The sequence below is a fragment of the Neolamprologus multifasciatus genome, chromosome 3 (genome assembly GCF_963576455.1).
Source record: "Neolamprologus multifasciatus chromosome 3, fNeoMul1.2, whole genome shotgun sequence".
NCBI classification, from domain to species: domain Eukaryota; kingdom Metazoa; phylum Chordata; class Actinopteri; order Cichliformes; family Cichlidae; genus Neolamprologus; species Neolamprologus multifasciatus.
Genome location: NC_140441.1, coordinates 27,107,985 through 27,180,073, shown reverse-complemented (window position 1 = coordinate 27,180,073; position 72,089 = coordinate 27,107,985). Strand labels below are relative to the sequence as shown.

The 72,089-nt window shown below is 39.5% G+C and overlaps 2 protein-coding genes across 5 annotated transcripts in view; both read right to left on the bottom strand.

Moving 5' to 3' along the window:
- Positions 1-2,416, bottom strand: part of LOC146522370 (uncharacterized) — an 11,431-nt gene extending 9,015 nt beyond the window's left edge. The window contains exons 1-6 of one of the 4 annotated variants that reach the window (XM_085140883.1): positions 2,224-2,416; positions 1,987-2,058; positions 1,290-1,355; positions 728-769; positions 232-288; positions 1-146 (exon numbers count right to left, since the gene is read on the bottom strand). The exon at positions 1-146 is cut by the window's left edge and continues 1,033 nt beyond it. In XM_085140883.1, coding sequence (XP_084997009.1) covers positions 1-146; positions 232-288; positions 728-769; positions 1,290-1,355; positions 1,987-2,058; positions 2,224-2,241 — 401 coding nt within the window. In that variant the 5' untranslated portion in view covers positions 2,242-2,416. The remainder of the gene's footprint in view (positions 147-231; positions 289-727; positions 770-1,289; positions 1,356-1,986; positions 2,059-2,223) is intronic. The other 3 variants (XM_085140868.1, XM_085140874.1, XM_085140891.1) reach the window with 3 other exon arrangements.
- Positions 2,417-13,465: 11,049 nt separating this feature from the next.
- On the bottom strand, positions 13,466-61,997 carry ndrg2 (NDRG family member 2). The gene is made up of 16 exons (XM_085141024.1): positions 61,564-61,997; positions 28,948-29,033; positions 24,708-24,749; positions 22,126-22,231; positions 21,907-22,027; positions 21,253-21,315; positions 20,887-20,947; positions 18,812-18,898; positions 18,504-18,560; positions 18,300-18,403; positions 18,170-18,208; positions 18,030-18,081; positions 17,862-17,909; positions 17,734-17,769; positions 17,180-17,231; positions 13,466-16,463 (listed from the first exon to the last, which is right to left on the bottom strand). Exons 2-16 carry the CDS (start codon positions 29,020-29,022, stop codon positions 16,300-16,302), a joined length of 1,107 nt encoding a protein of 368 aa, XP_084997150.1. The 5' UTR covers positions 29,023-29,033; positions 61,564-61,997; the 3' UTR covers positions 13,466-16,299.
- Positions 61,998-72,089: the final 10,092 nt, after the last annotated feature.

Sequence of the window (72,089 nt, the reverse complement as noted above, 5' to 3'; positions counted from 1 at the left end):
TTTTCAGAGGGAAGATCCGGAGGAGAGCTCTGAAAGTCAGGTGGAGACACAAAAAGGGAATCACAGTCGAGGCTCTCCGAAGTTTTCTTTCTTTTGTCCTCTGTTATGTCACCTTTGTTTTCCTGATAGTGGAGCACAAGATTATTCTTTAAAAAAAACAAAAAACTATAAAACAAAAACGTGATGTTGTCATCTGGGTTTAAAAGCATGAAATCAGTGTAATATACATACCAAGTAATATGCATAGAAAGGGTTCATCCTGGAAGAACTCCCATTGACTCCATTCCTCTTTTAAAAGGAGAGAAAAGAAAGTGATTTTAGTCATGTCATGCAAAAACATCTCAGGGCTTAACAGGAAATGTTCCTCAAACAATTACACAGATTGTTTCATGGTGACAGGGTAGTATTTATGCCAAGTTTAACTTTAGTTGCTTCAGTATTGCCCATAAGTGATCTTTTCTTAATATTTCAATGGACTAAACCAGAATAGTGCCTCTCGTAAAAAGTTATTTGGAAAGCATCGCTAAGAAATGCTTCTTTTAATGACAGTCTAAGATTAAACGCTACAACATGCTGACAAGGCACTTTATTAATAGAAAAGTCCAGTCAGACAAGATCTCTTGACAACAGCGTGATTAGACAAAGGGTGCAGCTTTAACCTGTGACACAGACAGAAGAGGAGGACTTATAAAAACACAAAGATGAGTTTGAATTAACACAAACTCACCTGTGGTTCAACGTTGTCAGTCACATCTGACCACTCACCACCCTGTGGGCAAAAAGTCACTGACACTAAAAAAAGATTTCTAGAGGGAAGTGTTTACATAATGACATTATCAGGACGTATCATGTGTTTGTTGCCTGACATGCTAATCAGTAAATGCACTTTTCCAGGCATGTGACATGCACTTCCACACCTGTCCATTAAACACAAACTCATATTTTGGTGCCGTTTAAACCATAACTCACAAGTATGACAGAGGCACATGCAAAAATTTTACATAACCTGCAGTTCCGTGAAAGTGAAAAACTGCTTTCTACCCTCTGTGTCTTGTTTTGTTTTTGCCATTCATTAGTCAGAATTTCAGGTTGTCACAAATTGTGGCTTTCTCTTTTAAACTTTGGAGAAAATAACAAAAAAACAAAAAAAAAAACAACACACCAAACTTTATTTATTAAGTCAAAATTTTTAGACAACCTGAAATTCTGACACCCCCCTCGCGTCTTCCTCCAAAGAAAGTATGGATTGTAGATAGAAAGCAAGAGCGTGCATTTGTGTGTCTGCTCACCTTGTACCGATTATGGACAGGATTCTGGGGATCTCTTTTCAGCATATTCTGCAGTTCCGCAATACTCTGTAAAGATAACATGCATGGATTATGGTCCGCTTTTCTTTGTTGTGAGCCAGCGAGTACAATACCAGTGATAGTTTGGTATCAATGGAATATTTTCAGATTGCAGTTAAAATGATGACGATTATCTAAACAAAATAGCTACATGTAACTTTCTGAGACTTAAGGATGTATTCCTGCAGAAGGTTCTTCTTTTACTTTTAATTCACAGTACATACAGTATGTAGAGGCTTAAAAGCAGCTTTACTTTTAGACTAGACTGTTGCATGACATAAAGTTACGCAACATCTACTTTAAAATGAAAGTCTACTCCTCCTGTAGAATCTCGTGTCTAGAAATTAAATGAATCAATGTATGTTTGTGATTGAGAAGAGTCCAACAGCAGTGATCGCACAAAAATTAGCTTTGCTGTGCAAAAAGGCACGCATGACAGGAGGCATCTTGATATTCTGGGTATGTCAATCTAGTTCGTTTGCCTCAACAAAAACAACACAACATGCCAGCAGCAGTACAGGGAAACTGGCGATGACACATGAAACCATGAAGAGAGAGTGTTTACCAGTCTGAGGACATAATGTGAAAACTGTAATATCTTTTGAGTGGTTCATTGAGTAGTGCACTTTTAAGTACTCACACGTCGTCTCTCTCCAGATGCAGCTTCCGATGTTGTCGCCTCTCCGTGTTCGTCCACTCCCTCGATATTTTCCTACAATATTCAAACAAATCAAAGTAACTGATTACCAACAATGAAGCTGCAGTTTCTGACAATGGAACGTTTTAAACCTCCTCAAAGCGTCAGCCTGCACATTCTAATTAGCTTGCATAGCTTGCATAAATATTCGCTATTTATTTGAAATTCTTTAATACTCACAGCCGCATCTTCCCTCATGATGAGCAAAACTGGTTAATTTTTTGATGTTGAAGGTGAACCGGTATGTGTTTCCTCACCTGTGTGAGTTATCCTTTACACAATCAACTTTCTGTTACATTTAAACGCAGCAGCTCCTCTGGACCTACTGTAGTGGCGTTTATAATTAGCTCTGAGTCTCACTCACCTGTGACAGGTCGGCCGGTCTGAGGATTTTCAAAATAAGAGGATTTTCTGCACATGCGATTCTTGTTCCGTCCACTTGAAACCCAAATAACACCAAAATTCACGGCTTAAGAGTGCCTTCGACCTCACGGCCATTTAAAAAGTCAAGAATGTAATAATAATAATAATAATAATAATAATAATAATAATAATAATAACAACAATTTGATAGCACCTGTTTAATTTCCCGTTGTTATTGTCCTTTGATCGCTCTTTCATGTCAAGATTGAGCAACCACAGCTAAAAATGATGCTTCTGAATTTGTTTAAATTAAGAGCCGTTCTTTCACAATTACTTTGAAGGTAAAATTCCGGTCTCTTACCTGTTCGGCCGGCTTGTCGTAGCTGCTTTTCTTCTTGAATGTTTTTTTTTAGCTGCAGTGCGAACCGACCGGTTATCCTCTCCCAGCTTAACCAGGCGGACGTGACGGTGTATTGTTATTTATGACACCTACTTTGAATACAACAAAGCTCTCTAATGTGTAACAAATGGCATGAAAGCAGATGCAGAGTGACTGAATAACAAATTATTGTTCAGATTTGGAAATGCATAACAGGAAATACATCATATCTTCGTCTTCAGTTGAACTGTTATATAAGTAGTGAACCCATATGAACAAAAGCCATCCTCATGTCCAGAGCCCCTTGTTACTCCAGGGCTTTGGTCATGTCAAAGAATAGCAGTATGTGGACACTCAGGGAGATTATTAAGATTTGCCTCCTTTGCTGACTGAAGACACTGGATACTTAGTTTAACAACGTCAGAAGTGTCAAATGGCAGAAGCTCTATAGAAGATCTGTATAATCTGATTGTGAGAAATGGTCTTATTTCTATGGGAAAACTGTAAAATACAGCATAACAAAGTGTATGTGCGACTGTAAAATGTGCTGACGCCTGCTTGCCTCTTCAAACAGGAAGTTTAATTGAAATGACTCATTAGACCAAGCTCGCAGACAGCTCAAAAGCTCATCAGCTTTTCAATCTTCTCCCACGCCCACTCTAAATACGGACTGGAAACTAACAGCTTCACCGATACACATGCATGTCAACACACAGCATATTCAAATGTAACTCTTTATTTTCTAATACATAATCTTTATAGGATCATTTAAGTTTTGTGTGCTCTTTCTCACACAAATGTTACTCTTCCTCCATCCCAAAGACAATGCTGTGTAGTGTTGTCCAGCACATTCATTAAAAGACACAACATGAGCAGTGATGGTTCTGGTTGGCTCGTGCTACTGTCCTTTTTTGTTTGTATGCCTGTATCATTTATTCAGTTCATTGTAAACAAACAGTAAAATGCCACCAGAATTCTTGCTATACAAGAGTAAACTTCCTAAAATAATACAGAGACTTTATAAATGGATTTCTTTCAAAAATCTAGCTAAACAACACAATTATTCATAATAATTAACACATGGCTATTAAATGTTTAATCAAAAGCTACAAAAAAATGTTTGTATCAGTTAATCATAGGATCAACTATTTTTGGCCCAATACCAATAAATTAAATACTTGTAAAGAAATGAAAGGAAAACCATTGACACACATCATGCAATTCTTTCCACAGACAAACAAAGAAACTTGGCAAAACATGGCATGACTTTATCCAAGCTGGAATTACCTGTATTTTATGGCTATCATGTCCTGCCCTGCAGAGCAGTAAGTCCAAGAAGTGTTAAACTGAAAGTCTGAGAATTGATTTCTCCAACTTTGATAGACCATCTAAAGTAAATACTGTTCAAAAGGTAGTCATACTGTTGTTATTTACATCTAAAAATTATATCTTTAAGCATGCTAGAAAAGCATATTTTCACCAGCTGTTACACTCCTCTGCACTAGCCATTTCAGCCAGCCTGCTATGCCATAGCCTACTGTCTGAACTGGCTGGTGCCACCAAGGCAAAGACTAGTGAGCGCCCTGGAAAGCCTGCCTCAGGTATGCTTTTATCTCCTCAATGTGTTGAGCTGGTGCTAATTGGCCACACCTAGTCAGGTGTGGATGAAAGCATACCTGAGGCAGGCTTTTCAGGGAGCTCACTAGTCTTTGCCTTGGTGGCACCAGCCGGTTCAGCCAGCCTGCTATTCCATTTTAAGATAAAACCTCTTCTTACTAACACTCTGGTATTCATCTCCTGTTTTTATGTTGCAGCTTTTGAGCCGGGTCGTAACACCAGCTAATCAGTGGACACTGTCATGGTTGCTCTTGTTCTCTCTCTTTTTGTCAGTGTGTGTGGCATTTGTGGTCACCTCCCTGAGTCCTGTCGTGTCTCTATGCTCAGCTATGCTGACTCCCCTCCAGCTCATTGGTGATCAAGCTGACTACGTAAGGCTGGAACAAACATTCATTCATAGCCAGAATGTTGTGTTAGTCAGGTATGAACTCTATTCATGTGTTTGTGCGCGCCCTGTGAAGTATGCAATGCCTGACTGCCACTATTGAAATTGCTCAAATGTCAAATGCTCGCTCTGTGGTTACTGCCTTTTCCCCTCTGTTTAGTCTGCTAATAATAATTTCTACTGTGCTCTGCCAGTCTACGACAGACAAATTGATTTAGGCTTAATACTTGCTACAGAGAAACTGTTACAGTGTCAAAGAAATGAAAGAAAAGCCATAAAACCAATGATTCGTATCATGCCATTCATTCTACAAACAATCAAGCCTGCCAAGATGTAACTTGACTTTAGCCAAACAGGCAGGCTGTTTATAGTCACCATGTCCTGCCCTACAGAGCAATAAGTTCTAGAAGTGTTAAGTAGAAAAGTCTGAGGCTGAATATCTAACTCTTATTTATTATTATAGAACTCTTATATGTCCAACCATATCTAAAATATCATGGAAATTTAAAAAATGCATCTGAAGGGTTCAACTCTGACGATGTTAATTATGCATTTTTGCTGTGAACATTCTTCACAGTCCACTTTCGGGACAGTTAAAGAGGTTCTGAAGATTAAATATTTCACAAGCGGGAGGCATGTCAGATACACGTACAGGGAAAAGCCCAAAATAGTATGTGCAGAAAAAAATCATTGCCCATGAGTGTTTGACCCCTAAGTGAACCCGTGTTTCTGTTATGCTATAGGAGCATGTTTATAGTTATAATTGATTGATTGTAATAGTTATAGGGATTTAGATCTGATTCAATGTTTAATCATATTAAATTAAAAATGCTTGCATCAGTTAATCAGAGGATAAAGTGTTTTAGACTTGATATAGTTTCAAGAAAATCCATGATTGTCAAAGGGATGGAAAAAACCCACACATGTTAAAATAACATGTATTTTACACACATGTGTAACACATATGATGAAATTCATTCTGGAGACGAAGGTTGGGTGATATGTAACAGTTTTCCAACCGACAATTGTCAGTCCATTAAATTACGATAGGTGATATATTCACTCAGGTGACTTTTTGATGGGCGGAGCAATGTAATCATGCACGACTGATTTGCTCGTTTCGAATTTATAAGTTTGGTTTGGAGGGAATATTTTACCTTCTTCTCTTGTTTCTTTCAGTATTATTAAAGCTACTTTTTGGATTATAACTCAATCGTAATCGTAATCAATTTTAAATCAATCGCTGCATTTTGCGCACTCTGACAAGGAAGAGGGTGCTGTCAAAACAGCGCTATTACTTTTTATGTTGACTGCTTCTCTTAGCTTCAACCAACATTATTAGCTTACTCATGGGCAAATAAATAGCTCTTAATAAATAAATCAATAGTTTATATATTCATCCAATCGCCCAACCTTACTTACTGCAGACAAACAAGTTTGCCAAAGATGTGGCATGACTCTTTCCAAACAGGCAACGCCTGCGGTGTCTAGTTACAATGCCCTGACCTGAAGGGCACCAAGTCTAGAAAGGATGAAGCAGATAAATAAAGCAAATAAATAAAATGATTATGAAAGCTTTATTCCCTTTTTAAAACCACCATATGAGAGAGAGAGAGATGTGATTTGAAAGTATTGTTTTCAAATGCAGATAAAAGTTTTGCTGTGGCAAAAATATAGACTGTACATATAGACTTTTTTATAGATGAGTTTTTAAGTAGCAAATAAAATACATTTTTTGGTTCCTCAAGATCTGCTTCTTTGTATTTGAAGGACACAGTGTGAAGGTAAATAAATTATGCTAAATGCATCATAAAGGTGGGAATTGCAGGAAATTCCCTTGTAGGCAGGTGAAAGAGAAAGTAAAACAAACTAAATAAAGACCTGGAATGACACACAGAGGCTGCAGTTGATCTGAGGAGTGGACAAGCACAAGTCGGCTGTGTTCTCATCTTGTTAACAGGCGAGTATCAGACTGAAACTATATTACGTAAAATACAAAAAAACGTAAAACTGCTAAATTTGTTGCAGGTTTTAGTTTTTGATTGTCACTTCACAATATGCAATGTTGAGAATGACTGCAGCTCTTTTCATGTCAGAGAGATAACCTCAACTTTTTAAATTCTTTTCTGACCAGATTTTTCTACTCCTTTTCCGAAAATGGATAATGATGAGGAGCTTCTCCTCAAGAAGCTGGACAGTCTGGTTACAAACATTAAGTGGGCCCCAAAGGAAGTCAGTGACTTGTTCAAAGCTCTTCTGAAACGATATGAAAAATCAACAAATGACAAATTAACAAATCTAGTGTCATGGATGATAAAAATGTTGCATTGCATAGAGATTCATTATATTTCTCCATGTTGGATAAACAATGGTGGAAAGACACTACTGAAACTTGTCCAAGATGAAAGTATAACAGATGAAACCTTAAAGAAGTTTTTGGCTGAAGACAGAGAGAAGACCTTGGATGAAATACTTGATGAAATCCGCCAAGAACATCTGAATCAGGTTGATGGACTTCTAGAAGACGTCAGAGACATTGTATCAACATTTCATATAAAGAATCGCAATGATGATTCTGTGAGGTGGGAATTGAAAAACACCTTGCAGAAGCTCTGTTGGGCAGTGGAAAAAACGTTTAAATATAAGCCACGACTGACACAGATGGTGAGCTGGTGTCTCATGGCTCTTTCAAAAACAGGGCGGTTAATTCAGGTTGGGACTGGGGAGGGCAAGTCCTGTATAGTGGCCATGTTTGCTGCTTTCCGAGCTCTGAGAGGTGAAAAAGTAGACATCATGTCAAGTTCATCAGTTCTTGCAGAAAGAGATTTTGGGGAATGGCAAAGATTTTATAAACTTCTGAAGATCAGCGTAGACTGCAACACAAATAAATTAAATGAAGACTTAAAAAAGTGCTATGAGTGTAAAGTTGTTTATGGCACTGCTGAACAGTTTGCTGGTGACTGGCTTAGACACCACTTTCACAGGGAGGACATACTTGGGCAGAGAACATTTCAGTGTGCAATAGTGGATGAAGTGGATTCACTGATGTTAGACAAGGGGCATCATATGGTCTATTTAAGCAGCGACATGCCTGCTTTGCAGCATCTCAACCCAGTCCTGGCTTTCATATGGAACACTGTTAACCAGTACGGTAAGATTGATACAAAAACAGTTGTAGGGCCAAAACACCTGTGTTGTCAGGTTGCGCTTGAAAGCATAAAGGGTGAAGATAATGACTTTATTACTTTTCAGATAGCTGAAGACACAGGCATACTGACGAAAGGCTCAGTCGAGAACTTAAGAAAGAATCACGGCTCCTTAACTCTAGTGTGTGTCAACAGTAGTGTTACTGTTAAGGAGCTGGCTGAGTTCTTTAACAGAGTAGAACAGAGATTCCCATCCTGCCACTTTGCTCTGTACTGCATAAACAGCAGTGGCACAATAGAGGAACTTAACAAGGAGGGAGAAGGTGAAGATGGAGAAGCACAAAGAGTGTCACTGCTTTTATCCAGTGGCGGCCTCTGTCAGTACATGTACTCTGATGAAAGCACCGCACTGAGAGCTGCAGAAGAAGAAGTAAGAAGTGCACTGCGCTTTACTCCATGTGAACTGAGCCTAGCTGAAATCATCTGCTATGTCCCAGGATTCTTTTCAGATCTGGTCAAATCAAAATTAAATGTTTGGATTAAAAATGCATTCTATGCACAAACCATGACAAAGGATCATGAATATGTCATAGAGAAACATGGGATAGTGCCTGTAGACTACAGCTGCACAGGTGTTGTTGAAAACTGCATGAAATGGAGTGATGGACTACAACAGTTTCTTGAAATGAAGCACGAGTCAAAGCTGAGTGACATGACAGCCATAACAAACTACATGTCCAATGTTGGCTTGCTTCAGAAGTATGGAAATCAGATCTATGGGATGTCTGGGACTCTTGGCAAACAAGTGGAAACTAAGACTCTGCAAAAAATCTATGATGGTATCAAAACCTGTCAGATCCCTTCATTCAAACGCAGGAAGCTGTTTGAGGTTGAAGGCGTTGTCGTGAGCAATGAAGAAGAATGGGTTGAAAAAATCTGTGATGCTGTCATTGCACAAACAACGCCTACATCATACAGGGATCCAAGAGCTGTGCTGGTCATCTGTGAGACCATCAGTCGTGCAAACATTATCCACCAAGCTTTAGGTGATAACGTCAAAGAGAAAAGTCTTTATATAAACAACAACATGGACAATAGTTCAATCTTTTCCAAGGAGCTTAAAGCAGGAGAAGTTATAATTGCAACAAACCTCGCAGGTCGTGGAACTGACCTTCAGATTACTGAAGAAGTAAAGAGAGCTGGAGGTTTGTTTGTTGTGCAGACCTTCCTCCCTGAGAACGCTCGTGTGGAGGCGCAGGCTTTTGGTCGCAGTGCCAGACAAGGAGCTCCAGGATCTGCTCAGCTCATCATCTCTTCTAGTCATCTGTCAGATCCAATTCAAATGCTGCTTTTAACAAGGAACCTTCTGTCTTTAATGGATGATTTACTGAATTTAACTAAACTTAACCAACATCTTTTTGTGAATCAGATTAAGATGTATCAAAAAAGCTCCAATAATAAAAGATTTGAAGACATGTCTTCAATACTGGAACTAATTTTGACTCTAAAGTCAGATCCAGAAATAAACTTGGCTAAAGATGGCCGAGAGAGCTCAGTGACTCACAAACTATCAAGCTACTTGGAGTCTGACATCCCAAACATAAAGAAGAATGAGGAGCTCTTCAATCAGTATCTGGATGAACTTGATGATTTGTACAAAAGCAACAACAACAAGCCAGCAGCTTCAGATTTGTCTGCTCTGAATGAGTTTTGGGGTATGTGGCTACTCACAAGCTTCAATGCCAAAGACTCTACTGAGGAATTGAAAGGCAGATTAAAACGAGACCTGGACGCAGCCAGGCTAAAACTCAGGCAAAGAGAATCACCCTCTTCTAATCTTTACCACTACATTGGCTTTGGTAATGACTTACGCGAAAAGGGGAACTTTGCAGAGAGCATCGACATGTACACCAAAGCCACAGAGCAAGACCCCTGCTGGGGAGCTATTGCATATTACAACCGAGCTTTTACGACTCTGAAGCAGCAAAACAGGGCTCAGAGTCGAGACTGCATCAGTCAAGCTTTGGATGATTTGAAAAATGCACTCAAGTCTGTGCAGCTTTACTGTGACCAAATTCAGGTCACTTATAGATTCTCCAAACAGCACACTGAGAACCACAGCAGTGATTCACCCAGCAGAATTCACAAACACTTCATAGCCAGATACAGTGTGTTAAGTTTTTTTAAAGAAAACATTACAGAGGCCATAAAGAAGGTGGAGAGGAGCAGAGACATGGGTGGGAATGTAAAAGTGGAAGAGAGTCTAATCTACTTTATGGTTCCACTGGGGTATCTCCTGCCCTCATTTAACCTTTCACTGGAAACACTCCGTGTAACCCACTCTGGAAACCCTCTAAAGCGCCAGCAACTCATCAGCAACCCCTCCTTTGATATTCTAAATGAAATTAGGTGTCTTGAATCTTTGGGTCTGAATTGTATCTATACTTTAGACACAATTTTCTCGCTGGGAGGCTTTTTCTCAAAAATAGGAAGGACACTAACAACAAAGAAAAGTTCTGATTAGAATACAGGTATTTCAACGCATGAGCAAAACAATATGAATATGAGCAAACAAGAGCTATTTTAAAGAAACTAGTAAAAGCAGGTGTCCCTTCCATTATTTGTTTTCAGTTTACACGAGCAAAAAGTTACCTAAGATTTTCTTTTACTTGCATTTATTTATATTTTTAAAGTACTGATTAAAACACTAATGTCATGAATTCTATTTAGCAGTTTTTATGACTATGAATATCATATGTAATATATGGCATGCATTGAGTAAACCAATTGTTTTGCTTTGTTTGCACTATTTGAGTCTGAGCCTGTAACGTGTTGTATAAAATTACTGATGTATTGGTATCTGAATCATTATGGAAGATGGATATGTTTAAAATATAATGACTGTATATTTGTATAATTGAAACATTTATCTTTGACAGCTAGTTATTGGTCCTCTAGGACCTTTGTCCTTGACTGCTACCCAAACACTCCCCTTATATCTCAAGGAAGCTGAAAAAGGTGGCTGGAAACAGGGAGGTCTTTGCTTCTTTGCTTAGGCGGCTTACTCCCATGATTTGAACTCAAGGAAATAGAAAGAAACTGGATGGATGGATGAAATGTTTATCTTAATTTAACCTTTTTTTTATTACTAAAGAAAAGATGTCATATGGTTTATAACGTTCTAAGATTTGGTTTTGTTTCGGGGGTTTTTTTGCTTTATGGACCATAAGGTTATGTTACTTAATACTTTAAGCTGTTGTTAAATTGAGTTATTTGGTATCCAGTTACCAGCATTTGTTGACTGCTGAGACATATGCTTTGACCAAGTTTAAAGAGATCATAGTGACATTAACACATTTAGTTTCTTTAAGTGTTGAGATCCTACCTGATGAATTCAATTATAATCATAGAAATATGTAAATAAAGTTCAACAGTAAGTGAGACAGTTTGTGGAGTTCCATTTATTATTTTCATGCATTTAGCTTCATCCAAGGCACCAAGGCATTCAAATGTATGAGTTTTCAACATGTCTGGGGTTTGTTTTTTGAATATATTACACTTTTAAATGTGTTTTTATCTTACAAGTAGTAATTTATGCACAACTTTGAAGCACTATAAAATAATGCACGTTTTCTCTATTACTTAGTCAATCTGACACTTATATAACCACGCAGAGTGTGGTGCTCAGTGACTATTTACTATACATCAAATTATCTAACAGTACACTTTATTGACAACTTTCTAGAAATATTACTATAAAATTTTGTATCACAATTCTCATGTCCTGGTAGTGTATACTTACACTTTTTCTTTTGTGTCCTCCTGTTTAGAGCCAGAGTAATGATCTCCCTGTTCAGGAGATCATTTCAGCATTAGAGGCAAAAGCATAAAGGCTGAACAGAGATAATCATAGCATTGATAATCATTTCATTGCTGCCACTTTCTGGTGTAACGTCATACTGAAGCTTGCGGACACTGGACACTATAATCAAGCAATGTTATGATCATTTAAAAAAAAAATTATATATATTTGGGGGTGGCTATGGCTCAGGTGGTAGAGCGGGTCACCTACTCACCGGAAGGTTGGTGGTTCAATCCCAGGCTCCAACAATCTACATGCTAAATATCCTTGGGCAAGATTGTAACCCCATGTTTGCCGCCTGGTGGTGGTCAGAGGGCCCGGTGGCACCAGTGTCTGGCAGCCTCGCCTCTGTCAGTGTGCCCCAGGGCAGCTGTGGCTACAATGTAGCTTGCCATCACCAATGGGTGAATGACTGAATGTGTATTAGTTTAGAAATTAGTGTTATTGACAGATGAGAAAAAAGCTAGTATTGGTTAGCTGCGAAATGTGAAATTCTTTACCTTTACATCTCATCTATGCAGGTGTTTGGGTACATCTTTTTGCTTTTTTGCAAGAAGAGGTGTAAAATGCTTCTAAATATAGGAAACAATGGAAATGTAAATTGCAGGATTGCAGAAGTAATTTTTGGACACATTTTTGAGGCACTGTAAAGACATGCACTCTTTTTATTTATTACTTAGAGATACTTTGATTTAGTGTAACAAAACAAATATCAGCCCACATGATAGTCAATGACTACTTATCTGATATACTTAAAATTCCACTGTATTCACATCCGTTTATAAACAACACTATGAAATTGTTCAACAGCAAAGATTTTATATTCTTTCTTTTATCTGTGGCTGTTTAGAGCTTAGTAGTTTTATCTATTAATCACATTTTAATTGCAGCGCTACATCCAGAAGCACAAGACACTTCATTGCTGCCACTGTCTGGTGAAATGTAGTAGTGAAGCTTACCTGCACTTCACTCAGTAAAGCAGTATCATACATTTTTATTTGCAGGTAAGTAAAAGAGCTGATACTGGTTAAAAATTCTAATGTGTAGTTTTTGGACTCAAAAGTAAAAGAATGTAGAATCTACTTCAAAACTTCTCATAAAGTGAAAATAAACCTCAGAAATGAGATCTATTAAAATGTACATGTTTAAATGCTAATATGCTATTATGCTAAAGCTTTGAGCTCAAAATAAATTTTAGCATGCACCAGCTTATTTATCCATTTATGTGAAAATTGCAATGTGTTTGTAGAGGAAATTGTGTGGAACAGAACCTAATATTCAATTATCTTTCCAAATGTTAGTAGGCAGTAACAATAAGAAAAGTGAAAAGACAGCTAGCTTAAAATGTACTATAGACTACTACTATATTCTAGCAACTTGGTCCTTTGATGGCACTACTCTGCTTACCATGTGAACCCACCAGTTTCAGGTGAACAACTATTGACGTTCCAGAATAATACAAAAATAAAAACATAAAAAATCTTTGGTTAGCACAGAACAAATACGAAACATCTTTAAAAAAAAGTTGTTTTTTTTTACATTTCTTGTGCCCTCACTGGACTGCTGCTCAGCAGCACTGAGCTCAGTGGTGTCACCAAATGGGTACAAGCTAGCCTATACGTTGTACAATGCTGAACACAACACAGAAAAAAAGACAGGAGACAAGACAGTTCTCTTAAGCTTCTATTAATTTTATTTTCTTTGCTTTTTTTTTAGGATGTTCATTGTGTTACACAGAGCAATTAGCCACACAAGTTTGATTCTCTTTAATTTTATTTTTTTTATTGTTAATTATATTATTCTCCCTTATAAGCGCTAATGCTAAAAAAGTTACTCCAGAACTATCACACGGTTAACTAACTTGTGAGCACATCGGGACAGTAAACTAACACTTCACATACATAAAACAAAGAAAGATCATTAAAACAAATCAAAGGGGAAAGAAAAATGTAATTGAATAGTAAAAACCAAGAGACAAAAAAAAGACAAAATGGACAAGCATTTACAATCACACAGCCCTGCTCAACCACTCTAATTTCCTTATTTGGCCTTTTTAAAATTTCTAGGCTTTAATCCTGAAACGAGCCCAGCAATTACATTGTACACTCCAGCACAAAGGTCTGCAACCCACATGCTTTAATGCCACAATCTATCATGCACAAGCATGCGGCATGATATCATCAGTATTTGTGTTTTCCACATCTTCTGCAAAAGATGTTGATGGTACAATAGGCCATTTATGCACTGCATAAGCAGCCTATTATGGATCGGAGGGGAGAGACTCAAAAACAGGTTGCCGTCATCATTCCGACCATCAATTATAATTCCAAGCTCACATCTAAGGCCTTCCATCGCATCACAACCATGTCCGCTTCATGAGTCAGGTTTGGAAAAAGGAGAATTAAACAGCATTTAAATGAAAGAGGCATCTTCCAACTCAGTGGTCGTGCTTTTATGCATTAGAATATAAACACATGCAATGGACTGGGCTCAGACATGGTCCTTTAAAAGCACAGTCAGTGTAATGGCTACTTGGCACAGGGCAGTGGTAAGCTTTGACTTTATTTGCAATTATTAAGTATAAGCAATTCAGTGAGAATCTGGATGAATTTATTTATGATAACTGATGCTTAAAGGTGCACGTTTAGCTCGGAGCACTTCTGATGGCAGAATTTGGTCAATAAACACCTCGATTCTCGAGGGGCTTTTAGTTTTGGCAGGACGCTTAAGCTTATTGGCTCCAACCGGTTGGCTCAGAGTTCAGAGAGTGGCTGAAGAAACTCTTGTTTTCTATTGTTATATATTATCTGAGCATGGTGGCAGTGAAGGGGCTGGTTCATTGTCACTGATAAGTCACAAGGGGTTTTATTGGTTTTAAAACTTTTGTATGTAACCTGGGCCTTTCTCCATCGTCATTGGTTAACTGTGCTTCCAGACACGAGCACTGACATTTGCTCTTTCTCTCTCTCTCTCTCTCACCCCCCCCCCCCCCTCCCCGCCTCACACTCACACATATCAGTATAAACATATGCAAACATGACTCTGTTGTCCCCGTTGGTGAATAAAGTGGGTGGAGAGGACTACGCATCGGTTTTACCCTCACCCCCCCACCACCGCAGCACACATGAAGTCAAGTATGCTAGCTGGGTTTGTTTGGAGGTATCCGTGCATGGGCAAGGCTAAGAGATTACAACCCAGATAGATGATGAACACAGTGATCCCTTTCTGGCCACACCGAGCACTGAAATGCAATATCCATACGAGCATGCTACCGATGATGGGATGCTCCCAGGTGAGTAGTAGAACACAAGTGTGGATATTAAGACACGCAGTGCAAGACTGCCAGCAGTATTGGAAGCACTTCTGAATGTGCGGCGACTACTATCAATAGGGTGATAATTAAAGCGCGCAAAACACCCTCAGTCTCACCTATGTTTACCTCCAGGCCATAACTCGAAACAGCACACACACGAACACAGATTCACACAACTTAGCAGAATATAAAAGAAAAAAAAACAACATTATCCATTCAATATTAACATGAGTTGATAGCAGGCATGCAACTTCCAAACAGTCCAGAAGAAAAAATAAAATAAAATAAAAGCTTCTTGTCCATCACATCAAAATCCAATGGAGGGGGGGAAAGATTACAGTCACTTATAGACGAGGGCCAAATGGAAGACATAAACAATCTGGCAACATCAAGGAGGAAGTAGTCACTACAATGGCTCTCATTGGCTGTCTCCATATGATGGGGTCAGCCAATCAGTATCTTCAGCCCCTTGCTGAGACAGGTTACATATAAGAAAAAAAATCCCATAAAAGAAATGATTAAAAAAAAGAAGAAGAACACAATAAAACCTAGCTTTAAAAGTAGTAGACACACATTGTTATAAGTATCTCTGCTATAGTACGTTTTTTTTGTCTATGTCGTTTTTAAGTCGTTATGTAATAAAGAGAAAAGTTACTGTTTCTATCATCATTAGCTTCAATATCATCATCATCATCATCATCATCATCAAGAACATCAGAATCATCAGCATCAACATCCACAATACCGTTTTCAGGATTATTACTATTGGTTTTATACGTTGCACTGTAAATCTAAATTAAAGGGCTCTATTGGCTGACAATACAAGGAGAGAGGACTAGTTGCTGTTCGTCACCCCCTCCTTTGCTTTAATAATCTCTTCATGCCTTTTAAAGACTCATGTTTATGGCAGAACAGCCGGTTGTACTTTGCTTTGGGCTGAGGTTGTAAAGAGAAGGTTTTTTTTTTTTCCACTCAAGTCACTCTATTCCTCTTCCTCCTTCCCTCCCTCTCTCTAACCATCCATATTCCTATTCTGCTCTTTGTGGGGAATGAAAGGAGTTGTTTAGTGACAAATAAGTAACCCATTCATCTTGTCTCTGCATTATTGTCATGCTTCATCTTTCCCTTCCTTTTGCTTCCACCCTCCTCTCATCCCACTCTCGCTCTTTCTTTCTATCGTTTTGTTTTTCTTCAGCAAGACACCTCCATCGTTTGGGAGGGGCTGGGCGGCATCTGGCCGCCCTGCGAGCCCTGGGACAGGGTGCGGGAGCGAGAGCGGGAGCCATCCATGGAGTAGGAGGAGGAGAGGGAGGTGGTACGAGAGCGGGACAGGCGAGTCATGCAAGATGAAGCCACTGTGGAGAAACACAGAGAAACGGTCAGTAAGAGTACAAGTCATGGAAAAGGTCAGGTATCAAAAGGTAAGGAAATGTTGCTGACAACACATAGTTGTGGTCATCCACACTCATAATGGACATGATTGACAATTTGTGGCCTTTAATCATTTACTTGAATTGTTATTTTTCCAGCATGGAAAGACTATACAGCATACCTCTTTAATAGCGTTAAAAAAACAAGGATTAGGGGGGCAATTTATTTTGAATTTTCACTAATCTGCACAGGGTCAGATGAGGGCTAGACCTATTAACATCTCACTAGACTACCTCCAAATTCTTCAACTTCCTCTTAGATCAATAGCTGTACAGTTGAAACATGGTTGGGTGTTCCAACAGGATCCCAAACACACATCAAAACTGGTTTTGGAATGTATAAAACTGGCTAACATTAAGCTTCTGGAATGGCCTTCCCAAAGTCCACTCCAGAAGTCAAAGCTTTTAAAGTCAGATGTATGCTGTACAATCATTACACCGTGGAAAAAAGAACAGTTCAAAGAAATCATTAAAAGCCCAAAATGACCACAACATTCATGCTCACGATGAGAAATACAACAGTTTATCCTTTAACTGACACAAAAAGTATCGAAATAAAAGTATGAAACAAATAGGAAACAATACTAAAGCCATGTCTCTGTAGAAATAAGGAAGATAACTGCTTGATAAAGTGAACTTACTGTAGCCCATGCCCTGGATGAAATACTTGAAAGCCTCAGTAAGTTTAGCAGGCTGCAAAAAAAAAACACAGGACATTACATATCAGGTCAAAAACATGTTGAACTCGTTTGCTGCACTGAATAATGGTGCTCACTGAGGACCCCATGTGGAAGCCCAGGGTATCCGTTTTAGTTTTGACACCTAAAAACATTTGCCAACTTCTGGGGCTAAAAGACAATGAAGCTACCACGTATGTGTGAAAAACTACAATTCGCCTTGTGGCTACCTGTAGCAGACTCCTAATATGAGTCAATCCCCACAAACCAACAAGACATCAATATATTTACTGCTTTGTTTTAAATGGATCTTGATCTCTGTAGTTAAATCTTCCTTTCATGACAGCTTTGTGGGAACAGAAGCCAACATTTGGCTTGTTCTAAGTTTTTTAATTAGGCACCTGTGAGTGCGACACAATGGAAAAGTATCAAGATGTTCTTTTCACATGGACATATTGCCCAGGGTGGATTTAACATCCACACCTATGTCACATCTAGAGATCTTAAGGTGTTTTTACCTGAGTCAGCTGAGGCAGACCACCAGCATCAGCCATCTGCAGAAGGACAGAAGACGTAAGTAAAGGTGAAAAAAAAACCAAAGACAGATAGACGATGCAGACACTGAGGACACAGGTATGAAAATCACCTTTAAGAACGAGGTTGTTGTCGGGTCCATTTTGCTGTTGCACTCCACCTGGTGGTTACAGAAAGAAACACAGTCTTTGTTACAACCCATCAGATCCTTTTTTTGCACAGAAACGTACAATCAGTGCAAACAGCCGTTCAGGTGTGTCAAATAATAAAAGAAACTTACAGCAGCATCCTCATAGGGAGCATGATCGCCCACCACCAGCATTACAGGACATCTGAGGGTCAAACAGAAACAGGTGCTAATTAGAAGTTTGAAGACTTGAGAGATTAACGTTTAGTAAAAAAATCAGAGTGGGTATTTACTTGAAAGCGCTGTTGCGGTCAAAGATCAGGTCTCTACGACTGTAAGGAGAAAGAAATGGTGTCAGTGGTAGTTTGATGTAAGGTCGATTATTTGTATTTATGTCATGATATGTTGGCATGTTATGTTTACCTGTTGTAAGATTTCCACAGGAGCTCCATGTTGGACAGGTTGGGAGCTTTGGAGATGCGCTCTCTGTAAGACTGCACTAGATCTGTGCTTGACGACAGCTCCTCCTAGAAAAAGGGTTTAACATTTGATCCTTTTTTCTAAATTTTTTATTTAACTTACAAAAAAAAATCTGTCCTTTAAACACTTATGGATCTAATAATGTACCTGACTGAAAAGGTGGCACAGAATCTGCTCTGTGAGGGAGGACGTCACGGAGCTGAGCTGGAGAGGAAAGAGGGGGGATCATTCAGGCAGTTTCTTTATTTTAATCAAGTGTGGTGAAATATACGATAAACAATTACATGATCAATAGCACAGAACACACAGACCATGCGTGAAGTCACGTAATTTCATATCCAGAGCTATTTTTACATTGATGAGTAACTCCCATTAGGACTAACAAGATTAAATGATGTTTCTGTGTACACGGCCACTGCAGCCCTGACGTGGAAGGAAGAGAGAGAGAAAGAAACCTTTTGAGCAGCCCAGTCTATCCATCCTCGGGCGTTAGTGTCGATGTTGATCAGAACCAGACCTTCCACTGCATCTGGGTTTGTGAGCTGAGGAGAGAAAGCAGAAGTGTTCACTGACAGTGTGACACTATCTCATATACATCTATATTTACGGCTCATGTGGTGAAGGGAAAACAAACCGCACATTGGATCTTAATGAATGAAATATTCAGGATGAAGATCTTTGCTGACATTATTTAATTTGCAGAAACCAAAGCCATCAACTCTTTGAAGGCTGGATTCAAAAATCCCACCAAAAGTCAGTTAAAAATTAAAATCAGAGGCATAATGTGGTTCGGTAATATGAATCTGTGCTTCCCATGTGGATGTATGCACTCTCTAGTGTGTGTGCATGATCCTGATGAGAAGCAGGATGTGTCCTCTGGGATCTCGTCCAAGTTCAGGGATTCAGTGATCTGATCTTATTTGACTGAATCTGATACTCCCAGAAGTTTTCAGTTGGATTCAGATCACGGGCTAGTCAGTGACATGATTGCTGTTGTTTTCTAGGAACTGCCTACGTACAGTGACTACGAGGCCAGACACTGTCCTACACCAGGATCCACCGCACAAAGATAAGGTTAAGGTCTAAAGATTTCCCCCTGGTACCCACCAGGAGTCAGGGTGCTGTTAGTTAACAGGTGGATGCCTATGTGACCCTCAAAGGATTTGCTTTCTCAGATCATCACTGACCCACTGCCAGACCTGTCATGAGCCAGTTTAACTAGTCACATCGGTCGAGCTGCACGCAAACAGTGACGTGGCCACAGCTCTGTACTGGTTATACCACAGCTGAAGACACAAATAGTATTCTCCTGAGCGATAGGTGTTACAATTCACACAAAACCTCCACATCAGGGTTGGTACAGGAGGAAAAGTTGAAACTGGAAGCAGTTTTTGATCGCTACATTAGCTAGGGCAAGAACAACAGGGTATAATAAACAGGCAGTTTCAGGCAGCATGGTGTCCAGACTCTTTTATATCTGTCACACATGCTCAGTAAGAAGCTCCTCACCGGTGGCAGCTCTGCCAGATCTGCTGTTTTCTGGAGAACGGCACAGAACTCTACAGTGGCCCTGAGAAGCCAAACGGACTGCAACTTAAGAAAACACCAGCAATAAGAAGAATGCTGCAAAAACACAACGGAAATAGGAAAAACTAAAACAGAAATAAAACAGATTTCCAAAAGCACAAGGGAAGTGTTTCTGGGCAGACAATAACCTGACGGACTAGTTGCAGGAACCAAAACATGCTAAGAATTGTGCTGGAGACACTTAAAAGAAGTGGAGTATCTATCGGTTTTGTGAGGAAACAAAAGATGAGAGGTAAGTGTGTTAGCCTAACTATTAGCCTAAAAATCCGTCATCAGTATTATATGAATCATGATAAAACACATCTACCATGTTTTGGGTTCCTGCAACTGGTCCGTCGGGTTATTGTCTCCCCAGAAACACTTCCATTGTGCTTTTGGAAATCTGTTTTTCCTATTTCCGTTGTGTTTTGTGTGCTTTTGCAGCATTTTTCTTATTGCTGGTGCTCTTATTGCTTTCTTAAGTTGCAGTCTGTTTGGCCTCTCAGGGCCACCGTAGAACTCTTTATAATAAAGTCGAGTGACCTCTTCCCTGCACTTAATAAAAAGCCCTTTGGTGTTGAAGTTTTAACATCAATTAAAAACCATTTCAATTATTTGGGAACTCTTTATTCGACATCAGGAAGTGACCCAGAAGAAAACTAATTTTGTGGACACGTTTACTAGTGTCCGGAGATGATGTTGATCTTCACATTTAAACCAAAGCTAATGAGCATTCAGCGTTTTCTTATTTTAAGAGGTTTGCACATAAATGTCCACAAGCGTCACAGTTTAACATATTTATTCTACAAAGTGTTCCTGCTGAACTCTTCTCTCTTACAGTCAGCCCCGCGCAAAACTGTAAACAAGAACTGACACCATCCTGACACCTCTGTAGAGTGCTAAAGCTGGATCTGAAATGACTCATCAGGACAGCTTTACCACAAAAGAAGAAAAAGATGCTTACCGCAAACCTGGCCAGGATGTATGCTCCTGCTCCCACACCCACTCCGATTACAGTACGGAAGCTGACAGAACGATAAAGGTTATTAACACCTACAGCATACACATGTGCACACAGTGTAAATTGTTGCTGAACACTCTGGTTATTTATATATCTACAGCATTGTGCAAAATTCTTGAACCACCCTTTTCTTTATATTTTGACAAGAAAATGGAAATAGTTGCAAAGATATACTGAAATACATGCAAACATATGAGGCAAAACAGTTTTAACAAGGTCACCACAGCGCTGTGTGTCTCAAGGCCACTTAGCTCTGTTACACAAAAAAAATTGCTTGCGGTCACATCAAAATAAATACGGTTAACTCACTTGAAAAACTGCAGGACAGCTGGGATCATCTCTGATATGGTCTCCATGGAGGGATACTGGTAACTACAACAGCACAAACAAATGAGCTTAATGCAATTAAGCGGCTTAATATGAAAACAAATATGTGAAGAATGTTACCCAGGAAATACTCATTCTTATCTAAGATCTCCTCCACCTATTCATGGTAGCTGGGCAGCGCTGATCCATTAGATAAATTTCATAAGTAAATACGACGGCTAACACCTCTATCCACAAGGATTTAAGACCACAAAGAGAATGAGCTTCAATTTCGAGAAGCAGCGGCAGAAGCGAAGGGTCAGAGCTGAGAATCTGTCACAATACATGAAACAAAATCCTGCTGAGCCACTAAAATAATCTCACAAGGAAAGGGAGTGATAGAGAAGTACTCGTGGGGGAAGGAATAAGAAGTACGGGGAGAGAAAAGAAGGGATTTTGTTTAAACCTCTGACAAGAGCGCATTAGAGAACAGAGATGGTGCAGGGGGAGATGTGAGAGAGGAGAATGGTAAGGATTTTTAGAAGAGATTAGGTTCAGGCCTGTACGGAAGATTTGTTTCCATTTCTCAGAAGTTTACTTTAAAAAAAAGTGCAAGGTTACTGCAGGACACCTTATCAAACACGATGATTGTCTCACCCTGCAGGGTAGGCGGCAGCCCCCTGCTCTTGTCCTGGGGCGTCGATGTGAATCAGGGTGAAATTCTTGACGATCTCCTGCATCTCTTCGAATTTGAACAGAGGTGAGAAGCAGCTCTTACCTGCCAGGTAATAAAAACAGAGTAAACGAAGATAATGAGGAAAAAATGCAATCAGTAAAAAGTAAGAGACTGTTTGACTTGGAGAGAGAGCTACTCACTGTCCAGACCCACATCGTGGAAGGTGAGAATAGCGGGCCTACGGGTGGTTCGCGTGCCATGGAGGGTCACGTGCAGGACGCCATGTGGAGTCTCAACACTGTGCTCCTAGAGAAAGCAACACGAACAAACACAGACTTAACAACGCCAACCTGATGGTAACATCTGGCATGGAAAACAAAAAAAATTAACTTTTCTGGTGCATGAACTTTCTTTTATTTTTGGCTGCTTGCCACAGCCAATCGTCTGCCTCCTTCTCGCCCTGTCCCTAGCATCCTCCCCCGTCTCACCAACCCTGCACCAACTCATCTTCAACAAGTTCTTTCTCTTTTTCTTCATATTCAACAACTTTTGTCAAAGATATCCACCACTGCTACACTGCACATGTCCAAACCATGTCTTGCCTCTTATTTTGTCTCCAAAAACTGAGTATTCCTGTCTAGCTCTTTGCAAATTCTGTATGAATCTGGTCCTTGTATACACTCAAGTTAATAAATTGCAAGTTCTATATCCATTCCTCCACTTCAGGTCATCCAATTTGTCTAGACTGCGATACTTGAGACAGGCTGACAGATAAGAGTGTCACAGGGGGATGTTTCTATCCCCCTATTCTGTCTATGGCTACGTCCACACTAATGCGTTTTCGTACAAAAACATCATTTTCTCTCCGTTTTGGCCTCCCGTCCACACTGAGACGGCAGAATGTGATGATTTTGTGGATAATTAAAGTCAGTCATATATCCACAAACACAACAGGCTGAAAGTCAGTGATGCTGCTCGGTTTGCAGTCCTGAATATCACGGCACAAGCAGGATTCACTGCACTGTTAATGTTAGCTAAGTTATATTGCTGCCTCTGTTCGGTGGTGTCGAGCCAAACGGACTTTAACGTGTGTTTGAACGAGCTGACGGTTCACTCGTTAAGCTGAAAGAAAGATGCTTTAATCACAGGAGTCACACATGTGTCCACTTTACCATCTGGGAACTTTTCTTGTTTAGCACTCGTAATAACACAAACACTAAATCCTCCTGTTTGTAGCAGTGTATACACCTGAGACTGTCACCTGTCTGTCTGTCCTGCACTCTCTCTTTTTCTTTCTCTCTGATTGTGTAATAAAAGTATGAACATGTATTTATAAGTTACACTTGTGTTTTAATCCTGCAGCTTATCACACATTTGATTTCCATGTGTGACAACTGCAAGTGTCCAGAGTGAGGACAGACTGAGGGACCCACTGCTGCACATCATCTGTGAGGCTTTGCACCCCTGATGATCCACCAGGACAAACTCAGCAGTGTGTGAGGAAGAGGAGTATTTTGGGTTAGTAGCACTGCTGTGTTTGTTGCAACCTAAACATACCACCTGATTCAGCAGCTTGTAGAGCCATCTTTAGCAGCAATAACTCAATCCCTTTTTTGTGTGCGACTTTATCAGTCTGTCACATCATTGTGGACACATTTTAGCTCAATTTTCTTCACAGCATTGCTTCACTTTATTGAGGTTTGCAAGCATTCATTTATGCACAGCTCTCTGAAGGTCACAGAATTTCAATCAGTCTGGACTCTAACTGGGCCACTTGATTGTAGACTTGCTGGTGTGTTTGGCGTCCCTGTTTAGGCCAAGCTTTAGGTGTCAGACAGACAGCCTCACATGTGACTCTAGAATACTTTGGTCTACAGAGGGGTTCACGGTCAACTCCGTGACTGCAAGGTGCCCAACTGCTGTGGCTGCAAAACAAGCCCAAACCGTCACCCCTCCACCACCTGTCAGTTGGTATGAGCTGTTTGTGCTGTTCTTGTAGAGACAAGGGGCTTTCTCCTGGCAGTCCGTCCAAGCTTGTTCAGTCTTTTTCTAATTGTGCTGTCATGAACTTTAACATTTAAAATCCTAACATTTAGAGTCTGAGATGTAGCTCTTGTATTTCTTTAGGGTATCTCTGAGTGTTGCACATACAGAAACTGGGGGGAATTTGCTCCAATGTCCACTCCTAGAAAGACAGTGGCATTGTGTGTTAACACACGTATGAATGCTCCAGAGCAGCAAACCCCCAAACCTTCTGCTCACACTTGCTGATGATGAGTTAATCAAGTGCACCTCGTAATTCCTATGGAAGCAGTAAGAGTGCACTTAATTTTTTTACATAATTGCAGAGAGTGCAGTGAAAATGTTCTTGTTACATGACTGTATGATGCAAAGTTAGTTCTCAACTGGTCAAAAAAATGGGCTGATTTTCAAAAGTCAGTGGGACACAACAGGATGGGCACCATATTCATGGAAAAGGGGCACAATGAAGAAATAAAACACTCACAGAAACCTGTCTTGTTGCAAAAATCTGTAAAATACAGCTAAATCCATTATTAATAGTTTCCAAACCCTACTAACAACTCTTCTGTGCAGCGATTTTCATTCCGCTTCTATATTTTTCCTATCGACTACTGACTGGAAAAGAAGCCCCTGCGGAGTTACCAAATATACTTGAATAAAGTTGAATAAAAATAACTGTGTATTTCATTTATAACTCAATAATAGTAATAATGCAATGCTTAATCAAACACATTAGCATGCATTTCACAGACAGTCTCACCTGTCCTTGGTCCAGGAGTATCCTAGCAGCCAGTTCAGCATCCTGTTAGAAAAAGAGCGACAGTCTCATTAGCAAAATGTGCACAAAGATTTCTTTTTACATTTGGAAGTAAGTGATGTCCTGCCTGTTTGGGTACTACAGGGACAAGATTTATTTAAAAGTAAATCATGCTAAAAACTGAGAAGGACTCATTATCCACCAGCTGAACAAATCAGAATAAATCTCACTTTGCTTCTTAAAAAAAAAACTTAATTAGGACTCCTTAAATTTATCTTTTTAGTGTGCATTACTGAAAATTGAGTCCAAAGGAGTGACATCTCAGCCTGCTGTTCTTTCATTTCTTTGTTCTTTCATGTCTAGAGAGGCTTTGCTTCCTAATTGACACCCACAAAGGCAGGATGGGTAGCATTATGCGGCTGATACCCCAGCAGAGAGCCCCTTCAGAGGAGCAGGTGGTTGTGACATGCCTGGCATTAAACAGAGGAAGTACTGACAGCGGGTTTCAAACGGGTGGCTCACTTGCAGCCTTGGATCTGTTTACCCCACTAATGAATTACTAGCATCACAAGCTCTTAGAAAATTAACAGTGTGGGAAGTTGAAGTGGAGATGGGCGTGGGCACAGATGGAAGTCATTGCTGAGGAGAAAAGAGGAAGTCCTAGAGGGTTGGTGACTGAAGAGAGGCTGCTGGCTCGATTAATTCAATTCAGTTTTATTTAGATAGCATCAAATAACAACAACAGTCAACTCAAGGCACTTTATATTGTAAGGTAAAGACCTAAAATAATAAAGAGAAAAACGCAATGACCAGGACAATCCTCTCTGTAACACTTGGTGATGGTGGGAAGGAAAAGGCTCAGGGAGCGGGGTTATTATAGTTAACTAAATGAAACTAAATACTAAAACTAGATTTGAAAAAAACACTTTAGTACTGAAATAAATGACTTGAAATAAATAAAACAAATCGAAAAAACTGAACTTTGATAATAAAATAAGTCAAAAAGGTCGAGGAAATGTCATTAGTTTTAGTACCTGTTAGTTTAGTAAAAACGAGAGACATGTTTATTGTGACTGGTGCCTAAAATCAAAACAGATTTTTCTTAAATCTTAAAACTAAACATTTTCATACATTTAAAACTAAACTGAAATTAGAAAACCCACTCTAAAAACTAACTGAAAGTAAACTGAGTTAAAAACAAAGTTAAAATGATATAAAAATACAAATTAATTGGAAAATACGAAACTATAATAACTATAAACATTTGCTGCAACTGTTTGGGGGTGAGGGGAGGAAAACAGGACAAAGACATGATGTGGAAGAGAGCCGGAGAAAATTTTAATCTAACTAATGATTACATGCAGAGAGGTGTATAAACACACAGAGAGTGAAGAATTGCATCATGGGAAGCCCCCAGCAGCTGAGGTCTATTGCAGCATAAGTATCCTGTATATAGTATAAGTCCTGAATCTAAATTGTGATCTGGTTCCACAGAAGAGAGACCTGAGATCTGAAGGCTCTGCCTCCCATTCTACTTTTAAATTCTCTAGGAACAACAAGTAAGCCTGCAATCTGAGAGCAAAGTGCTCTAATGGGGTGATACGGTACTATGAGGTCGTTAGGATGAGATGGGGCCTGATTATTGAAAACCTTGACTGTCGATCAATTACTGTGGAGGTTGTGACCTGGGTGGAGTAGATACCAGTGAGTGATACATAATGGTCAACAAATTGAACCATTATGTGACCTTTTCCACAAAAAAGTTGATCCACATCTCACACCCTTACTCTGTAGGGTGAAAAACAAATTATTACAGGTTGTTACAGGTTGCTGCTTTTTATTTCCAGTTTAGTTTATATGTTCCATATCTTTAGAGCTTCTGTCTGCATCACCCCTCTTTATTCTGTCATTTCTGCTCAGAGGTCTCTGAGTTACATGGACAATACATTTTTTTTTTGCTGCTGAAATCCAAAAAGGAAAGAGGAAACTCAAAGGGACGCACCATTAGACCAATCACAAGCACAAATGAACACCATGATGCATTTATCAAGCTGAAAAGCACTCCAGTTCTCATATGTCATATATTTAGAGTTATAAAAAAATAAGCAATAAGCCCACAGGCAGACTTCGGCAGTAAAAGCTACTTGTTATCAAGTTGTTTTGAAGTTGTTGCCCTGTGAAAGTCAAATACTCTATGCACAAAAAGACTGCTATATTAAAATGATCAAAGTCATGATGGTGTAGTTCTCTTTGCATTGGTTAAAAACTCATTTCTTCTGTCTGGCAGCCCAGCTTTAGTAAGTATGAAGGCTGTACTGCCAGACTTTATGATTATCATTAATTAATCTGGCTTCAGTCGCGGATGCTGTGGGTCTTGCCTAAGAGTTAAATCATCTCAGCGGGAAGAGAAAACATAAGTTGAGGGCGAGCACTTCATTTAACTTTGTGACTGGTAGGACGCTGTGGGTGCATGAAGAACCGACAGGGCCAAGTGTGTCCGGTAGTCCACAGCAGAACCACGTCAACAACAGCTACTGTTTCATAAGTGCGGTCACACTCTCTGGGCTGATTTTTTCCTCTTTTACAAATTTTGATTTAATTCTTTGACCTCATTTATTTTCCCACTGAGGTCAAAGACTTGTACGTAGAAGACACAGGAGCTTTTTGTACTATCCTCCTGTAAACCCTGATTCTTGATCGTTTCTAACTGTTCCCCATGAGCTCCTTGTGTGTATATAAAGAGTTTAGCACTGTTGCCTCACAGCAGGAAGGTCCTGGGTCTGAATACTGTGTGAAGTCATGTCCTCCTTGTGCTTGTTTGGGTTCTCTCTCGGGGTAATCCAGCTTCCTTCCACACTCCCACGATTAATCGGTGAGACTGATTTGTCATCTTTTAGCCCTGTGACAGCCTGGCAACCTCCCCAGGGTATGCCCCGCCTCTCGCCCTATGACGGCTGGTCATAGGTCACCATGTGTGGTGTATATAAAGTCCCGGATCTCGCTTGTCCATTACTGGTTTGTCTGTTCACTTCTAATTCTCTGTGAATCTCATCATGTCTCAGCATTATTTCTTGTGTTTTTGGTCATGTTCTGATAAAACTGCTGTTTACCATTTTACCTGAAGCATATATCAAGATGGAATAAGTATTAATTAATTATTAAAAACAATTAAAAATCACCAAATTAGTTACTAAAAGAGATCAATGCTAGTCACAGCTCGGAAAATAGATTAAAAAAATCACTGGATCGAGTTAGAAACTGCAGAGTCCCTCACATTAATGGCTAATAATAATAATAATAATAATGATAGATTGCATTTATATAGCGCTTTTCGGGACCCCTCAAAGCGCTTTACAATACCACTATTTATTCACTCTCACATTCATACACTGGTGGAGGCAGCTACAGTTGTAGCCACAGCTGCCCTGGGGCAGACTGACAGAAGCGAGGCTGCCATATCGTGCCATCGGCCCCTCTGGCCATCACCAGTAGGCGGTAGGTGAAGTGTCTTGCCCAAGGACACAACAACCGAGACTGTCCGAGCCGGGGCTCAAACCGGCAACCTTCCGATTACAAGACGAACACCCAACTCTTCAGCCACGATCGCTAGATTAGAGTTAATTACCAGTTATCCTAACATGCACGTCTTTGGACCATGGGAGGAAGCCACACTGTGGAGTGCCCACATTGTCAACTAGAGAACGCGCAAACTCGACAGAGAAAAGCCAAAGATGGTGTTTTGTTTCACTACTGTGTTTTGCTCTTTGTCCACAAGGGGGCTCTGCTCTGCAGCGCTGCATCTGCAAGGCAACATCAGCCCAGCAGAGCAAAGGATCTGCTCCCGATCCTTCAGGGCTTTGACGTCAACCTGGCAGATATGAGCCAGCGCTGCAGCTGTGCGCACACACACACACATCTATTTAAGTACACACTGACACACAAAGTCATGCACAAATGTGTTTGGAACACATGTTGTCACATGTAGGCTTTGTTCAGACTCAAAAACACTTTCATTCATGCACACATGCACAGCAAGGACACATAGTGACACAATTGCACATACACCAGCCTCTTTTTCTTTCTCTTGGTTTGCTTGTGCTTTCATGTCATGCTCACTGTGTGTGTGTGTGTGTGTGTGTGTGTGCGCGGATGTTCTTTATTGATCAGATTACATTAAATCATAGTATATTGGAGATTTAATCTTGTATAACATGCATGTATCTGTAAGAGCTCCATCTCAGACCTTGGTGGTGTCAGCCTGACCCGTGAGTAAAGGCTTATCCTCCGTGATGGCGATCTCCTGCATTTCTGTTGTCATGGTGTTGCCTCCTGCACGGAAAAAAAGGCACAATGAGTACTTCTTATTTTTAAAGTCAATCCTCCAGAAATACTGGATACTGTTATAGGGGCATGGAGCACACATAAAAGGGTCGATGCAGGCATTTATGCACACGCACAACAAGTGATTAAATACTGTATGTCGCTGATGCCCTCTGCGACTCTGTTTGCGCTGTGGGACTGAAAGTTAATTAGTAATTAGTCCCAGTAGAGCAGAAATGGATTGTGGGACAGAGGGAGAAGGAGCTAAAAGACAAAAGGACAGATGGATAAGTCGAGGTACACAAAACATAAGTGTTCAGGATATTTTGTAAATATTCTTTATTCATTTGTTTATTAGTACAGAAATCAACAAAAACAATAAGATATATCAGCCAAGTTTTTTTTTACCAGTGTTAATGCGTACTACTGATGATATATTTTATATCCATTATATCAAAATTATATTATTATATTAAGACACTTTGTTGTGTTAATATTTGTATAAAGTAACAATAAAACTAGAAAGTGCATCAACATTTCTTCCTAAGCACTTTACATAAGTTAATGCACCATTGTGTGATTGTGAGAAACAACAGCCAACAAACCAGCGGCTGATAACAATGTTGTCAAAGGGGGAAATGAAACTTGGTCAAGCGTGCCGCTTAATTTCAGGCGCCTTCACACCTTTACAGCGACAGCGTTTGTTACTGCACGTTACTGTCGCTCCACAGCAGCAACTAGGAGCTAAAAGCTGCTCCCGCGGGCATCGCAAAGGTGGAAGGAGAAGCTAAGCTTATTTAATTTCCCTGCATTGATCTTTGCACTGGTCTGGGAATTCAATCAGAGGCCCTCCCAGTCACGATTCCAGACATCCCACTGCCACAGGATTTTTAAAGTGCTACTTTCATGGTTAAAGAAATGGCAAAATAACAGTTCATCTGCACGATTCATTGATTCAGATGTTAGTATGTCACCTGAGACACACAAATTGATCTGGAGCAACCTTAGGGCTTTTGCATTTATTCTCGTACACTTTAGTTATCTGCAAGACCTGTTAATAGACTGCATTTTGCAGCAACACATACATAGGGACCTTTGACATGCAAATAACATCAAGCGACGCTCAGATCGGTGCAGTGGGAGAAATTCCACACTTTGACTTGCCGCTTGCAGCCATGTTCTATTTTACTTCCTTACATTATTGTGAGAATCTGACTTTTTAATCACAGCTTGCCCTGATTTATGGCACAAAACCAGCAGCAGCTGGAATACACACTGAAGGTCTGCAGCCTTGAACTGTTTGGGGTTTTCTTCCTCACTGAGACAAAGTAAACTGACAAACTGTCGCTCAGAAACCAAGTTAAGACATTTGATGTCGGATCATGTGGAGATGACAGCTGCACATACACACAGCGGGACATTTTTCAGAGTGGACAGCAGGTCTGTCAGCAAGAACTGCTTTGTATTACTACCATCCATGCTGTCATCTTACACTATTTTCTGTTATTTTGGAAAATTACCCACACTGAGAATCTCAAGTGCCACAGAGCAGCGATTTTTTTTGTGGTTTGGCTTGCAGCATTTACCGAGGCTGAAAGGAAGTGAGCGCGCTCAGGTTGTTATTGTGCCTATCTGAAAGCATTGTGCTCAATCTGACATTTAAACGTGGAATAGGGGACCTTGTGACATCACTTTTTGTGCGAGCGTGCCCGTGCGCAATTCATGCTCCCATAAACCGATGACTGTATTCTGTCTGCAGATTATTAAAGGAAGCGGGTGAGTGGGGGTGGGGGAGATTGCAAGTTCATGTGTGTGTCCTTGTGTGCGTGTTCGCTCGCATCAGAAAATGAACTGCTGGCCCCGAGGGAGCTGTGTGTCTCTCTCTTTGCGTCGCGCACGGAAATGATTAGTCACCAAAGAGCCCCAGCACACACACACACACACACACACACACACACACAAACCCTCAGTTCCTCCATTGTTGACCATCCATCTCTCCTCCACTCCCTTTACATTCATCTGTGTATTAGTTTATTGCATTTATCAGCATCTTATTTTTTATCACCCCTGCCACTGTGCCTGTGTCTCTCTCTGCCTTTCCTTCACTCAGTATCAGTTTCGCACTGACAGCCACTCAGTTGAGGCATCCACTGATTTATTTTATGATTTTATTGCATCACTTCAGCCTCTGGAAGCACTCAGATTTGTCCTCCTCAGCATTTGTGTTTCGGAGAAAGCAGCATCTGTTTACCAGCCTCCTGGATGCTGGACTGGGATATAATAGTTTTGGCTGAAGAGGAAAAGGAAAAAAAAAAATGAACAAAAAATTTTAATCATCTAATGGCGAGAAAATCCTGCAGACAGATTAGAGTCAATTGATCTGTGAGCCAACAGATATCAGTCTACAAAATTGTATACAAATCCATTTTAGTGCCGTAACTACCTACAGTTTTGTTGTCGTTATCAATTATTCACTGAACGGAGGCTGTCTGCGGTTTGGGCAGGCACACATGTCTGCTTCTTCACCTCGTTGCTCCATATACCGTCCTGCCATGTGTGTCCTCGTGCTATATGTGACACTATACAGGCAGCTTGTATTTGGCACTCAATCAGTCTGCCATTCTTCACTGCTCCTGAAATGCAATTCTGTAAAATCATGCAATGCACAATGTCTTACATACTTCCTATGCTTAGCAGACAACTGCATAAACTGCTCATAAAAGCTGGAGTCTTTTAATATTTGGTCATTTTGGCTACAAACTAGCCCACAATTACCTAAATAAATGTGAATTTGTTTTTTCACACATAACTAATTCATTAAATCGCCATTTATTGACTGAAAAATCATTAACAACTAAGACAGATGCCCAGAATTTTATGGCTCCAGCTTCCTAATTATCTGCTGCTTTCCTTTTGTTAACATGGAAATGTTGTCTGACAAGATAAGTGTCAGTTAATGAAGAACACAAATGGCTGATTAATCAATAAGAACATAATTTAGGCCATTATCACAGAAGAATCGATCAATTTACAATGAACATACAATTCAACAGGCAGATTATTAAGACAGAGCAATTAAAACATTTAAAGACAAGAACACCAACAGACTGCAGTGAGTGGATTAATCAGCCACATATGTTCAGTGAATTACACTTTGAGACAAAGAAAGTAGGTTAGTTTTAATTAGAGCTCAACTGATACTGGGATAATTTCCCGGTAAGTACTGGAGTTTGATCAATACAGAATTTAAGACCAGTGTCGGTACTGATATTTTCTCATTTGAAAATCTGAAAGGTATTTATTTTTAATTTATCAGCTGTTAAAAATACCGATTCCAATTGATCGGGAAATAATAACACTGGCATTAATCAGTAAGGTCGATTATTCTTGTTATCAATATATAGGAAAATATCTTTAATATACACATTCAGTATGTGAGGAGTAATTTTAGAAAGAAAATAACGGGATCGTTGATCATTAAGTTTCTAGCAACATATTTAAAAACAAGAAAACAGTGAGACACTGCTGGCTCTGCTCGACCAGAAGTTCAGGATGCTGCAGATAGTTCTAAAAGTATTGTAAAAAACTGACTTTTGTACAGACAATAAGGGAGAAAAAGACAACCAACACACAGGTGATTTTCACATTTTTAAAAAGAATGTATTTTTGTGTGAATCGTGAAAATGATTAGGCAGGAGAAGAGACATGGCAGGAGGCGTGCAGCTGTAATACTTCATAGATCGATGTGAACACACTTTAATCAACTTTAATGCAGGCCCAGGAATTTTTATAAACATCAGAAGAATGCTAAATTTGATGCTATCTTACAAAAAGCAAAAAGTAAAAAATAATAGAGAAGTACTAAAGACTAAGCTCTCCAACCCACCCCCATCTCTTAGATGTCCAGCGGGTATATCAAGCCTGTTTCTGGACTGTGGCTTTGCCAAAGACTTTGACTGCTTCACTGGGGATTTAATGCCTTTAGCATCTGGCACAATAACACATGCACTGATGCAAATACAGGATGTGAGCACTTGGACTAGATGCTACTTCATCTGGGGTATTTTCACTTCACTGCTATCAAATCCACACTGACTGAAATGACAGAGGAAATGGTGTTTGTGAGTCTTAAGCGTACTATGGTATTTATAAAAGAGGCACCATGAGGCTATTTTGAGAGGCTTATAAACAGAACTGGAATATTCTATGTAGAAACAACCTGATCCCAAATGCAACTACAAGATAGGACTCAAGTTAGTGAAGTGTGTTACCTAAAAAAAAGGGCAGTTTTAGGAATTTAAAATGACAATATAAAGACATACACACAAGCCCAAAGTCTCTGTTTTGTAATTTTGCACATTATGATCGCGCTTAGCCTTAATCCTGTCCTGCTTCATATGTAGATTACTGTGCCACAGCTTGTCCCATGTTATTATCATTGGTCTGACATGTCAGGATATGCCTGCAAAGTATATTTGTTTTTGTGAGTCTTTAATTGTGTTAATAGGTCTCTTGTATTTTTAAGGGAAAGTATTGCGTTTCTCCATAAAAGAGATCACTAGCAGCTATGCAGAGTAGTTATTTTCCATGAAACAAAGACAGATACCATATTTAGCACAAAGATGACTTCTGTAGGCAATGATTGCTTTACTTTTATTGCCCTCCTAGATCAATAATCATTTAGTGAATCAAGCTGCTTTAGCTGTTTTGTTAAACCAATAATCCATAACTGAAAAATAGGAATGACGTTAAAGCCTTGATGTATTACGTCAAGAATGTAAAACTTACAATATCAACAGTAGATTCGGGTTTGTTAACCACCAGGTTCATATGATTTTCACTGGCCCAAAAAGCTTTTCATGAAATGCACAATTGTTGGAAAAAGTGTGTCTGCATGACAGCAAATACATTTCTCAGTGCATTAAAAAAATTAAAATTCTGATTATAATCATAGCTTTTTATTTTGCCTGAAATGAACCTGGCCCAATTCTCAAAAACTGTATAAGACCAAGTCATTTTTCCCACTGATAGGTCTGCTGGCTGATTGATTAGAGCCCTATATAGGGATATTATCGGATATAGGGCATTATCGGATTAGACCGATACAACACTTGGTACTTTTAAATTCCATATTCCGATATAGATACTAGAGGTGGGAATCGCCATACATCCCACGATATGATATCATCACAATACTTAACGCACAATACGATATTATTGCAGTCTCACAGTCAGTCTTTCTCTCATTTCAGTTTTATTGTTGACAAACTGAACAGTTTGTATTACAGTCTAGTCCAACTTAACTGAATGCAACCATCTGGTACAATTATAGCTATTCTGAACTATGCAATTTATGAAAACTATGCAGCCCATTCAGCAACTGAAGAATTTGAAAGCAAATTAAAACAAAATATAATTTTACATTAAATAAAAAAGTTTTAAACTTAATTAAAATAAAACATGTCTTAAATGAAAATAAGTAAACTGTCATGTTTATTGCTGCCAAAAAAAAGTTAAACACATTTGGACAGTGAAGGAATGTCAGGATTCTTGCTCAGAAAAAGGATCAACATGCTCTGAAGTCAGAGCACAAAAACCTTTTTTGTAACAAAATATCGATTTCTGCTGTCCCTGTATTGATACATTATTAGCAAACAAAATATCACGATACTACACAGTATCGATTTTTTCCCCACCCCTAATAGATACTGATATATTTTTTCCAGGGTGTTTCCCAAATTTCTTTTTTACCTTATATATTTGCCTTTGTTATAAATCTTATTGATCGATCAGCAAATGGCTAATATCAACCAATACTGGCATTATAAATCAGACTTGCTCTAACACAGAGTTCCCAGCACTAAAACACTTGATTAATGATCTGCACACACACAGAAAATGACCCCATGTAAACCTGTGATTTACAGCAGCGTCATGCAAAGACATGGCAAAGAATATTGCTGTCTATTAATACAAGTCTGAAATGTTGATTAGCTAAAAAATGTGTATCAGATTTCTTTATATGTGGAAGCCTTTGGCTCCTTTTTCTTTTGCTCTCCACTGCTCACTGCATTGGGCTGATAATTAATTCCCTGTTGGTTTGTCATTTCTGGAAATGTCTTTCATATTTCATGCAGTCGTTTTTCCATTGTTGATGCAAATATGTAGATTAGTAGAGCTTTAAAAGAGTCATCAAGCTCAATGTCAAACGTTAATTAGTTGAATAATGAATCAAATAAGCACAGAACACATTTAGGACATCAGTGTGGTGACAGGTCTTCCATGCTTGCTATGACAAAAGAGTAAATTCAAAAGCTGGTAAATACTGTTTTTTGTTTTGCTTTGGGGTTTTTTTATTTTTATTTTTTGGGGAAGATTCTAGGGCTGCACGATTAATCGTTAGAAAATTGCGATCTCAATTTATACTATCTCATTTCCAAATGACAACGATTTAAAAAAAAGACGACGACGATTGTACCGCATTTTGATCCGGGACATAATCTGCATGAAAACAAGCACTCACTCTTCCTGCTCAACAAATGACAAGGGCGGAGCCTTATACCATGTGATACAGAAGCCGTCAGGGATGACGAGAAAGTGACAGGAGAAAATCCGTCCCGGTCAACCACCCAAACATCAATAACGGGAACCTTATACAGCGCTTCCCTATACACGTCGAACTTCCACAGGCACAAATAAATTACAGAGGCTATTACTTATCACCTGACCAAAGATATGGCTCCCATCAACACTGTGCAAAACGAGGGATTTAGGAAAATGATCAACACCCTAGACAAACGCTACACATTGCCATCCCGAAACCATTTTTCTATTGTTGCACTACCTGCTCTATACACGCAGTGTCGAGCAACGGTGGAGACGGGATTTCAAGCAGTACAACATTTTGCGGCAATGACAAAATGTGAAACATTTGTGGTTTTTATGTTTATTTATTGTTTTTATGTTCAGTCTCAACTGTTACGAAGTTGATGTGCAGTTAATAAGCGCAATAAATATTTATACTGGAAAAGAAAATCGTGAGAGAATCATGATCTCAATTCTAAGCAAAAAAATCGTGATTCTCATTTTATGCAAAATCGTGCAGCCCTAGAAGATTCCCAAACCAATGGCTGTTCACTTAGTTGGAGGTCTTTGTAATCAAAGACTGAGTTTTTTTTCTTCTTCACTGGAGCAAAATCTCATCTTAACACTTTGGACTGCAAGCTGTCATTTTATAAATATGCAAAGGCCTGACTGTTCACGCAGCAACAACAGCTATCACAGCATATAACAGAGACACTCTGATTGCAACACACTTAGAGAGACCTTCATTCTCCATTAAGCATGCCGCTGCTCCGCTCTATATCAGCAAGTAGTTGTCTGCTACTATATTTGTCCAAAATGATCAAAAATCTGGTATTTGGAGCCTTTAATTACGCACTGTGGGAGCAATTAAAGATAATATATTTAGCACTGTAGGCATAAAGACCGCTGTGGCTGAATACTGCTGAATCATCACATAGTGCTCAGCAGCCAGTAGTAAAGGAATCTAAATGATCTTCAGGAATACAAGCTGCCAAAAACAGCAGTCACATGACGACCTTGTGCATCAGTAAAAATGGACATTACGTCTCATGTAACTCACTTTTACATTTAATCTGATCTCACTTACACACACACACTTTTTATATACAGCTTCCCGGCGCTCTACTATCATCCATCTTTCTTTATCTGTGCCTCTCCGAGTCAGTGTGTTCGTTGTGTTTTAGAGCGTGTGATAACTGCTAAACTGCACAGGAGGCAGCGTCTGTCACCATAGAAAGAGAAAGATGGAGAGAAACAGACAGATTTGCATGAAGAGCAAGAAGTGAGGGAACGTGGTAAGCTTGCCTTTCATTTGCCTCTACTCTGCTTCCACCCAGCAGCTATCAGAAAACAGCTGTTTGGTTGTTGCTTAGAACAGGTTCATTGTCTAATCAGGTTGTGTCACATAATTGCTTCAACTAAATGAATCCAACCTTGTTTTATACACATTCCTAATCATGCAGCGCGATGGCAGCTCACTTGTTTACCGTTAGCGGGCCCACTCAGTCCAGTGTGTCACGTTGGGTTTCTGTCAATCCTTGCTGTCATTCCTGCTCCCTTCCCCCCTTCTTTTCCTCATCCTGCTCTGTCACACTGACTCCATCTCTTCGTCCTTCAGCACAATGCAATGTCACCACGCGGTGACTTCAGATTGATGCTGCCAGCAAAGGTTGATTGCAGCTACATAACACCAGAGAGGTTTCACTGAAAAGCCTTTGTGACCACTTTGGGATTTGGGAAGATTAAATAAACAACCAAAAAAAGAGACCTGAAGTAAAAAATTAGAGTTTCTGAATTTTGCAAGCAGAGATCAGAGATCAGTGGGTTTGTAATGGATCAGTACTGGTTTTTAAATTGGAGAGAGGTACAACAGCAAATGTCTACAGCCTTCTGTAAAACACGGTGGAGGCTTTGTCATTGCTCCGGGCTGCATTTCAGTCAATGGTGTTGAGATCTCGTCAAAATGGATGGAATTATGAACACAGAAAAGTACTAGAAAGCATACCTGGTTAGAAACACATCCAGTGGAACACAATCAGTCATGGATTGGCCTTCCCAGAGCTCGGACCTCAACATCATTAAAGCAAAGTGGGATCATCTAAAGGGAGCCAACAGCCAAATAAGAGCTTTAAACGGACTTGAATGTGGGCTAAAGGAATAACAATAACCTTCTTCCCCGGAGATAATGGTGATAAATATCCTGGCATGGTAAAAGTTTTCTGGAACAAACATTATCAGAGAAAATGCTGGCAAACTTACATTTTTTAAGTTTGGCATGCACCAACTCTAATATCTACAGCCCGTCCTCATCTTTTTCCACCTACTCAACTTTTGCATTAGTACCAAACAAACTGCCAGCACTTGAACAAAAAACAACATAATCATGCAAAGTACAAACCAGAGTACTTCAGGCATCCTCTAGCTGTATGCACCTGATGCTTCATCATATTCCTACTCCAGTGCAGCTGCATGTGCTACTAGCTTGTATGCACACTTTAGTGTCTACAAAGGCTGGCCTGCATAAACCTTGTGAAACACCTCCACAATACATAAAACTTCCCAAGCCTGCTGATAGCGAGGCAAATAAAAACACCCCTTCTGACAATGATGTTCAAGAAATACTGGTAAGTTTACAGCGCACTGTCTATATATCCACTGAACTGGTTTCTGTCAGCATCATTTTCAATCCCTACTGTTTTTCTTATTTCCTTTAGAAGACTACAAGGTGTAGTCTGGGTTATACTGACACCTTTACACACAGCTAGTTAGAAGTAAATCATGTCTTCTCAATGTTTTGACTTAAAGAAAACATTAAAATATCATGTGAACAAGGTCAGCCAACAGCGATGCGTATTTATAAATGGACTTTGCGGCACTGCAAGAGTAAAAAGCTTTTGCCAACAGACTCAGCTGCCAGCAGTTAGAGACACAGAGGCTTGTACTCATGCCATCAGAACAAGCAATTTGGTGGATTTTTCTTATATCATAAACACAAAAGAGAATCCTATAGAGTAAAAGCATCCACATAAAAAAAGACAAATAAAAAAGCTGATTTTTTTTTTTTTGCTTTGATCAATCATCAACCGTCAAATTTTGTTTGCTGAGCTGGCAAACCAAGTTGCTGACCAACAGGGAAAGTTTCCCTCGCTCCAGCTGCCCTCTTTCTTTCTTCTCTTAATTTAAACTCTCTCTTTCTCACAGCTCTATACTCTTCTCCATCACTCTCCATCCATCTTTGTCCACGATGCTGACTTTTCAATCACCTTCCTCTCGATTCCTGCCAATCATCGCTCCCCGTTCTGTGTCACTGCAGGTCTTTGTCTCATTTCTCCCATCCTCTTTCTGTCTCTTTCACCACCCAACAGCAAGTGAGAAAGTTGAAAAAAAAAGGCAAACGTTTCCACTGGCACCCTCTTTTCTTTCATTTGCTCTCACTCTGCTGCCACCAGTGTTTGCAGTTCTGAACAAAAAGGGGCGACCAGACACTCAAATTCGCACACGCATCCAGACACATAAACACTGAAAGTAGGGCATTGAGCATTAAGGTGACCTATATTGGGAATGTAGGCTGAAGGTTGAAATTCTGAAAGGTTAAACCAGTGGCATCTGGCGGACATGCGCGGCCGCTTCAACGTGTGAAAGCGTCGCTATCGAGGAGATGAAAACATGAGAGGGTGATGAGTGGCAGGAGGTTGAGGGATTAATATTTGTCTCTTCACAGTTCGTGACATTTTTTAAAAAGACAGCTGTTTGGGGAAATATGACTCAGGAACAGCATTCTTCATGTGCTCAAACTCATGTAGGATTTTAAAACCATTTTTTAAACTGGCGAAAATAATCTACCAGTCAAATGAATAACTCGAATAAAATTATAATTCAGTCACGGGGAGTTTGTTTTACCCTGTTTTACTGTAGGTTGAGTATGTGGAATGACATGAAAGCATAGATCCACCCTGCTTTGCTATAACAGTGTAGGTTTGTGGTGGTGTAATGGTACATGGGGATTATTTCCTTGGCCACTTAGTACCAAATGAGCAGTGATTAAATGTCACAGCTGACTTGAGTGTTGTTTCTGACCAGCAGTGTTGGGTGTAATGTGTTGCAAAGTTGATTAAAGTAACTCATTACTGTAATCACATTAGACCTGTTCAGTAACTTTTTACTGTACTAAAGTCAGTATCTTGATGCATGCTCAATCACCCAGGTAAGTAAATCTCCAAAAGTTGATTCTGTTCATCTCAACGTAGCGTTTGGCCATTCCCCAACTCTCTGTGAATGGTACTCATGGCCATTGATCAGTGGGTTTTGGTCAGTGGTTGTTGATCCATGGTCATGAGAATTTGCATAATTAAGATTAAGGAACTGACCTCCCAGCCCATTGTTCCTTCAGTGGGCTGGTTTCAGTCATTATGCAAATGTACTGTTTATAAGATTGGGGAAACCTGCAGTCAGCTGAGACTGAAGAAGTCACTTGGATGAGTGACGAAACGTTTCTCCCACAAAACGCTACGTCCAGATGAACATAATCAACTTTTGGAGACTAAACTCAGTAATTACATAAAAGATACAAATATGTTGTTACTTGTGTTACCAAATGCAGAAAGAAAGAAAGAAAATCAATATCTTCCTACGCACTTCGACTACAACCAGCTGATTTCAGTTTGTGTGCAGCAGAAGGAAATTGGTAGAGCGATATGGATCTTGAGGAGCAGTGATAGTGACAGAAGCAGGAGGTTGTGTTGGTGTGTTGGGATGTAGCCTCAGGTTTATATTGTTCAATGGTAATCACGTGACCATGCATTTCAGGTCATTTCACAGAGAAACGAGTAAGTAATGTAACAAGTTTTGTAACAAATTACTTTCTCCGGTGAGTAATCAAGTAACATACTGCTTTATTTAAAAAAAAATAAAAATAACACGTAAAGTGTAATACATTGCTTTCCTTGAGTAAAAACCCCAGACACTGCTATGCCATATCACATCTTCCACAATAATCAATTTTTATATGATACAAAATTGTCATATTTTTCTATTGTTGGTATAGCAACACCATGCGTTAACGTTCCCTGATGCATACAACAACAAGATAAGCCTGGGCATAAAGCGAGAGCTGTATGTCAGCTATGGCAGCAGTCCCCAACCCCCGGGCCCCGGACCAGTACCGGTCCGTGAGTTCTTTGGTACCGGGCCGCGAGAGTTGAGGCTCAGGTGTGAAATGTGTGGTTTTCAGGGTTTTTATCAGTTTTCAGCGTTATTTTGTTATCGTTTTTATCATTTACTCGGTTTTCCTGGGTCTTTTCACGTGTGTTATGAATAACTCTTCTATTTTTCAGTAGAGATACTAGTTTTATTTTGTTGTATTTTTCTTACATCTTAAAGACACCTTAAAGGCACCATAAACCGGTCCGTGGCACAAAAAAGGTTGGAGACCGCTGAGCTACGGGTGACGTTTTAGCACCTACAGTAAAAAGGAAGCTGGCAGCTTGCAACGCAAATATAACCAAACCACTCTGTCAGTCACTGGTTGTACTTCATACAACAGGAAGTGCAACAACTAATTTAATAGTTGACACACGTTTGAAGCTTTGTAAGATCCCAAAAGACGCAGGAATAAGTAGTAGGATTTAAGGGTGTAATAACGGGCTGAAACAGAAGGTGGCAGCACTGCATGTACAAGGATGCCAGCTTCCATTAAACACCACAGAAGAAGAAGCAGTCTCCGGTATCTTAGCTGTGTCCAAATTCAGGGGCCTCATCCTCCGGAGGCCGCGTTTGTAGGCCGATTACGTTATAGCGATGCGACAAAGGTTGTCCAAATTTGAAGACTGCAGCCGACAAATGTGTCCTTCATTTCCCCAGATTTGAAGGACGGGTCGGGTGTATCCTTTGTGGCCCAACCTATCCCAGAATTCATAGCGCGGCCAAGTCAATTCCAGTTTCCAACAATGGTGACATCTACTTAGTTTTAATATTACTCTTATTTTTTTTTTTAAATTAGTTTTATTTGTTCCTGAGTAAATCAATTTGGCTGAGATTAAAGTTATAGTTTTCACACAGCTAAATAAACGCCACACAGAAAACTGATTAAACAGAAGTGTGAGATGGTCGAGAATTTACGCCAATATCCTGTTATATTCTAGATCAGGGGTGTCAAACTCAAATACACAGTGGGCCAAGATTCAAAACTGGAACAAGGTCACGGGCTAACGTTAATATTTATTGAAAAAAAAATCTTCCTCCAGATATAAGAATGAATCTCTTCTTATGGACTCAAACAAGTTTTACTGAAAAACTGAATATGGAACAAGCAAAGCTTAATACTAAACAATATATATATTAGCTGTATAATACCAGTAGGCCAGCTCTAATAATAATTTGGTATGGCTTCGCAGGCCAAATGTAATTAGGCTGCGGGCCAAATTTGGCCCGCGGGCCAGAGTTTGACACCTGTGTTCTAGATAGAAAGGAATAGATGGACGAGTTTATTAAACTTCACTGAGACACTAAAAGCTGTAAGGCAGGGGTCCCCAATCCCAGTCCACGAGGGCCGGTGTCCTGCAGGTTTTAAATGTGTCCTTGATCCATCACAGCTGATTTAAATTGATAAATTACCTTCTCAATGTGTCTTGAAGTTTTCCAGAGGCCTGGTAATGAACTAATCATGTGATTCAGGTGTGTTGACCCAGGGTGAGATCTAAAACCTTCAGGGACACTGGCCCTCGTGGACTGGGATTGGGACCCCTGCTGTAAGGTAATGATAGTTATATAAGAGCACATGCATGCTGGTGCAATAAGCTGTACGTTTTACCTCAAATAGATGCATGATCCGATTAGTCGACTAATCGCATAAATAATTGGTGACTAGTTGACTATCAAAATAATCGTTTGTGGCAGCCTTAGTCACGGCTGTCGCGCTGTAGTACTGCTGCTGCTGGAGATCCTTTTCAATAGAGTCTCTCTTCAAATTAACAAGTGTGTCACTAATAAGAGCAGCTCATTGGAAAAGAACGATGAAAATGCCCTTCATTTACTTGCACTAATGAATGATGCTGCCTGCAAGCTGCAAGGCTAAATAAAGCTATATCACCCACCCATGTCTCTCTATTTAAGACCACAGTGTACCCATCATCTGATGGCTACAGGATACAAGCCATGTCACAAAGCTCAGATTGTCTCAAACTGGTTTCTTGAACATAGCAATGAGTTCACTGTACTCAAAAAACCTCCACAGTCAACTCAGTCGGTTCCCTGAAGCAACCGACTTAGGCAGTAAGCAGTAGGTCTCCTGGGAAGAAGGGAACTCATCCTTGGTTTAATTTTTCAGGTCAAAAAGCTACATCAATCTTTTATATACAGTCTGTGATGCATTGTCGATATAAAACATGTACAATGGCAGACTCTTCCTTACACAGAAAAAAGTCAAAGGGAGTAAAAGTAAACTATCTCACAAGAAATAAAAAGAAGTTGAATGCAGTAAAGCACATTTTGCCCCATTTTTTTTTTTTGCAATTCCAAACTTAAGTCACTGGAGATTTGCAGTTTTCATGTGACATGCACAAAAAATGCAATCCCACACATTTATCACCCTGCTAACACAAATCTGCACAGTGAAGAGACCCAGGTGCCGAGGACATAAACACTCTCAGGACCAAATCTGTCCTCTGTCCTGAAACAAATCACGTTAGTGTGCAGTACTTCACTGCTGTCACACCTGGGTACCACTTTTCCAGTTTTATGTATGCAGAGTGACACACTGCTCTACCTTGGGTGAGCTTGGATCCCTTTTTTCTTATATAATTCTGCACACTCGTATATCAAAGGTAAACACATGGAGGGACCAGCTTTAATCAGAGTTTTTTGCCCTCCATTTAAAATATAAAGATCAAGTTTTGGGAGCCACTATGAAATATTTTTATGTCAATTTTTGCTTATAACTTGAATACACATGTTAATGCCCCAAATCTGACAGCCTAACAGCAAAGAATTTTAACTAATTCTGACATAACTGGGAAGGTTTGCTTTGGAAAGTTTTTACTTTTCTTGGCTTTATTGTCTTTATTACGCAACACAAAATAAAATAAGGGTTGAAGTAATCTTAAACTCTGTCGTTTTTAATCAGTCGATTTAAGAATTTTGAAATGACGCAGAAATGAAAAACAGAAACGTGCTGCAGGGATGTGAAGTTCCTGATTTATAATGACACTTAGATCCGAGATCGAGTTCAGTTTTCTTAGTGATAGCCTAGAAAACCTGACGTGTCAATCAATCAAAATCAATCAAAATGTATTTATATAGCACATTTAAAAACAACAGTTTTGATCAAAGTGCTTCACAAATTAAAAAAAATAATAATAAAATAAAATAAAATAAAAATAAAATAAGACAAATACAACGCAAGACGAGACAAACATAGAAACCAACCAAATGATAATCAAACTATCTTACATCAAAGCCAGAGTAAAAAGATGGGTCTTTAAACAAGATTTAAAAGACTGAACAGTCTCAGAAGAGCGAATGGCAATAGGGAGGTTGTTCCACAGTCTAGGAGCTACAATAGCAAAGGCACAGTCGCCTCTGGTTTTCAACCTAGACTTAGGTTGCATTAAGAGCATCTGGTTAGAAGATCTTAGTGCTTTTATAGGGTTATACAAATGAAGAAGATCTGTTAAATAGCTAGGGGCAGTGTTATTTAAGATTTTATAAGTGAATAAAAGAATTTTAAAATCAATGCGAAATTTCACAGGGAGCCAGTGTAATTTGGTTAAAACTGGAGTCATATGGTCATGCATTCTGGCACCTGATAAAAGACGTGCAGCAGCGTTCTGTACTAATTGCAACCGGTGAAGAGAGGAGTGGGGGAGGCCTAAATAGAGGGAGTTACAATAGTCCAGTCTAGAGGTAATGAATGCATGAATAAGCTTTTCAAGGTCCTTGGGGGAGAGGAAAGGCTTAACTTTAGAAATTTGACGTAGCTGATAGAAACCGGATTTAACCACAGTAGATACTTGTTTCTCTAATTTGAAAGAGCTATCCAGGAGTACCCCAAGGTCTCTTACAATGTTGGAGAGGTAGCTAGCAAGTGGGCCAAGGGTAACAGTTAGTTGGTTCAATGGAATATGGCTGTCAAAGACAATAACCTCAGTTTTACTGTCATTCAATATTAGAGAGTTTTGAGATAGCCAGGTTCTCACATCATGAAGACAATTAAACAATGTATGCAATGGATCTGTGACATTCAAACTCAAAGGGAAATAAATTTGAATGTCATCGGCATAACAATGGAAAGAAATATTATATCTTTGGAAAATAGATCCCAAGGGCAACATGTACAGAGAGAATAGCATAGGGCCCTTATCTTTCAGAGAGTGACCTCTCTGAAAGATAAGTTTTAAACCATGATAAGGCTGTGCTCTTAAGGCCAACTACTTGCTCTAACCTTGATAATAAAATGTTATGATCTACTGTGTCAAACGCAGAAGTCAGATCCAGTAAGACTAGAACCACAGAGCAACCTGAGTCGGTGGTTAAAGGGAGATCATTAAAAACTCTTAGCAAAGCTGTCTCAGTACTATGTCGAGGCTTGAAGCCCGACTGGAATTTTTCAGAAATACCATTGGAATCTAGGAAGGTCTGAAGTTGTTTACAGACCACTTTTTCCAGGATCTTTGACATAAAGGGAAGCTTAGAAATTGGTCTATAATTTGAAAGAACACTGGGGTCGAGATTAGTCTTCTTAATAATGGGTTGAACAACAGCATGCTTGAAGGCAGACGGTACACAGCCCGAAGACAATGATGCATTCAAAATTAATAAAATACAAGACCCAATAGTATTCAACGCTTCCTTAAAAATACGGGCAGGGAGAATATCATGTGGGGAATTGGAGATTGTTAAGTGGTCAATTATTTCCTTTACATCAGAAAGAGTCACAGGCTCAAACTGCTGAAAGACAGCAGAGCATTTAGAAACTGAAACTTGATGTGGAACTACCGATAAAAACAGGGCTCTTAAAATAGTGATTTTTTCAATAAAATACCTTAAAAAACGTTCACAAAGAGCCGGAGAAACTTCCTTGTGTGCTGTAGCACGAGGATTAATCACGGAGTTAAAAATCTTAAAAAGAGCGTGGGGCTTCTGACAATTGGTCGAAATAAGACCTGATAAGTAGGCAGATTTAGCAGCTTTGACGGTCTTCTGATATTTTGACAGACAATTATGGAAGATTTCCGCTGACACTACGAGCTTATCCTTTTTATACTTCCTCTCAGCATGACAGCATTCGGGGCTGAGAGCACGGGTAGTTTCATTCAGCCAGGGTTGGCATGACGACTTAGTACGCTTAGAGCCACAGTGTCCAGAATAGAAGAACATGTGGAATTAAAAAGGTTGGTAAGCTCGTCAGTCGATAAATCCACAAGACAGACGGAGTCGGGGAGCGCAGAGTTGGCGAAAAGAGTAGAGAAGTTGGTAGTGGTTTCAGAATTAATCGAGCGCATCTGGCGTAATGGACCCTGGCAGTTAAGCTCCATATGTCGTAGCATAACATTAAACATAACCACAGAATGATCAGAGATCCCAGAGTCCTTGATATCCGTTATACAAATATCCAGACCGTAGGACAAAACTAGGTCAAGCGAATGACCTTTTAAATGCGTTGGTTCACTTACCCATTGCGTAAGATTAAAAAGTGTCAACAAGGGCAAGGAAATCCTTTGTTAGTGTGCTTGCCTCAGAACAGACATGTATATTGAAATCACCAACAATTAAAACACGACCGCAGCGTAAAAACAGGCTCCCTAGTAGTTCAGCAAACTGAAAAATAAAATCCTTAACAGATTTCGGGGGATACACCACAGCACAAAGAATTGAGGGAGCACTGTTCAGTTCCAGTAGCTGCACCTCAAAGCTGGTGAAAGAGACGGGTGGTAGTTCCCGTCATCGAAATTTGTGTTTAAAAATCGAAGCCAATCCTCCACCTCTGCCAGAGATCCTAGGAGAGCTAGCAAAGGCACAATCTGGGGGAAGAAGTTCTGAAAAAGCAGAAGGTTCCTCAGGACGAAGCCAGGTTTCCGTCAGATAAAGAAAATCCAGCCCAGTTGAGATGAAAAGTTCGTTTAAAATAAAAGTTTTGTTTGCCAGTGATCTAACATTTAGCAAAGCCATCCGAAGTGTAGTCGGGTTGTTGTTAGTTGGAACAGATCTCAGCAGGCGAAGATTGCTATAGTTCACACCACCTCTGGAAAGCCGCACCCAGCTCTGAACAGGTGGGCACTCGGCTGGGGAGTCTAGGTGAGCATAGTGTCCAACAGGACTTATCCAGCGATGGCAGGGCAATCTATAGCAGAAGCAGCCCCAGAGAGCATGAGAAGAAGATAGAGTGTTTACAAATACGTGGTAGCTGGTCGCATCAAGTGAGTTTAAGTAAGCCTTGAGGCGAACACGAATACCGCTCCGTTTACCCCGTCGCCTATGACGTTTCCTAGGTGGAAGGGTAGCTGGAAAGCAGCGTAAATGATCAGAGATATCCGTCGGAGTTGAGAAAAAGTTCCCTGATTGCCACTTGAAACCAGGCGTTTGGTGAGTCAATGGCTGGAGATTCAGAAGAGTTTGACGATCATAGGTAAGAAGCGCAAAGGCGTCAGGATAACACAGAGAAAATAGGATAGCAGACAGTAGACAAAACTCAAGGAGACAGCTTGCTGCAAACACAGGCGCCATCTTGGATGCTGGACCCACATCTTGGATGTGTGGAAATGATGGGAGGCGAGGGCTATTTTAGGGACTTTTTTTTCACTCTGAAACTTTCTTTCTATACTCAAACATGCATGCAAATACAAAAAAAGAACAATTCTTATTCAGTTAGTTTTAAAGCTGCATTAACCTAATACCTACATGAAAAAAATGCATGAGGATCCATTAGATCGTTCTTTTACTACACACTGCAGAAATTTCAGCATGATGCTATATGTGAACATGAGGGGCTTCTAAGAGAGGTCTGAGTAACTGATTGGGAAATAAGTCAATTTGTGCTTTGAAACCACAAGAATCAAAGTTCACTTTATCAATGAGCGAGAATTAGATTGTAAACATTCTGTGACTTCTGCTCATTTAAAGCAGGGCCACTTTCATGCAGTCAGTTAAACTATTTAGATGTTTTGTAGGGGGTCTGTTGCTAAGTCTGCTGGACCAGAAGCAGTTCAACAGCAGAAAAAAGAGGAAAAAATGAGCGACGACTGTCTGCTGAGAAAGGAAGCCCAACAGCAGCCACCATGGAGACTCGGAGAGGAGCCAAAGCTACCCTCGTCTCCTTGCTGAGCCAAGCCTTTGCTCGTTCTCATCCCATGTGAAAAGCCTGTTTTCTCTCGCTGTCTCTCAGCAGACCACTTTGGGCCCTTGTCTCTTCAAATTCTCGTTCGTCCATCACTCAGCGGCTCAGCTCAGTTTCTTCTTTTCATTTTCAGGACACCTATTATTCGCTCCATCATGATCTCACCTCCACGCAGACATCCAGTCTCTGTATATCTGTCCTGGGAGGTAATTAAACGCTCTGACAAAAGGATATTCACCACAGATCACATCCTCAGAGAGATCATTGTTAAAGTCGTATATGTTTCTTTGAATTTCGGTCATTATTATTAATCACTGGATGAATAGAAAACATAACAAATAATCATTGATTTGTTGTATTGTTATCAAATTCATAGGAAGAAAATGTTTTTCTAGGCCAGACAGCCACTGCAGCAGTTACCTAAGCCTCCTTATGTACGCATGCAGCCTGCAATAATCTTTTATCCAACGGCAATCCTGTATTTGCTAGGTTAATGATAACAGGTAGCTAATGTAGCTTTTAGGTAATTGCTAACAATTAAACAACTAACATTTATAACTGTTTAATACTTTTGGTGAAACAGGAGTTTTCCTGACCTCTGACATTCCTTCTAAACTGTTGTTCAGCTCTAATAGAGAGCTTGCCTCATTCCAGTTTTTCATTTTTCTCTTAAGTGTGATCTGCTCACACTGTTTATGTGGATTCTGATGTCTTTCTACAAACTGCAACTATAACTAACAGCATATACAAAGCAAAATAAACTTTACTTGAAAGAAAAAATATTATTTTCATAATAAAGAACTTAGTAGATTTGACAATTTTCCCATAAACTGCAGTAAGTTAAATGTCTGTAAACAAAGTGCTCTGCCAATGTAATTCCCACCTTTACCTAAAATATTTCACCTTGAAAAACAAAAGCAGGTGCAACATAATAAATGTCAGGTGATTATAGCATTTTCGAATATGTTTATAACTTTATAAAAGCTTTGTCTTTTGATTAGATAATTCAGAACTGTTTTGTTCCTTTGCTCATACCGAGGCTTCCACTGGCTTGTAGCTGTGGACAGCTTTAGCTTTAACCACTTTTCCTTTGTTAGTTTCTTTAAAATGTTCACGTTTAAACATCTGACTAGGTTTATTGCTACAAACGTTTTGGTTCCTCTGCAGTTTACTCTAGCAAACCTTGTGTTTCACTGACTTCTATGTTAACTGTGTGTGCCTACTCCACTGTGTGGACCAGCTAATAACTGGTCATATGGGAGGCTGACTGGTGGGTCACCGGTCAAGGCCAAGAACACTGTAAGTCATCTGATTCTGGTCCCTGGCTGGTCAAACGGTGCATGTAGTTATCAACCAAGACAAATCATCGTATTACTCTAGAGGCCCTCAAAAACAGACTTCTGCAAACCCAGTCACACAACTCTAAATGGTCCATCACATCAGCACTGCTATTTGGGCTGAAAATAAAAAAGGTGTTCATTTATGTACAGTGGCTAATATTTGAAAATGTCACCTTTCAAATATCAATAATATTGTCAATACCATTTATCAGTAACTGCAAAAATGTTTTTGGCTAATTTATGGCCAAAATGTAGAAAAACTTCAAAGACGTCTAATGCACTGAACATAAGCAATAATGGCTTTATTGATGTGAGTCAAAACTACGCATTTCATCTTTACTTTCTCTTCTGTGAAATTCAGAATTCCAGAGAGCGCTCGAAGTCCACTGAAAGGCTTTTAGTTTGCTCACTCAATAGTTGTGAGAAAGTATGAAAGTGAAAAATGAAGCAAACCAGTAATTAGCTTGAATAATGATGTGACTATAGAACAGACAGCATTTCATCTTCTGAAGGTCCGGTCTGTGAGTGTATTTCAGCAGCATTAAAAAAAAAAGACTGGGCAGAATCAATTGTTTTGATCCAGGAAGCAGACAAGCCCGTGACACACAGAGAACCATGCAATCAGGCACACACTCAAAATAATTGACCTTCAAGCTAGGGTAAATTGATATGTTGGACCAATTGGCGGAGAGCTGATGGAGATAAATAGCCTGGTGATGGTTAGCTGATTTCTGTAGCAGATACACACAGCGGAGCGTTTCGTAAGCTCAGACCCCTAAAGTGGCCTCCGACGTCTGTTCAAGGAGCCATTCAGTGCCTTGCTCAAAGGCTGACTGAAGGATATTTACTCTACACACTTTTTAAACTCTGGATTCATGCTTCTTTCTTTAAACGGTGGAAGATAATCTTACCAAATGATCACATCACAATTGTTTTTCTTTTGGTAGAATAATCATCTACTAACTACAGTTCTCCCTGCAAAATTTAAACCACAGTTGCCTCAATTTAAAAAAAATGCCTCACCTTATCACAAGAATAAATGTCGAACACACATCTCTAATCATGTTTTAAACTGATATGAATCTTTAATTTCTGTCTTCTGTTTACAAATCATTTTGCAGCCAATCACACTTTTGCTTGTTTTGGTTAAAAAGAAAAGTTTGAACAGCCTCAATACTTGTTTATGAGATGTTGTATTTATTTTTCATCATTTAAAAGCTGCTAAAAAGCAAACTCGTAGCCATCTTGTATTATGTCATTGGCATCATTCAGCTACCTCTCCAGTAAATCACTTATCCCCTGGGTTAATCCTCTCTGAGAGATATCTGGCAAAATGGTGGGCCACTCCAGCTACAACCACCACCAAGTGGAGGACTTCTTCATGTGTTGCTACGCCCACAGAGCTTGGAGAGCAGAACAGGGACTACCATCGCCAACTGCCGTCCAAGACAATGGAACCGATCTACAGGATGTGACAATGACTAGATCTGAATGACATCATAGAGCACAACAACAGTGGCACAGCTAACCTGCAGGTAAGAAAACATGACGGGACAGAGTTTGTTGATTAGCAGCAGCTGAGCCTTCAAAGTAAAAGGTAATCTGTATTATTCATTTGAAAATCTGACAATCTGCCTACTATGTAAGCATGTCAGATCACCAGTCTCTAATATATAATTTTAAAAAAAGGAATGTGGACATAAAACGTGACTTACATCACTCGCTTTGTTCAAAACAATGAACAGCCAAAAATGTGACTAAAACACTACTCCAGTACATTCAACATAATTTCGCGCAAAGACTCAAAGACTCTGAACATGTTTTTGGATTTATTCATTAAAATCCTGTCATCTTATCATCCTTATCATCTACAAAACCTCTAACCAAGAGTAGAACAACAAATTCTTAAAAAAAGAGTAAAGACATATTCTAAATGGACAAAATGCTACCTACATACTAGACTTTTACCAACATTACAAACTCGTGCCATGAAGCTCCCAGTGCACAGTTTTTTGTGCTGATGTTAATGTCAGAGAAGCTTTGGCTTCTTTTTTAAGGGATTTAACAGTGACAATATCACCAAAAACTGCCGGATATAGAAGTCACACTGAAGACAGCTGCCTGCTTCTCAATCAATTAGTCATTACTGGCCTACTTCCCTTTTGTTTACTTTTCCTTTGCGAAATAAAAAAAACAAAACTTTCAGCAGGAATTTGAACAGTAATGGCTGCACAGAAAGATTATGAAATGACATCAGTCAGTCAGCATTATCATCTCAGATATGAACATTTAATGAGGGCATTACCATGTTTGTGGTTGACTATCAAGTTAAATGAAATATGACTAAGTTAATAATAGATTGGATGTGCGCCTGAGAAGCCAAATGTATGCCAAAAAGCTTCTCATCCCCGTTACCGTGTGTTTGTCACAGAGCATATTGGAGAAAATTGACATGATGAGGAATGACTGATTTGGAGCTATTATTACAGCAGGTGACAAATTTTCATTGATTAGTACTCTCTAAATACAAATCAGTAAATGCTGCTACCATGCTAAATTATTCCCTTCTAAATAAGATTTATGTTGTAGTGCTCGTTCCCTCACATGGAAACTGTGCATACCAAGAGGGTACAGCATTACCCCTGATGCCATGTTTGTGCCGTTCATTTTCTGCCCAGCTCAGCTCTTCCTCTGCATGAGGAGCTATTGACAAACATCCCAGATTATGTAACACGCCTCTGACAGCACCAGACTGGGCGCACTTTTTGACATATTTAGGTTGAGGCTTAAAATTTTCACCACAGAGTTCAGCTGAGGGGGAAAAAAACAAACATCTGAGCATGCTCTACTCCCAACGTCCAACTGAAGAAATATGAATGAGCTCAGGCAGGGCGCTTGTCTATAAATAGGGTGTTGTGAAGGCCTGTTTGGACTTGTGGAAACAGACAGGGCATTGTGCTGCCTGGCCTATCTGTATCAGGACTCTAACCATCAGGCTAAGGACTGAGCTGTCCTGATACAAACAAACACACATACTCTGGCCTAGATGCTTCTATATGCCGGCTGCTGTAATCTCACCCACCTACACATATAAAATCCATACACGCTGACCCAGATGCCGAGACTGTTACGTTCGTTTACACCTACACAGGATATAAAAAATACAAATCCATATTTCTACACATACTCATCTGCCCTAGACGCCAACATCGGCCAATAACAATTGATATCATAAACACAGTGCCACTCGCATTGTCCCAATTTAATCTCACTTGCCTGATGTTAAATTTCCAGAAGTTAAGCGTCGCTCTGTGTCGTTTCAGGCAGTTCGGTAAAAATACAACTAAGCTCATATTACTAATGCCCGTACTGGTGTGCCAAACAGCTATAGCAGGTGTCATATCGCAGTAACCGGCCCATCTGCAGTTGCACAGGCAATGTTAAAAACAGAACTGCTTTGATAGCCCCGTGTGATTTTAAAATTTAAACAGACAATGAATCTCACAGTTTGTAGAAATTAATCTGAAATGGTGGTAGATGAAGATTTCGGCTTTCTGTAAAAACACATTTAAAACGATTCAATAAAAAAAATCTCTGTTCTTTTTTTATGTGTTTTTGGCTGTCATTATGCTGTTCAGGAAACTATGAAATGCTCTGCTGTTGGTTTTCCTTCTTCTTTAAGAGCTATAAACAGATAATAATCATAAAAATAAAAATAATCCCAGTACGCAGCCAAAAATACAGGTCTGAGTAAGGAAATCATTTCAGCTGCACTCAGCGCACTTTGGTTACCATCCAAAATAAATAAATTGATTAATTAAAAATAAATAAATAAATTTTTAGCAGCCTGTGAGCAAAAATTTCAATATTTATTTTGTATCTTTGTCTTTCATGTAACGCTGGCTGGGTTTTAACACACAGATGAATCTGTCAACACAGAAGAATCAGTGTTTCTGCTGGTGCCAAAAGGCAGAAGTTCAACACTAGACAACATTACTTACAGTAGCTGCACTCAGCTGGGCTATACTCTGTATATAAAGGCTAGGAAGGGTTTTCTTCTTGTAACACATTAATTTCTCTCTTTTAAAAAAGTAGCTCTGTCTTGTTATTACAAACTGTATTTTCTTCACTATGTTCAACATAATCTCAAATCTCAATCTGAAAGTAATCATTGTTGTTAAATAACAATCCAATCTTTTCTGTAATTATACAACTGGGCTGTGATGTCTTATCTATTAAGTATTTTACTAAGTGATCAACATACAGTAGTTCCACTAAGGCTTCTCTTCATGATATTTTTGATCACATGGATGCATCCCAAGCTAAAAAAACAACAATTTCTGACATTAAATTCTACTTTATTACTCTATGTAATTTGATTACATTACTTACATTACATTTTTCATTTAAATTTCTTGTATAAGTACAATGTAAAACATTACATTTAATGGACTCTCATGAAATGAAATTTAGTTCATTTGTATTTTCCTTAATAATTCTAATGAATAATCCTTTGAATCTATTTGAAGCTATTTCAGTTGAATTTGACTCAAAATATTGCTTCATGTTTATGAGGTCATTAAGAATTATTTTGTGATTGAAGATTTTACATTAATTATACCATTTGGGGCAGCACGGTGGCACAGTCGTTAGCACTGTTGCCGCACAGCAAGAAGGTCCTGAGTTCAATTCCACCATCAGGCCGTGTGGCTGTGTGGAGTTTGCATGTTCTCCCCGTGTCTGCGTGGGTTCCCTCCGAGTACTCCGGCTTCCTCCCACCGTCCAAAGACATGCAGCTTGTGGGGATAGGTTAATTGAATAATCCAAATTGCCACTAGGTGTGAATGTGCGCGTGAATGTGACAGCTGGGATTGGCTCCAGCACCCCCCGCGACCCTGAAAAGGATAAGCGGTAGCGAATGGATGGATGGATGGATATACCATTTGGCAGTTGTAAAATTAAATTCTCGAACAAGCTATCCCAGTTCTGCTAACTAGCTCCCTACACACTGAAGTGCACCTGTATAATTTAATTCAGTATGTTATCCCCAGATTTTTTCCCATGCAGATGCTGCACCGTGTTGTTCATCAGATTGCCAATTTTCCCTTTAAAAACAACTCGAAACACATGAGAAACACATCACACATTGCTCAATATACTGGTATTTGCCAGCTATCTGCTAACCCATGTGCCAGTCCTATATTTAGACTGCTTTTATAATTTACTCCTTATCTCCACTCGTGGATGAAATATCTGCAATATATTCACCGACTAGCCAATACAATTGTTAGCATTTTCTTAAAAGCTGAGCAGCTTTTCCTTCTTAGCAATTGTAGAACTTTTGACATTTGCATTGTAAAGTGAGAACTGCCTTTGTGGCTTTTCTGTTATGGATATTGATTTCCTTCTCACTTATTTAAAATGATCTACAATGTTTATGTTTTTGTTCGAGTGGCAAAGAGATTAAACTGGCTATAAGCCATCCAACACTTTTTGGCAACTCTGCTATAAACAAAGAGTGATAAACAAACCCCACAGTAAAATAAAACTCGTAGACTTAACAGGCAGTTACACCCACAGATGTAAACATCAGCTCCATATCAGCATTGAAACATCATCAAACACAGTCCATTGCTGCAATGACACCTAACTTTTAAGCATTAGTAACACAGCTACACAATTACAGAAAGACTGTATTCACCCAACAGCTGGCACGTACTGTAGCGGAGATCATTTCAGCGTTGTCAACGACTCAACATAAGGATAAAGGCTATTTCTGAGCAGTGGAGATGACAAGAGCATTTACTTTCCTGATATTCTGGGACATGAATGCACCTCTGAAGCAATAGTCAGAGTCCAATTATAGCTGTTTACTGCCCCACATTGCTGCACATACACACATTCATCTCCCTTCCAGCATTATCAGTGATAGTTATTTGGAAACATGCATGAGTCCTTAGGGACATACAATTTAAGATGATGAAACATGTAGGGTATTTGGTGACGATTTCACTGTCCCTCAGTTTAAATCATAACAGGACTTCGAGTATCTTCAATACCTTTCTTTTTAAATCAAATTGATGAAAAACAAATCATTTTATATTTGTTTTAATGAAGTGGTGTCAAGTTTGAAAATAAGTTCTGAAATTTCCAGATATGAATCAATTTTCTCCAATATTCAAGGTAAGAAATAAACAATGGTCTGTCTTCCAACTCTGACAGTTCAGGCATATCATCATTCCCAGCGGTCAGCACTGATAGACTCTCAAACACCGCAAGAGTAAATGTTAATATTGGTAGAGTAAACAGGTAAGGTGACAGTCTAAATATGCTTGACCGAGTTTTCACTGATAGCTCAGGAAGACTATTTGTTATAAAGCAAATTTAATTTATGCAATATTTAATGTTGTGTATTACAAAACTTCGTGTGTTCTATTTCTAGTTCTATTATCTACATCTTCACATTTTTTCTTGTAGTTATTAATGTTGGGTAAAACGTTCCAACTGGTTACCATCACTCCAGCACCTGGTGATACCTCGTGAGGGGAGGCAAACTACTAAATAGCAGTGCTATTCCTTCAGGACATGCAAGGTATCAAGCAGTGCTTGCCCTGCGAAATCTAACAACAGACATCCATTGTTGTTAACATGTACCGAAGCTTCTCCTTCCATCTCCTTTGCTTTTATCCAGTAAATTACTGCTATCAGTTGGGTATTGTCTCTAAAAGCAGGCTTGCCTCTGCTTGAGTAAGAGCCACTGGGATCTGTAGTTTCTGTCATTTTCAAGGGTGTGTCTGTATCCATTAAAAACATGCTCTGTGTGCTTTCACTGTAGTGTGAATAACTTTTTAAAAACTCCTGTGGCACGTTAGTAAGGAAGCTTTGATGGTAGACACAACTCCTGCCATGTCTGGTTGAATAAAACAGAAAAGGTAAACAGGTGCAAGATGCACCAGCATTTTCCCATTAGCATATAAAATAGATCAGTTGGTTAAGAATATGAACTAAACTTTTTCGCTAACACACCACCTTAATTTGTCTTTTCTTTTTTTTACTGCTAGATTTTGGCAGTTAAACGGTCAAATATATCTCACATACTAGTTTGTTTGGCTTATATTGTTATACATTGTTCTTTTAAAATATTTCTTGTACTTGCCCTTTTGACTTTACACATATGGAAAAGAAATAGTAAAAACATATCTGATTTACTCATGAAAGTGGCCACTTTCTCATTACTTTCATATATTGTTTTAGTAAGTATCCAAAACATACAAGTTTCATTATATAGTTTTTCAAGGGATCTTATATGTGTTTTCACTCTTGTATGCTTTTCATACAAGTTTCACACAAGACAGATACAAACTTTATAAGATTTATATATATCTTTTCCATATGGGTATACAGTATGATGCATTACTGTAGATTAAGCAGAATGCCAATTATTTTAGCTCAACATGTGCAACAGTATTATTGATTCATTTAATAGTGATGGGAAACATTTTCTTAGCAGAGTAATTACTTTAATTTTTAATACTTTATATACAATTTGAGAATAATTCAAAGTTTTATGTGTAAGTATGTATTTTATAATACTATATTGATACTAATGATAAATGTAATAATATTTTACAATTCTTCGGCTAGGAAGTACTGCAGAGAGAGATGCCCACGAACAGTACAGCAAGAGGCACAAAGATGAAATCATGAAAAACAATCATAAAATAATGAAAGGCAGAACAAAATCATAAAATGGCATGCTGTCAACTGGCAGTTTGTATTGTTGACGTGTGCCAGATTTATTTTCTTTTTCTAAAAGGGCTGGTCACCGTTTGTGTTTGTCATTTTGTAAAAGTCACTGTGCAACAGGGCAGGGCAATATGGCCAAAAATGTTTATCACGATATACATTTGAAATTTTGCAATAACAATTTAACTGATGATATAATTGACACAAGACAAAACACTTTACAACTCCACAACTTTATTAGTGCAAAAAAAACCAAAACATCAATGTATTTTCACTTGAAGAAGCAGCTGTTTTTTATGTGCATTAAAGCTATATAAATATTTAACAGTGCAAATGCAAATTCCCTGCTGACAGTTTAACCAAAAGGCATTTCTAGTGGAAATTGGCCGACATATCCTCAGCATAACCATGTATAATATCCACAAAACTTAAAAAGAGGTTATACACACACACAATACGGTAATATTATGTTGAAGCACAGTACCACTCCGCGAGGCTCCTGACTACGGTAGCCGTAATGCTCCGATAATCCATCAAGCAGTGCAGCTTCGTAGCTTCCCAAAGTCATATTAATACTAGTGCTGACAGCGTTAACTTCGTTAAAATGACGTTAACGCGGTTATGGCGGTAACGAGGCAAATCTCCGTTAGCGAGTTAACAGAGATGTGGGGCTGGACGGCACTAACGCATTGACGCCGTGCAGGTTATTCGGCCCGCTTGCATGTTCTTCCAAAAATTGTGCTTTGGTGTGTATCTGATGGACAAAAACCAAACCAGTTACACACCACTGAACCACTTTAACAAACCAATTCTGGTTCATCTGTTTCATTCAACGATCCGCTTCCGCCCTTCTCATTCTCCGTCACCGCCATGCTTTTTCCGTCATGTGCGTATAAAAACAAAGGTCTAACGCCTTCCATCTACAATAAACTTAAATAATAATAAACTAAAAACAGTAAACTAATAAAACATTGAGCATGTTTAAGCTGACTTCCCAGAAGGGCAAAAAGTCAAATTGTTATTGACAATCCATGTAAACCCCACAGAATAACTAATCTATAATGACGTCAAGTTGTTCAGTAGCCAGCAGGTTTGCTGGTGCAGGAACAATAGTCACCATGTGTAGTTTTTACAGTGGCGAGCATCCTGCAAGCTACAGAAGAGCAACACTGAGCAAAATAAAGTGTGTGCCACGCAGACTGTCACTGTTCACCACAGTTTAATGATGTCAACAAGTTTATCTCCTTGGATTACTTGTGTGTCCAGAACACAAATACTCTTGTACCATCAGATCAAAGGGCAGCCGTTCCAGCTGAAGGGTTTATTTTTGGCCCTGACAGATGTGTTTGACACAGCTTCCAAAAAAATAAATAAAAAAATAAATGTCTCCTGTGAAAAGTCAACAGCCCCGCTCATTCACAGTAACACCATCCTGCTGCTTAACTGAGCTGATCACGAGGCTGACATTTAACATAGTCTTAGAGAAATGTTACCAAATATATATAGAATATATAATGAGAATAGATGTTACTGGTGTCTCACAGTCACAGTGTCTGCAGCTCATCAGCTGTGGAACCTATATCAATATAAAAAGATGTACAGCGGAACAATTTGTTCTCATGTCCTCTATAAATAACCAGTGTTTTATAATGTTCTGACGCTGAACAGATTAGAGCACCAGAAACACTTTGAAGTCAATAAGCAAGTCTTCCAACACAGCACTCTGCTCTCAGACACACCAGCATGGATCTATAAGTCTATTCAACGTCAGACACATAAAGAAACATAATGAAACCATTTGAAGTAAGTAAGCTGCAGAATCAAAACAGCACTTCATTAGTGATGTTTTAGTGTTGATTTATTACCGGGTAGGTCAATGTTTAATGCTCCAGTCAGCTCACCACTCTCTCTCTCTCTCTCTCTCTCTATATATATATATATATATATATATATGTGTGTGTGTGTGTGTGTGCATATATATATATATATTTATATATATATATATATATATATATATATATATATATATATATATATATATATATGTGTGTGTGTGTATATATGTATATTCACATGCAGCTTGGACCCGCGCCTGTTTCATGAGCTTACAGTGTATGATTTGCAATTTAAATTTTAAGCCTAAACATGAATGACAAGTGCACAGCTGCTATATTTAGTGCAGTAAAAAGGCAGGAAATGCTTGTTTTATTCCTAGCACACTGAACTTCTAGAATATTATCAAAATACAAACACTGACTTGTTTTTTTAGCGTGTTACAGATGTTTAGATATCACAATCGTTCTGTATTTTAAAATCTCCTCCTTCAAATACAACTATTTCATGTTCAAAGCCCTGAAAGGAAGTGCCAGGATTTTGTTTTCTGCAGCTCTCTCAAATGTGTCAGTTCTGACTGTAGGTGAATGGTCAATATGGGAAATGCAAACAGTATGAAATTCCATCAAAGTACAGTTTAGAGCTGCTGAGGCAGAGTGTTATCTGGGCACGCACACTGTTCAGCTTTCCTCTGCTACACTTCTGATATATCATTTTGTGTCTGCCCTCCTCCACACCAGCACAACCCGATTGCTGTTGTTGTGGATGAGGCCGCTCAGAGTACTGACATGTGGCGTCATAACGCTTTTTATTAATAATGATAAAACTCTTCCACAAAATAATTAAAGACCCACAGAAAATAACAGATGAAATGCATTAAAGGGCTTGTTTTTAAAAAGACAAACACACATATACCACCCAACCCCCAAGAGGCATACACACACACACACACACACACACATATATATACACAAACACAAAGCATCAGCAGATAAGACCAAAACTCTGACATTTGGGTGAACTAACCGTTTAAAATACTCTAAAACAAAAAAAAGGAGGAAGTAACTTTTTTCAACTATGTCGTCACTGCAACGCTGATTGTCGTTATTGCCATCATTTCTCTTTTAGTTTTATTTGAATACACCGACACAAATTTGGACTTGGCTCCTGGTAACACCACACCCACCGGCAAAAGAGAAACAATACACTCCTGCCGTGTGGCCGTGTTTCTGGGCTATGTACATCTCCGCGCACCCCATACTTGCAGAGTCTGGGTGCGCTTGCGTAACGCTGCATGTCCACGTCTCACAGCCTGAACAGTTCTGGAACGAACGTTCACTTTTTCTTCCCCCAGAAGATGAGCCTGTCTGTGCGCGCGCGCGTTATCAGCAGGGGGCTCCACTTCACTCAAAGAGCAGCGAGGCCGCGAGTCTCCAAATGCGGTATGACTCACAGAATCTGCGCGCGAGCCTACTTGGGCGCGTGCGTGCGTTCGTGTAGCTCGCGGCAGAGTAAAGACAGAAAAGAACTGTCTTTGGAGCAGTGTGTAGACAGAACAGTGTGTGTGTGTGTGTGTGTGTGTGTGTGTGTGTGTGCGTGCGCGTTTGTGCGTGTCCTTGGTTTGGGCACGACACACTAAAGCAAAACATTTCCACTCGCGCTCGAAGATATTCCGTAAAAGGAATGCGAAACGCACATTTTCACTCAATTTCTTGTTTTACTCGCGCAATAACACGGCCCGTGAACACTCACAAGAGACACACCTCCATTTGACATTGACACATATTACACACCCTCTCCAAAGAACCACAACACCCTCCTCGCTCCCCTCTTATCAGCAGATTACTACTCCACAAAAGCCCCCCCCCCCCCCCCCCCCCGCCCCCCAAGTCCCCCTGTTCACACAGACAAGCCCAAAGCTTTCCATCTAAGAAAAAAAAAAGTATGAGCCCCGAAATTCCCACTGCTGCTGCCCAGTAAGGACACCTAACTGGAAAACACCACAAAGAAAGAGCCTTGAAAGAGCCTTTTTATTTGTGTCTACGCCTGCTGAAAGGCGTAGACACAAATAAAAAGGTGGGGGGCGGGGTAGGGGGGTATGTATATGAACATGTCAATAGTGGCCTTAATTCTGTGTACGGGAGATTTGAGCCGTGCCACTGAGCAGTCATGTCTGGTTCAGTCATGACCGACAGAGGAGGCTGGGAGAGAGGGGGGTGGCAACAAAGACCCGCTGGCTATGCCACATGTGCGTGTCAATAACGCGCACTGCACTCCCTCTGTCACGGGCTCACTCTCACCAAACTACAACTTAAAGCATACTGTTGGCGTTTATTAGCACTCCTCTTATTAAGTGAGCACATATCTGGCCCAGAGGCGTAACGTTTGTTGAGTTTTTGTTCGGTTGCTGTATTGTTGTTGAACGGTGCGGACTACATCCTCGCATCTCTGTGCATTTTTGGCACCGAGTTCACCAACACAAAACAATACCCCCGAATCCCACCACCCTTTTTCTCTTCTTCTTCTTCTTCGTTTTTTTTCTTTGTTTGTTTTTGTTTTTGTTGTTGCACTGCTGTTTAATGAACACTGACTAACCACAAAGGCTACTCCCAGACTTTCTCCAGGAGGACACAAAGAGATTTTCTTAAAATAATTAATTACGGCAATAACTCATTTATTAATATAGAAGAAAATAAACTAAACTCACCGTTTATTCAGCAAGTGGGGAATACAAAAAAATCTTCGAGCAAAATTGTGGGACGTAGAAAATATATTTGTATCTGTACGACAAGTCTCGCTCTCCGTAATTTTTTCCTCGCTCTCTTCCCAGCCTGTCCTTCCAAGCTTCCCGCTAATCTCCTGTTACTTCACTTTTCCTCCACCTCCTTTATTTTTCCACTGCGCCTTCCTTCTCTGTGTGTCCACCGGCGTTGGGGTTTTTTTTCTCCTTTTCTCCAGCAGGAGGAACATTCAGCACACGGGAGAGAAAAAATACTCAGCGGTCACTCAAAAGGCAAGATGGAGCCATTGAGGTTTTAGGGGTGTTTTTAAAGTCATCTGCCGGTAAGTCAACAGCGGGTCTCGGTGAAGTGGGTTGTTTTCATTCAGACAAAGGGTAATGTACAGAAAGATGGTGACAGCTACGGTGTGGATGTGATAAAAGCTGACGAGACGTCGAGAGAAAAAACAACGGGCTTCTATTTTCTGGCTCAGCCCTCTGCTTTGACGCCACAGTGGTACGGCCCACCCTCACCGGGCTTGTGGAATAGAGCCGAGCATTCCCGCCTGGGCTCAAGCCAGCAGGTAAATAAACACACCTGCCCACGCAGAGAAAAGAAAGATAAACTTAACGAAGACCAATAATGAGCCCCACTCCCCAACCAAAGACGGTCTGGTGGCATTTAGGGATGAGGTCAGGGAAGGAGGTTCTGGTCACTGTGTGTTTGTGCCCCGGAGTATGCCACACTCAAAGACTGGGCCATTTAAAAACATCCACGAAGCAGGGCTTTGACTTTTCACGAGTTTCCTTTGGTCAAAACAAAACTAACCACCAAAAATAGCTCAATTTTTAACAGCTAATTATTTGAAAAACTAATTTTCAAGCTACATTAATGGATACCTTCAGATTATAGTGGAGGACATGTCAAACTCATTTTATATAATGGGTCACATACACCTCACTTTGATCTTAAGTGGGCCAGACCTTGAAACTCCCCTTTCTGTAAAAGTTAACTACACATTAAATCCCTGATATCTCAATATAAGGAAGGAAAAAAAGCAATTTCAGCGATACGTGTCAGTTTTTCCAAATGATAAAAACATGCTGCTGTAGTTAATGAAATAAATCTTTCAGTATGACTCTTTGGGCTTAAATTGTAAGAAATGTGTGAAATTGCATCACCCAAATGGTGATATAATTATAAAGTTTATGTAATAATATTTATGCTGTCCTTCATATTTTCTAAAGCCATCCAGTGGGCCGGAATGGAGTCCTCATTGGGCCGAATCTGGCTCCCCGGGCGTTGCGTTTAACACCCCTATACAGAAATAACTCTGAAATCATACTCTTAACTGGTTTTATTGAATCTGCAAAGAAGTTAATCAAAATTAGCAGCATTTAAAGACCCAGAACTACAAACTTACACTACAAAATCAGTTTAATAGTTTAATCAGTGCAAAATCAAAATAGTAATAACAAATTACTTTTTAATTACAGTAATTTTAAAAATGCAGGTTTTACATGTAAGTGCCAGTGCATGGATGAGAGATCCAGCAAAGTGTAAGATCTTTAAATCACCCACTTTGCACAAATTATTGACAGTAATTTTGGTGAATTCTGTACTGATTCATAATAATAACAATAATAAAAATTATTAATAATTTAAAAAATTCAAGTAGAAAAATTAGATACCTTGCTCCATTTATTTGCCAACAACGTCCCAGTAGTGATAATAAGAGAGTGAAGCGTAGAGTAAAAACAACTCTGTGACAGGCCCCTGGGCACATTTTCTTTTTCTTTTTTATTCTGCATATCTAAATAATCCAATAATATTTTTGGCTGGCTTTTTATCAGCTTCATGAACAACAACCACAGTGTGAGGTTGGCAAATGTACAAATTTATATAGGTGTATGAATTCATGTGAACATCTTCAGACATATTACCACAAACCCAAAACAGATTTAATTGTCATGCTGAAGTAACGAAGAAAGCTGTAATGTCTAAAAGCACTGAACAAATGAGACAAGCTTATTAACCACAGATCCTCACAAACAAACCACTTATTTCTACAATTCCTCATTCAACAATCATTTTCAGTGGACCAGGTACATATATCACACGCACACTGTTCAGTATGAATGCATATTTTCAACAAACACAAACTACGGGCATATCAGAACTTCATCTTGCACTCAGTAAAGTCATTGACAGCACTGCTCAAATCCAAACTCCTGGCAATATACTCACAATACTCTCTTCTCTTCATCCATTTTTAAGCACTTGAGACTTTTAAACACATGCCATTGTGCCCATGAACTAATCTATAAGACACTTTGTGAAAAACTAATTGATGCATGCTCGATTTTCCAGGTAAAAAAAAAATCCTAGAAAGCTGATTCTGTTACTGTGGATGTTGCGTTGTCAGTGTGAGAAACATCTCCATCAGTTAGCCGAGACTGGACAAGTGATGAAACATTTCTCCCACTGTAAACGCGACGTCCAGATGAACAGAATCAGTTTCAATGGTCATCATCCACAAATGACAGAGAGCATGGTCAGGAAGTACAGCGTGCCTCTGCACCATCAAAGATTTTCAGAAAAGGTGCCGATTATAATCCGTGGAGTGTAAAATGACAGAGTAAATATTTGCATAGCTGGAATTCAGTTCTTGAGGAAACTGTATAACGTATGCTTTATAAATAAAAAGTTAGGCTTTGGTTTCACAAGGTAGAATTATGACGTAAACAAATTAGTGGAACTCATACCGTCGGCTCACTTTACCATAACACATTTAATATTTGTTTAATGTGGAAGAGCCCTCCTGACATTGATGTAGACCGGGCCTCTCCTCCTACCTTCTATCCTGTTGGATCTCATGTCTTTGATAATCGACATCTAGCCTATATAGGTCCAACAAATTGCAACTGGGGTGTGGATAGGTTGAAAAGTTTAGCATAGGTTATCAAAGCAGTTAGGAGTCCCACTTTGGCAAAAGCTTAAAAAAAATTTGCATGACTGCACTGAAAGTTAACTTGGTACTTAGACCCTGTTTGTTAACTTAAAGGCAGATTAACTGATTTGGGTATGTAGCTATGTGATGCAGTCTTTATATCCAGTCGGCAAACTAAAGTTGTATAGCGGTGTCTTGTTGACATGTAAATGTTTCTGTATATATACACATCTTTTAATGGCATTTAGCTACAATTTAGTCCAGTTGCATAGTTCTGTGTTCTGCGCTAGAACTCATAGTGGGCTCTTTCACTCACGGAAGGAAAAATAAATATGACACATGCAGTTCCAGCTAAAACTGTACTGTAAGCTACACCCAACTACTGAGAACCAGAGCGTCGCTCATCGGCTCTGTGGTTGTGTAAGTCAGGTTAGAGTTTCCCCAAGTGGGACACATACAAAGACTTATATTGCCACTCAATTACATTATTTCCCCCATGTGTTTTCCACAGCGACAGTCAAAGTGAATGACTGAACTATTCCGGTGGGATTTCATACGGAATGTGTGGTTCCATACTGTGGCCTTATTTTTCCACCTCTAAAATGTAAAGGAGTTCCTATAAATATTGTAGCTGTATGATTATTATCCTTCAAAGATAATTATCCTAACTAAATGGTGCTGCATGAGGGCATTTTTAGACAAGTTGTCTAAATGCTGCATGTTGTAGTATTATGATTTTTTTTCCCCAAATCCATTCAAACATCATGCTCTTTGGATAGATTTGGCATAAAACTTCATCAATATGTTCTGTGCTTCATAGTTGGCGGTTTAAAAATCTCTTGACAGCTCTAAATGCAACCCCTTACATAATGATCCTCCAGCCTGTGCTTCTGCCATGCTGTTGTAAGCCAGATATTTGTTCCACCAGAACACACTGACGCCCATTTAAACAAGTTACAGTGTCGCTGTGAATTCAGTCCAAGTCGGCAAATACAATACGAATGCCCTCATACTTCACTGGGTAAAGAAAATCTGACTCATTCTATCATATGTTCAAACTCTCTGTTACAGAAGACAGATCAGCTAACTAGAGTGAGCTGACACAGCATTTGCTCCATTTAAAACTGAGATGGAAAGAACTCAAGACACGCACTGTCGCAACTGCTACAATTGCCTCACTTATATATCCGTGGCCACTGCTTATCTTGACCCACCAGCTGTGCAGACAGGCTGGATTAAAGGGCTTTCAGGTGACATAACACACCCTGTGGTGGACTCACTAGAGGCCCAATGACGTCTGATAATATTTGTTGCTGCAAACATAACACGAATCAGTGTCCTCAGTTTTGGATAAAATGATTTTCTCTGCATACAAACAGTAAACTAAGAGTCTATGCAGCGTAAATCGTTATTGTCTGCGTGTGTGTCTTTTTTGTGCCCCTTCCAAGCTTCCAGAGTAGAGGGCTGCCCCTTGCTCTGCCTGATTCTGCTGCTGTACTCTTTATGTTAAATAGAGTCCTTTCTTCCCGCTGTTGCCAAGTGCTTGCAGGTCTTTGCTGCTGAAAGTGATTATTGAGGCCTTGAGGCAACTATTGAGGAGGCCAACTATTGTTACAATCTGGTACAAAAGATGACAACAAATAAAAGTGAACTTAAATTAATGAATTTAAATTAATGGATGTTCATGTTAGACTTTTAACAAAAAAAGTGTTTCTTTAACAACTCTATTCAACATTTCTAGATTTTTTTTCCAATTAAAAAAGTTTCTCAGTAGAAGAATAAGAATTAAAAAATAAACGCTCCAGTGGCTCAAACTCATGAGCTCATGCGTTGGAGTTCACAACTTATCACAACATGTTAATTAACCTCGTGTAGATATAACAGAATTCCTGAACTTATTATGCTGACAGAAAAGATTTATTTGTAAGAGTCCGACAAGTTAAGATCGTCATGCAACAAATGATAAAAGAACAACTTTTTTTTATTTATTCTAAACTTACTACAGTATTTATGGTACTCTTATCATGTCACTATGCTTACATACAGCACATTCCACTGAAAACTAATAGTAATAGTTCCAGGTCTATAGATTAGAGAAGCAGATTAGTTTGAGTGGGAGGCAGATGGATGATTTATACCTGCATGCAGATTTAGATTACATCATACATGTGCATAGCTATGTAAAACTTGGCTGGCTGGCTGGATGGATGGATGGATATTGAATTTGTTTTCCTATCTCAGCCAACTATTCGGCTGGTGTTGGATTGAATTGGACAGCCAGTATTAAACTGGTGCATGTTTTCTGTCTTCCAACTAAATGTATAGGAGTCAGCAGTCATTTCCAGATGTGTTTTTCAAAGCTGTTCCAGGTCAGCTTATTTGCACCACGGGCTGAAACAGCATGTGAGACGTTCTCTCCATCTTGTCCCAACCTCTGTGTGACCTGAAATGAACTCAAACTTTAAATCAGGCCAAATCTACTGTGTCTGCAATCACTAAAGCACAGCAGGAGCCAGTGATTGAGCAGCCTCGCTCCACCAAACAATAGTGAGTCACTGAGGTCATGGCAGGTTGATTGACCCATGAAAAATTTCTCCTTCTCGGCATCTATTACATATACCGGTCCTGAGGATAAAATACGTGTGTGTATGTGTGTGGTCTGTGGGGATTTCTGGCACCCTTGGAGCCAGTCAACACTGTAACAAACAGATACCTTCTAGTGTAAACATGTCATTGCGGGGAACTTTGTTTTTGTACTACTGACAGTAAAAAGGCTAGTGAGAGGACTGAATTATTCCAGTGTACAGTAACTCTCTACATTAAAAAAAAGTTTGACGCACAGCGTGATACACGACACAGAGAGAACAGCCAGCCTGGAACTAGTTTTGCTTGTTTTCTGATAAAACACTGACTGCTGAGCTACAAGGACACGCCAGCAGCTACATGTTGAGCACAATCTGACACTGCATGCAGTATTGCATTCAAAAACATTTAAAATTAAGGATAATTTAATTTAACAATTAATTCTGAATTGTGAGTGGATTTCAGGCAATTTGAAAAATAGGTTATTTCTCATTTGAACTGTTGATGAAGCAGAAGGCACAGGCTTCCATTATAATCATGTTCACCCAGAGCTCCAATTAAATATTTGCCTGTGTGGTCTTATTCACTCTAGTGCTTTTAAAATAATGAGATTTGAGCTTTATCATGATTAAAATGCAGCCACAGTAGGTCTGGGTAGCCGGTCATGGGCAGGAAAGTATTTGTCACATGTTTGAGCATCAACACAAATCTAGCTGTGGTTGGGTCCGAGATTTTTTACACTTCCAGCAACTCGTTTGCCACTCAGCCGGTTCAGTCGTGTTCCCAAATTCTGTTTTTAGAAGTATTCTGGTTCATGTCACACCAGCCAGTCTACACTTGGAGTTTACAGCCAGGTGTAAACGTAATCTGTCCAGTGTGACCAAACACTGAAGAGGAAAAAAAAAAGTCCTGGAATTCAAGAAAGGTCCGTGACTATTGGTGTTAACTGAAGCACAAGGCCAAGTACTATTAGCTTACCAGTGGAAAAAAACACAGCCCGTGTAGCTGCGTCAGTGCAGTTGGGCCTGTTTTTGATAAGTCATGTGGCAAACTACTTTCCAAATTAAAGCCAGATGAAATTTAAGATACTGAGAATGCACTTTAATTCCTGATGTACATACAAAGGCATGTGAACTGCATAACAGCCTGGTGTAGTGTATAGTAAATAGAGTGCCACAGCAACTTTAATTCAATCAGGACCATTATAGTCAAAAGAAGATTGATGTTTCCATCTGCAGTAATTTATATTTGGCAGTTCTGGGTACAGCAAACCATCAAGGGCACATACAAAGAATACAAAAGGTCTAGAAATCAGACGTCACTGTCCTTGCATGCACTCCTGCACAGAATAATAAAGACTTTAGGGAAGACAGACGTGATGAAGTCAGAAATACCATGAAATGAGGTGTAGGGTTGCAAAGCAGCTTGCAGAGACACGGTAACTGTCTGCTAAAGCAGAAAGAGAACCCTGTTTAGGTTTTGCAGATGTGACCAATAACTATATGACATCAACATGCCTACTGTTTGGATGCGTGACAATAATGGTGACAATATAAGATCAGTTGAATAAGATCCTAGAGACACAGACCTAGAGACTAGTCTGCAACCATCTTTTAAGCACTGGTGATGAGGGGAGAATAAAGTATGGTTGCTGGAGGTTGCTGGCAGTTGTTGGGAAATTTGTTACAATAGCCCCAGCCTCACAGGTTTAGAGACCCCTCGCAACCACCTGTTGCTAAGGAAAACATTTATAACTCCAACTGGTTGGCAAAAACCTACATGCAATTGTTAGCATAAGTGTTTGAATTAAAATTATGGACTATTTTTGTCTTCAAAGCTAAAATTGTGCCTTTTGAAATAGCTGGCTGCTGCACTGTCAAGACTTTTTGAAGTTTTACTACAGTTGGGCTAGTAGTTAGCGGGCCAGCAACCTCCAGGAAGCTGATGTGGCCTCCCACCTAATCAATTTCAACATCCACTGTCCTTTTAGCTGGAGTTTAGCCCCCTCCAGAAATAGAATTATGGAATTATATCGGATTCTTTTTTTCCCCCCTAACATCTAATCTATTGACTGTGGCATCCCTGCTTTCAGAGCCTTTTTTTCACAGTGACTAATAAAGATATGTGGGTATTCTGTGGGTGTATATGCATGTGTGGGTATTCTGCCTTCTTTGAACTACAGCTGTTGCAATGATGATAATTATGATCGCAATGTTTCTCTTCTCCTCCTGAGATGGATGTTAAATTATAGATGGATGTGCTGTAGGTGCTTCCAAGTGATCATCAAAGAGAAAATATACCAGGAACTGAAGCATTTTCAAATATGGCCAGTGTTGGGAAGGTTACTTTTAAAATGTATTCCATTACAGAATACAGAATACATGCCCCAAAATGTATTCTGTAACGTGTTCCGTTACGTTACTCAATGAGAGTAACGTATTCTGAATACTTTGGATTACTTAATATATTATCATGCTTTTTACAACTACATGAATGTACTATTGCTGTGATTTATTACTGTTACTGAAGGTCCGCGGCTCCGAACCGTAGTAAAGGGACCTCTGGCTAATACGGTGGGTTCTGTGTCGGGCTCGTAGCCAAAAACTAGCTTTACTTTGTTGTCTGGGTCAACTTTGCTAGCAGAGACAGAGAGAGGCGTTGAAAGGCTGCTCCAACAGAACTTATTGTTTTTGGAGGAAAACACGAACACGGTGTACAGTCGAGTCTTAATAGCTTACTTACAACTGGGCTCATCAGGCACTCTTCTTGGCTGCAGTGGTTATTATTATATTTACATGCTTCCAGCTCCCGTTTCTGCTGGATGAAAGCTCGTACTTTTCCTTTTTCTCCCTCCCTCGCTCACAGACACATAACGTGTATGGCAGTCCATTCTCCCTGCAGCACGGACTACACTGCCTATGATGCTACATTCTTTAGAGCTATACCTGTAGCATTCTGCCTATTAGCTTAGCACAACAACAACAAAAAGGCCTCTCTCACCCAGGAAACACGCAGAGAGAGAGTCACCCTGTAACCATGGCAACCGTACCCATATGGAAAAGATATATATAAATCTTATAAAGTTTGTATCTGTCTTGTGTGAAACTTGTATGAAAAGCATACAAGAGTAAAAACAGATATAAGATCTATTGAAAAATTATATAATGAAACTTGTATGTTTTGGATACTTACTAAAACAATATATGAAAATAATGAGAAAGTGGCCACTTTCATGAGTAAATCATGTAAGCCTTATATGATTTACTCATGAAAGTGGCCACTTTCATGAGTTAAGTCATATAAGTTTTTACTATTTCTTTTCCATATGGGTAACGCTGCCACCTGGAACAACAGAAAGTAGCTGTCAAACAAAAGCCAAACAGTCCTGACCCGCCACAATATGAAACAGGGAAGTACCGCCGTGTAATCTGATATTAATAAATTTATTTCAACAAAGTAACTGTATTCTTAATACCACCTTTTTAAATGGTAACTGTAACGGAATACAGTTACTCATATTTTGTATTTTAAATACTTAACGGCGGTACATGTATTCCGTTACTCCCCAACACTGAATATGGCGCTGTACTACTTGATGTGTATTTGAATAAGAATACTCTTCGTTAATGTAGTGGCTCGTGTTGAAATTACTGCTGTATTCACATCAAGGTATGTGTCATTATTCCTGAAATGTAACATTTCTTCACATAATCGCTGCCAGTTTAAAATGAATGAGCTCGTCAGCAGCAATCAGCAACTCCCTCAGCCTGACGCTCGCCTTCATTACCATCATCACTTTTTCTGCATACTCTCGTCCACTGCTCTGTGTCCTTCCAGGTTAACAATTACAAACTCAAAGAAGATTAACTGACAGATTGGTCTCATTGCGTTTACTTTTTAAAAATGTTTTCAGTGTATCAGCAACATTGAGGCCTTTGATCCCTTTGAATTGACTTACAAAAAAACAGCTGATCAAACATCTGCATCGTTCCTTGTTAGTCCCACATTTTAACTGGCTATGGGCCTTTTGGCTCTCCTGTGGGGTATGCTAACCCAGAATTGGAGATTTAAACTTTCATCTCCTCCATTTCAGCTACTCTACAGCAGCTTCGTTTTCCTTTTGTTCTTCCTCTACCATTGTTTTGTGGGAAAAAATGATTCTTTGTGAATAAAGTTACTTTGATCAGTGTCTCTTCCACTCTGAGATTTCAAGTACAACTACAAAATGTGCTGCAGCTTCAGTTGGTGGTCCTCATCGGCTCCTTTTAATCACTGCAATTGACCTTGTGACCCTGTCTTCTCCCTGTGCACACTCACACACATTTTCCCATATAGCCTCATAAATACATCCTCCCCTATTTTACCCTCCAAGGTCAGCCTCCTGCTGACTGCAGTCTCCCTGGTTAATGCTGATGGAAGGAGAAGAAAATAACAATGGACAAAAAATTGTCATTGTTAATGACCCTGGACCAGCCAGGCCTTTTTTTTTTATTATGCCTTTCATATGCCTTGAACAATGCAACATTTTCCACAGAAAAAAACACTTTTGCATTAGACAGAGAGCATTTAAAAAAAAAAAAAATAGTTTTCATGTTTTTGCACTTAGTCTTAACACTTGTTCCTGTTATTTGTTGCCCAATTATAGACTGTACATGTAAGATGGACACAACTAATGCAACATTTCCCATTAGGATCTGAAGTTGTGTTATGACCATAAGTCCATTCATACTGACTTGTTTCACAACCAGTGGAGTCGCCCACTGCTGGCCATTAGAAAGAATGCAGGTTTAACACACCTTCACAGTAGGTTCACTCTCCGACCCCAAAGATGCATCCATCTATTGTGTACATAATCAAAAAAGTGATACTGTCATGGTCCGTGGCTCTGTATCTGAGGAGTGTGTGGGATGCCCCGGTGGCCACACCCCCGGGCTGGGCCATCACCATCACACCTGCATCCCATTCCAGGCAATTGCCAGG

What these genes read in the sequence shown, in the direction of transcription:
- ndrg2 (XM_085141024.1), bottom strand. Translation starts at nt 29,022, where the DNA reads ATGACAACAGAAATGCAGGAGATCGCCATCACGGAGGATAAGCCTTTA. An exon ending in GACCGCAACAGCGCTTTCAA is followed by an intron (nt 18,082 to 18,169) that starts GTAAATACCCAC and finishes TTTGACCCTCAG; the next exon opens with ATGTCCTGTAATGCTGGTGG. An exon ending in CTCCCTATGAGGATGCTGCT is followed by an intron (nt 17,910 to 18,029) that starts GTAAGTTTCTTT and finishes TGTAACCACCAG; the next exon opens with GTGGAGTGCAACAGCAAAAT.